Source organism: Coregonus lavaretus, assembly GCF_964263955.1.
Source record: "Coregonus lavaretus genome assembly, chromosome: 27".
Classification (NCBI taxonomy): domain Eukaryota; kingdom Metazoa; phylum Chordata; class Actinopteri; order Salmoniformes; family Salmonidae; genus Coregonus; species Coregonus lavaretus.
In genome coordinates this window covers 13,345,543-13,402,141 of record NC_140014.1, presented here as the reverse complement: position 1 = coordinate 13,402,141, position 56,599 = coordinate 13,345,543, and the positions used below count along the sequence as shown (strand labels likewise).

Sequence of the window (56,599 nt, the reverse complement as noted above, 5' to 3'; positions counted from 1 at the left end):
GGCTTTCTCAAGAAGTTTCACTTCCTCAAAGGTACACGCACAAAGACCCATGCAGGCACACACACACACACACACACACAAAAGTCATCACATCCTCAAAGGTATTCTCTCTTCCGTCCTCCAGGGGCGATTCTGTGTGTGATATGTGCTGACCGCAGCTCTCTGAGACAGACGGTGGTGAGGCTGGAGCTCGAGGACGAGTGGAGGTTCCGGCTGAGTGACGAGTTCCAGACGGCCAACGCTAAAGAGGACCGCCCCCTCTTCTTCCTCACAGGGAAACACATATGAACTCCCGTACCCCTCACCGTGAACCCTGCAGTGGGGTCAAAATAGAAAGCCCAAAACGATCTGTACTCTTCTGGTGGATCAAGCCAATAACCATGGAGACAGTAACTGGTAGTGAATACAGCTGTGAGTCTGGGACTGGTATGGCTCTGTTCACTGTAGTATTACTGTAGTATTACTTTAGTATTACTTTAGTATCAACTACAATTTACTACAATACTCCTATTAACCCTCCACTTCTCTGTTGTGATGTGTTAAAAAGCAATTATTCCGCAGTGTATGCCACCGTTCATATTGTAGTTTATGAGATTTTTGACGGGTGTATTTTGTACAAACATTATTTTTGTAGACGTTTGTTTTGCCTGGGCTTTTGTGATGAAATGCATATATTTTGACAGCTTTCGTCATGTAAAAAGTACTTATCTATGTAACGTTTTCCTTATTGTCTACATAACAATGTTGGTTACGAAAGCGTTACGTGGGGACTCTTATGTGTATGCAGTTTGAATTTCTGACGCTCAGTGTTTGTAGCCTTCTGATGATCACTATGTTGAGAACCTTGAATCCATGGTGTCATGTTCTATAGACATGTTCTATTGACACAATGTCCTATGTACTGGATGTTTTACAATGTGTAAATGTACATATTTAGAAAACGGTCTCAATCTCTGTTGTCTTCTGTTGGTTATACACCAGTCCAGGTTTGGGTACATTCTGAATGATGTATTTGTTTTACTATGATCTACTTCTTGGGGGTAGTTACACAGTTCAAAGGGGCTTTAAACAAGGGCTCTCCAACTCATGCCCTGGGGAGCCACTGGGAGTGCACACTTTTGTTCTAGCCCAGCACTAACACACCTGTTTCAAATAATCAACTAATCGCAGGCTTCAGTGTGGACCAGGATTAGTTAGTTCTGGGTGGTGTCGAGGTGACTGGTACGGGCCGCCTCCCTGACGGACCTACTAGATTCACTCACGCCTGTGGATCTTCTCTTGGCCTCACAGGATGGGTCAACTCCCACCGCGCATTGTAGGCCTGGATTATTATGAGCCTCTTTCCCAGTGAGGGGGCCTCCCTGTCTTCCTACCCTGAGCTGAGTTAGCAGTGGAGCCCTGAGTTCCACTTTATCAACCGGGTCACCCATCTTGGTCTATCCCTGCTTGCCACAAAGGTTAGCTCACTCCTTCCTACTGATTACACTTCACAGGTAGCTTGTGACACGGTATACTATGCATCAACGGGGGCTATTTTTGCGTACAACACCAACGAGCGATCCAATATTTATTTATAGTCCGCTCTGTGCTATTTTATTACATGGTCCGGCTCTTACTGTGTGATTACTCGCCGTTAACGCAGGATACGTTCCACCACGGGGTTAAACTATTTATTATAAACACAGAATAATCTCAGACACTTCTGCTAGCGGCTGGTCCTCCCTATCTAATTGACCGGACAGTACCCCCACTGGTGAGTCACCCTAGCTAAGTCCCGGGTAAAGGGTTTCAGCTAAAATGAATTATTAAAAATTAACTCTTAACTGCACTTCGTCTGGGTAGAGGACAAACTGTAGACACCCAGTGCGCCTTTAGTGTGCTTTTTACACAGTTCCCCCCAAGCCTCCCTTTAGTTTCCTGGTCTGGCCGCGGGCCACCTAAGGTGAACCCTCTGAGCCTGTAGTTTTTATAATGCTACTCTAATTCTTGACTATTTTTTCAACCAATAAATTAACTAGTTAATGAAAACCAGTAATACTTATCTTTTGGCTCCACAGCTTCACAATTGATGGATTTTATCGATGTTTTAAATAGCAATTAGAATGCAGTAGCTTCTAACAATAACAATGATATTCTGTTCTTACCTTGCACCAAAGTTTTCTAATACATCAATCAGCTTCTGTCTTCCCCAGAATCTCCCTTTCCCTATCTTCTACAATGGTTTTCATACACTTTTGCCCATGCCTCCTTTGACTACAGCCACACAACACATCTAAGCAAAGTTACATAACACATTGACTCCTTTACACATGATATCTACACAGCGTTAGGTAACACATTGTTTCCTTCATATGTGACGACAATGTGTGGTGTCATCTGCTTCATGGCCCACTCCACCAGCTCCATCCCAGGGCTCGAGTTTGACGGGAGTGTCACCATATAAGATGAACCTTCGCCCTCCAGCAGAGGAACGTCTGCATACAGTCTACCTTCCCCTGTCACTTCCTCCCTGCCCTTGACTGAGTTTTGCTGCTCTCTAGCTGCTTGTGGTTGAGGCCTCTTCATGTTCATCTTCAGCTTCTTCTTGATCTTTCTTGTTTCAGTGTTACCAGAGTTCTGTTGGGGACTGGAGGAGTCATCAGGTCATACTGACTAGGCTCATTCACGAGAGCAGGGAGCAAAAGCCTACACAACCCTGCTCGAAACGTTGACTCACTGCACTTCACAAATCTCTCACTGCAACTCTAGTTTTTCACCACTAGGGGATGGTGTCTCCCTCTTTATTCCCTTTCTTTACATTCTGTCTACTGCACACAAGAGACTGAACCCTATCTATGGCAAGCAGAGGGCCACACACACTATATGATTACACTGACTGTCAGTGGAAGCTATTGCCACTGGGCTCAAGTTGTGGACAGTACATTATGTGATCAGTAAATCTAGTCCAATTGAAATACTGACACCTAACAGTGTTTACAGCTAAGAGTTTCCTCTTAGTGAATCTTGAGTCATACTGTAGTTATACAGAAATATACTGCAGTATATAGTGTTCCCTAGTCCAAAAATCCTGTAGGATTAGTGATTTTTCCAAATAGAATCCTATAGGATTCTCATCTATAGGATTCTATTGGAAAAATCACTAATCCTACAGGACTTTGTCTCACCTCTACCAGAATCCTATTGGACTACTTTTTTCCTATTGGAAATCAAAAGTAATCCTATTGGATCCTATAGGATTCTCACAACCCTTTTGGATTTTGTGTCACGTCTATCAGAATCCTATCAGAATCCTATTGGAGCCCAGAGGGTTTTGATAAGTCTTGTAGGGTTTTGTCACCCTATTATAACTTGTTTTCTTAATTGAAGCTATTAAATTATAGTTTGTTGACATTTGTTCCAGTACAATACAACAACATTCATTACAACATTTTCGTTGATCGTAAACAACAGTTACATATTCCTTTCGGTTTTATTCACCACAATATGGGAGTGATTCAAGGCTTCAAGTTCATTTGCAGTATGACCACCAGTACAGTACACATTTTTCAACAAAACACTCACTTGAGTTATTTGATTTGATTCCTAGTCATGCAATGTCTTGTCTTTGAATAAGACATGACAATAACACAATATTTTTTATTACTTTTTTTTTTTGGGGGGGGGGGGGGTTCCCTTAGAATGCACAGCATCTTTACATTGCTTATATGCAAATAAAAAGTAGAAGGAAAATACATTTTAGGTACAGTAAAACAAAGATATGAGCATTTCTTTCATTTCATATATAATAGTCAGCTATGCATACAAAAAAGAGAATGTTCCCTTTACCCTCTACGTTGGGATAAGGAGAGAAAAATAAAAAAAATAAAGATAATGAGACCCCCCGACTGCTTCCCTCCCAGGGTTGTACCAACCCTCTCCCTCCCTACCTGCTTCCCAGGGTTGTACCCCCTCCCCTGCTTCCCCCCCAGAGCTGTCCCCCCACCCTCCTTCCATCCCTAGAAGGTGCTCCCTCCCGATCTACACTATCTACCTCCTGGATGTAACTACCAGTGCCCATTTAGTGACCTCTTGGCACACCTGATCCAGGTATTGTAAAAAAAAATATTTAATTAAAAAAGTATGATGACCTACACTACCGGTCAAAAGTTTGGACACACCTACTCATTCAAGGGTTTTTCTTTATTTTTACTATTTTCTACATTGTAGAATAATAGTGAAGACATCAAAACTATGAAATAACACATATGGAATCATGTAGTAACCAAAAACGTGTTAAACAAATCAAAATATATTTTATATTTGAGATTCTTCAAATAGCCACCCTTTGCTTTGATGACAGCTTTGCACACTCTTGGCATTATCTCAACCAGCTTCAATTAACAGGTGTGCCTTCTTAAAAGTTAATTTGTGGAATTTATTTCCTTCTTAATGCGTTTGAGCCAATCAGTTGTGTTGTGACAAGGTAGGAGGGGTATACAGAAGATAGCCCTATTTGGTAAAAGACCAAGTCCATATTATGGCAAGAAAAAGCTCAAATAAGCAAAGAGAAATGACAGTCCATCATTACTTTAAGACATGAAGGTCAGTCAATATAGAACATTTAAAGGACTTTCAAAGTTTCTTCAAGTGCAGTCGCAAAAACCATTATGCGCTATGATGAAACTGGCTCTCATGAGGACCGCCACAGGAATAGAAGACCCAGAGTTACCTCTGCTGCAGAGGATAAGTTCATTAGAGTTACCAGCCTCAGAAATTGCAGCCCAAATGAATGCTTCACAGAGTTCAAGTAACAGACATATCTCAACATCAACTCTTCAGAGGAGACTGTGTGAATCAGTCCTTCATGGTCGAATTACTGCAAAGAAACCACTACTAAAGGACACCAATAATAAGAAGAGACTTGCTTGGGCCAAGAAACATGAACAATGGACATTAGACCGGTGGAAATGTGTCCTTTGGTCTGGATTCCAAATTGGAGATTTTTGGTTCCAACCGCCTTGTCTTTGTGAGACGCGGTGTGGGTAAACGGATAAGTAAATCCAGGAGGAGGATGTGTTATGGTGTGGGGGTGCTTTTCTTGTGACACTGTCTGTGATTTATTTAGCACACTTAACCAGCATAATTACCACAGCATTCTGCAGCGATACGCCATTCCATCTGGTTTGGGCTTAGTGGGACTAACATTTGTTTTTCAACAGGACAATGACCCAACACACCTCCAGGCTGTGTAAGGGCTAATTTACCAAGAAGGAGAGTGATGGAGTGCTGCATCAGATGACCTGGCCTCCACAATCCCCCGACCTCAACCAAATTGAGATGGTTTGGGATGAGTCGGACGGCAGAGTGAAAGAAAAGCAGCCAACAAGTGCTCAGCATATGTTGGAACTCCTTCAAGACAGTTAGAAAAGCATTCCAGGTGAAGCTGGTTGAGAGAATATCAAGAGTGTGCAAAGCTGTCATCAAGGCAAAGGGTGGCTATTTGAAGAATCTCAAATATAAAATATATTTTGATTTGTTTAACACGTTTTTGGTTACTACATGATTCCATATGTGTTATTTCATAGTTTTGATGTCTTCACTATTATTCTACAATGTAGAAAATAGTAAAAATAAAGAGTAGGTGTTCTAAAACTTTTGACCGGTAGTGTCTGTCACATTAAGATTACATCAAATTCTTTATCTAGCTCTATGATGTTTGGCTGTAATGCCACATGGCACACCTTTTTGACGCAAATGTAAACAACCTTGCGGACAATCTCAGCAGGTTTCACAGCTATTGTTGTTGCAGTTGCCACAACAACCTTAATGCACCATATCCAAATGTTTACTCACATTGTGCCCCTTGGACCTTGGGTGGATGGGGCTGCACGAGATAGCTACTGGGTAGAGGGGACATTGCTGTCGGTTCCCCACTATAGGGTCACCATCTCAAGTGACAAGGGTGGCAGTTCAATATCGGTTGCTGTGTCCACTCTCCACCTTCATAGGTAATTGTCTAAAAGGTTTGGCAGGTGGATGCTCAATATGTTAAGCGGCCAAGTTAACTATAGTGTATAGCCATTAAAAATTCCCATTAAAAAAATTAATAGAAATCCTATAGGAGAAAAAATCTTTTGAAATCCTATAAGATCCTATAGGATTCCAATACAAGGATCCAGTTAGAATCCAATTAGAATCCTATAGAAAAACCGTATCAGATTTTGGAACCAGTCTTATTTTGGAACCAGACTTGTATATTTTATATACAAAAATCTAATAGAAAATCCTATCAGTGTGCTGAAGTCTGGTGTAGTGGTCTAAGCTCCTGACTCAAGGCCACCTTGGTGATGGGGTTTCAAGCCCTGGCTTGGCCAATGGTCTGTCTCACTATATGTATTTACATCTGTCCTGTCATAAAAAACTCAGATCTCCTTAAAAAATATATTCTACCCTAGTCAAAAAATTGATCTGATAGGATTTTCTTTTGGATTCTATTAAGATTTTTTTATTGGAATCCTATAGGATCTTTTGACTAGGGTTTATCTGTGAGAGCGGTGGTAATTGGTGGTGTCTATTGGTAGAACTCCTGCCAACACACCTAAGGCCCAGGTTCATAATCTTGTGTTTTATTGACAGAGGAGTTTTGTGTTAACAATAATGCTAGGATTCCTGCTATGGTAAAAGCCAGGAGTCAGTGCCTGGGCTAAATCAACTAAATTGGGGCTTGTGTTCGACACTCAGTCTCCTGACTGAAAATCATCCAGCCATGTACCCCAATGCCTAGTTTCAGCACTCTAAGAAAGAATCGAGCTGCACACTGTTTCTCAGATGTATAGGATTCACTAAAGTGGTCCTCTGTAGCTCAGCTGGTAGAGCACGGCGCTTGTAACGCCAAGGTAGTGGGTTCGATCCCCGGGACCACCCATACACAAAAAATGTATGCACGCATGACTGTAAGTCGCTTTGGATAAAAGCGTCTGCTAAATGGCATATTATTATTATTATAAAGTCACAGCCAATCTGGTCATATCAGGATGTAGGATGGGACATAAACCTAACAAATTCAATTACTAATTTCTCTGAACAGGGGAAGAAACCCCACCAAATTCACAGAGAATACATTACATATGATGAAGAAACAATACTCTGAGCCGCAGCTCAGGGGTCCAACCCAGGGGTGCAAAGGGACAGACAGGGACATCTATAGCCATTCAACTGAGCTGTGTACCCTGGGTTGTAAAAGCATGTTGAGCTGACCTACTCGTCTTGCAGCCCTTGGGCTAGGGGGGATAGACGAGGGGGTGGAGGGGGGGCTAGAGCAGAGGTCAGAACTTAGTGGACAACGGCTCTCTGTCCCAAATGGCTGTGATGATGTCACTGAGGGAGCTGAGAGTCGGGTAGCAAACCAGTTCCAGGAGTTACTGCCCATATAGATGTTTTACTTAGGGTGTGTGTGTGTGCATGTGTGCATGCCTGCATACATGCATACATGTGTGTGTTTGTTTGTGTTTGTACCAACAAAGTATGCATGCAGTTAGTGTGTATGCAATTAATGCATGTGTTTGTGTATTCTATGTCTATGTGTGTGTATGCTCGTGTGCACATGTATACAAGTAAAGTGTGTGTGCGTGCATGTGTGTGTGCGCACATGTGTGTGTGTTTGTGTGTGTTGGCCTGGGTGTCAGCAGCACCTTCTAAAGGAGCTGGGATGGGATCTGGTCGGTCCTCTCAGGTTTCGTCTTGGAACATGGTTCTCAGAACACGCTCGGTAAAATTAAACATCTCCAGAAACACTATATAGACAGTCTGACCAGTGAGGACACACAGTACAACAGTCTTACAGAGAATCGCTAGGATCACTACTTGGTTTTAACGTCTGAACACACGTCGGACTACCGGGTTTCTAACACCTGAACACACACGTCCGTCGGATCACCAAGTGTCTAACACACACACACACGTCAGTTGGATCACCAGGTTTCTAACACAGACACACAAGTTGAGGATTGTACGCCTGAGTGGGTATTGAGCCCTGCCATGGAACCATGACCCCAGAGGAACATCTGGAAGAATTCTGCAACGACGCCAGTCCCAACTGGTTCTGGGTAGGGTGGCCTGTCTGTCTGCCTGTCCGAGAGAAAGGGAGATAGAGATGAAAGAGAAAGAGGGCGAGATGAAAGAGAGAGAGAGAAGAAAGAGAGAGAAAGATACTGAAATGTAGGGTGGTATAAGTTTGTTCCTTTACTGTTGGTGGCTAGTTATCCATCTTAATAAGCTAAATGTCATGTTCACGCATGGATGGAACAGTGCTGGTTAGTTCTGCTGCTATTGAGGAAGAGAGTGATGGATATTCCTAGCACGCAATGACTACATCAAGCGTGTAACTCTACAAACTCGTTGGATGCATTTGCAGCTTGTTTTGGTTCTGTTTTGGTTCTGTTTTAGAAATTGAATGGTGAATGATGACAACATTAATTTTCCATTGAGGGAGAGAGGGATAGAGGAGGAGAAAGTGAGTGAGAGAGTGGGGGAGGGGGGAGAGGGAGAGAGAGGAATGAGGGAGGGGATTCCTTTGTCAGAGGAAGGCTCTAAAAAGTGTCAAAGACTCCAGCCACAGACTGTTTTCTCTGCTACGGTAAAGCAAGCAGTGATGATGCACCAAGTCTGGAACCAACAGGACCGACCCTGAACAGCTTCTACCCCCAAGCCATAAGACTGCTAAAGAGTTAGTCTGGGTAGCTACAGTATTTAGTTAATCTGCATTGACCCTTTTTGCACTAACCTTTTTGACTCATCGCACACGCTGCTGCTACTGTTTACTATCTGTCACTTTATTCGTAGTTATATGTACAGTACCAGTCAAAGGTTTGGACAAACCTACTCATTCAAGGGTTTTTCTTTATTTTATTCTACATTGTAGAATAATAGTGAAGACATCAAAACTATGAAATAACACATATGGAATCATGTAGTAACCAAAAAAGTGTTAAACAAATCAAAATGTATTTAATATTTGAGATTCTTCAAATAGCCACCCATTGCCTTGATGACAGCTTTGCACACCCTTGGGATTCTCTCCACCAGTTTCACCTGGAATGCTTTTCCAACAGTCTTGAAGGAGTTCCCACATATGCTGAGCACTTGTTGGCTGCTTTTCCTTCACTCTGCCGTCTGACTCATCCCAAACCATCTCAATTGGGTAGAGGTCGGGGGATTGTGGAGGCCAGGTCATCTGATGCAGCACTCCATCACTCTCCATCTTGGTAAAATAGCCCTTACACAGCCTGGAGGTGTGTTGGGTCATTGTCCTGTTAAAAAATAAATGATAGTCCCATTAAGCCCAAACCAGACAGTGTCACCAGAAAAGCACCCCCACACCATAACACCTCCTCCTCCATGCTTTACGGTGGGAACTACACATGCAGAGATCATCCGTTCAACCACACCGTGTCTCACAAAGACACGGCGGTTGGAAGCAAAAATCGCACATTTGGACTCCAGACCAAAGGACACATTTCCACCGGTCTAATGTCCATTGCTCGTGTTTCTTGGCCCAAGCAGGTCTCTTCTTATTATTGGTGTCCTTTAGGAGTGGTTTCTTTGCAGGAATTCGACCATGAAGGCCTGATTCACACAGTCCCCTATGAACAGTTGATGTTGAGATGTGTCTGTGACTTGAACTCTGTGAAGCATTCATTTGGGCTGCAATTTCTGAGGCTGGTAACTCTAATGAATTTATCCTCTGCAGTAGAGGTAACTCTGGGTCTTCCATTCTTGTGGCGGTCCTCATGAGAGCCAGTTTCATCATAGCGCTTGATGGTTTTTGCGACTGCACTTGAAGAAACTTTCAAAGTTCTTGAAATGTTCCAAATTGACTGACCTTCATGCCTTAAAGTAACGATGGACTGTCGTTTCTCTTTGCTTATTTGAGCTGTTCTTCACATAATATGGACTTGGTATTTTACCAAATAGGGCTATCTTCTGTATATCCCCCCTACCTTGTCGCAACACAACTGATTGGCTCAAACGCATTAAGAAGGAAAGAAATTCCACAAATTAACTTTTAAGAAGGCACACCTGTTAATTGAAATGCCTTCCAGATGACTACCTCATGAAGCTGGTTGAGAGAATGCCAAGAGTGTGCAAAGCTGTCATCAAGGCAAAGGGTGGCTATTTGAAGAATCTCAAATATAAAATATATTTAGATTTGTTTAACACTTTTTTGGTTACTACATGATTCCATATGTGTTATTTCATAGTTTTGATGTATTCACTATTATTCTACAATGTAAAAAATAGTAAAAAATAAAGAAAAACCCTTGAATTAGTAGGTGTGTCCAAACCTTTGTCTGGTAATGTACATATCTACCTCAATTACCTCGTACCCCTGCACATCGACTTGCGGCTGGTACCCCGTGTATATAGCCAAGTTATCTTTACTCATTGTGTATATTATTACTTGTATTATTACGTGTTTTGCTTTTCTATTATTTCACTATTTTCTTTCTTTATGCATTGTTGGGAAGGGCCCGTAAGTAAGCATTTCACTGTTAGTCCACACCTGTTGTTTACGAAGCATGTGACAAATACAATTTGATTTGATTTAGGGGGGCTGTGGGAACGTCTCAGATTGCACTGTGCACTCAAAAGGCTTCCTTGGACAGATTGCCCCTCCCCTCACACACACACACACACGCACACACACACCCACACACGCTGGTGGGCATTAACACATTATACTCTTCAGAAACTCTCTGTAAGGCATAATAACATGGTCATGTGTACTGTACAGCTGTTGCAATCACAATCTTGAGTTTAATCTGAAAGGTTGTACAGAGGTAGGATCATAATTTGAGGCAGTTTGCTACAGCAGGAAAATTATTCTGCAGCAACAGGAAATGTGAATTATTATATGGATTATAATTCATGGAAATTTTTTGTAGGGGTTGATACATTTTTCGTTAGGGTAAATCAAGTCTGACATTTTAAAGTGAAAATTACAAACTTTAGAAGCCTTTTTAAACCTTGAATACACTACAAGTTTGCATTTCCTGCTGTGCAGGGAAATTCTCAGCAGAGACAGTTAAATGATGCGTTCCATTAGCTGTGATGAACACATTGTTTATGGCGTGGAGTTGTTCTTCTCTGACATTAGAGGCAATAGAGCTGGATTTTTTTAAACTAATGGTTTCATAATTATTAAAGGTTTTTAATGAATTAAATCAATCAGGAAAGGAGCAGCAGTATAATGGTTATGGATAGTCATTGTGGTAGTATCCAGGCTCTGTCGAGGCCGGACGCGACCGGGAGACCCATGGGGCGGCGCACATTTGGCCCAGGGTCGTCCAGGGTAGGGTAGGGTAGGGTAGGGTAGGGTAGGGGAGGGGAGGGAATGGCCGGCAGGGATGGAGCTCAGTTGGTAGAGCATGGCGTTTGCAACGACAGGGTTGTGGGTTCGATTCCCAAAATAAAAAAATAATGTATGCACTCACTAACTGTAAGTCGCTCTGGATAAGAGCGTCTGCTAAATGACTAAAATGTAAAATGTAAAAATGTAGTACAGTAATGGTGGCTGTAGCTCAGTTGGTTGAGCATGGTGCTTGCAATGCCAGGGTTGTGGGTTCGTTTCCCACGGGGGGGCAGTATGAAAATGTATGCACTCACTTAACTGTAAGTCGCTCTTGATAAGAGCATCTGCTAAATGACTCAAATGTGGCTGCAGATCACATCTAGCTTCCTTTTGCATTTCCCTAAAAGGTCAACATGATAATGACATGTAATGGCTTTGTCCCTCAGTGATTCTACCCTAATGCATATTAAATAATATGTATTCTTATATTGTACTGGTGGTACTGAAAGTGTGACTGAATGGAATTAACCTGGGTCGTCTGTGCGCCACAAGACTGTGGTAGCTGCTGAGCTAAAGTCTAGGCATTAGCTAGGGGGGCTAAAGCCCGTCTGAGACCTGATTCACACAATTTATATTATTATATTTTCACATTGTCCTTTCTCATATGGTTCCAGCAACTGTGGTGGATGCGTAACCAGGCCAGCCCAGTTCAGATTGGCTCAGTTTGGCCCTATCAGGCTTCTGAGTCCTCAGGTTTCAGGCAAGGTGACTCATGACGTGAGCTTGGTTCACCCAACCACCTCTGTTACAAAGGCACCTGTTCTTTCTATGTGGGTTTAAATCACCCTATATGGCTGCAGGGTAGATGGTCAGGGCCTGGGTATTATTTAAGGTCATTGCCCAAAGAGCACATCCTGTTATGTCATGTTAACAACAGGGAAACCCACTATCGACCCCCCTGTAATACCCTACAGCCAGGCAAAGAAATCAGTACCCTGTGGATCTATATGGACTATATATGAAAGTCACTGAACAACGGCTTTATCAGCCCCAGCCTGTGTTATCTGTCTCAGGACACTGCCTGTTCTTTCAGAAGAACACACACATCACAGCTGACACTGTATTTAGTGGGACAGATAACGAACAGGTCTAGGAGATAGGGACTCATGTAGGTAAAGGCTACTTTATGAGAAAGTCTCTTAAAGGTGAATCCCCCCAATGGCATTATATAACAGGATTAGTGGGATGTGTTTGTGTGTGTGTGTGTGTTTCGGAGTGCGTGCGTACGTGTGTCAGTCACATTGTGAGAGTGGGATATTTATTGACTACCCCCAGGATCAGAACAGCCTGTGCTGGCCCTTTCAGCAACACAATGGCAGTATAGTAGTAAACAATGGTATTTCCCACCACTCAGGAATGTCTCATGGCCCTTCAATACCCCACGCAGGGGCAGGTTCAGAGTTCACTCATTATGCACGCCTCTGATTGGCCCACAAAACCCATCCCAGGCGAGTCCCCCGTCTCCGTGACGACGGTGTGAATGCATTCTTGACCCCAAGTTCCTGGAAGAGATTAGGCTGCAATGCTCTCTCTCTCTCTCTTCCCCCCTCTCTCTTCGCTCTCTCACATGGCGGCTGACTGAGGAAGGAAATGAACAGCTTCAGGTGAGGAAAGTTTAAACACACACTGTGTTTCAACATCAACAGTCAAATGTTTAGGTTGATTTGTAAATAGCTCTTAACACAATTGTATAAGCGATATTTGAACACACTGTTATGTGAAGTACAGCTCTTTGTTGTGTGGAAAGGCTGTTTGAACTCTCAAAAGCTCTTTCTAGTGTTCAATTAGTTGGATCAATTAGTTGGATCAATTAGTTGGATCAATTAGTTGAATGATATAAGCACAACTAAGAGTTTCTCAGTCAGAGCTGCTCTCCCTAGTTGACCCTAACCCCTGACACCTAGCTATCCTACATCTCCCTCAGGAGTCATATATGCATTCTGGGGAGGCCCGGGGACATTAGATTCTCCTCCCTCTTGGCTATCACACACTGACCGACCATTTTAATAGTTCCTAGAAACACTGCACATGTGTATTATGTTCCAACTCGTGTCCCACGGGGCTCTTTTGTTGCCAGATAAATTAAATAAATAAAGGCTGTTGCGTAATCAGGAGTCAGGGGCTGCATGCACACACACACACACACACACAGACATTGACACACACAGCCCGCCGCTGTGTTATCCGTTTAATTGGGCCCCAATTCCTAGAGAAACAACATTCCTCCGGCGGCCACTGCTACTACTTCTGTAAGTGTTTCCCTTAAGGTTTTTTTTTACCTTAAGGAATAATTTTCCCTTACCTAAGGGAATTGTTTAAGGGTGTTGCATAGAGCCCCTCAAACATTTCCTTAGGTAAGGGCATAATTTAAGGATTTTACAGTAGTTTGAAGGAATATATGGCAGATAGTATCTCTGGTTACTTTGGAGACAACCTGATTCACTGAATTTCTTACCCCCTTTTTCGATCTTGTCTCATCGCTGCAATTCCCCAATGGGCTCGGGAGGCAAAGGTCGAGTCATGCATCCTCCGAAACATGACCCGCCAAACCGCACTTCTTAACACCCGCCCACTTAACCCAGAAGCCAGCTGCACCAATGTGTCAGAGGAAACACTGTTCAACTGACGACTGAAGTCAGCCTGCAGGCGCCCGGCCCGCCACAAGTAGTCGCTAGAGCGCGATAAGCTAATTAAAGCCCCCCCAGCCAAACCCTCCACTAACCCGGACGACGCTGGGCCAATTGTGCGCTGCCCTATGGGACTCCCAGTCACGGCCGGTTGTGACACAGCCTGGGATCGAACCCGGGTCTATAGTGACGCCTCAAGCACCGCTGCGCCACTCAGGAGGCCCCCACTGACTGAATTTCTAATCAAAGAGATCACATTTATTTTGGGAGATCGAAAAATAGAACATCTACATTCAAGACAGGAGAAACAAATTGATTCAGAAGATAATAAAACACGTTTCTTTTAGTTACTTTTTTTGTTTTTATTACTTTCTAGCATGTCAAGAGAACTTACAGAGTAGGTAGCTAGCTATACAAGCTCTCACAGTCTCACATCAGAATTAGACTTTCATCCATGTTTCTCAGACGTCAAATTTCAAAGTGTTTAAGGTTAAGTTTAGGCATTAACACCGAATGGTTAAGGTAAGGGTAAAAGTTTGGGATAGGCTTAAAACTAAAATATCAAAAACAACTTTTTATCACTGAATTTGAACATGCAACCTTTGGAATCAGAAGCAGACGCTTACATCCATTCCCCATCCTCATCTACCTCCCTAGCAAAACCCGAAACCTATTTGAAGGTAACAGCGCTCACTGTTGCCCCTAGTGGCCGGTTTCCATGTCATCTCCCGACATCCTCAGACATGGATGGACGTTGAATACTGACTTGTATCACTGGTGACCTGCCTGAGCTAGCTAGCCAGCAGCTTTCTAGACATTGTTTAGCTAAGTAGCTAGCTAGCTGGTGGATGTTTTTCTTTTGAAACCAGGGCAGAGGAAAGTAACAACGATATTATAACCGCGATCGATAATAGACAGTACTGTGCAGCCGTTTTCATTGACCTGGCCAAGGCTTTCGACTCTGTCAACCACCGCATTCTTATTGGCAGACTAAATAGCCTTGGTTTCTCAAATGACTGCCTCGCCTGGTTCACCAACTACTTCTCAGATAGAGTTCAATGTGTCAAATCGGAGGGCCTGTTGTCTGGACCTATGGCAGTCTCTATGGGGGTGCCACAGGGTTCAATTCTTGGGCCGACTCTTTTCTCTGTGTATATCAATGATGTCGCTCTTGCTGCTGGTGACTCTCAGATCCACCTCTACGCAGACGACACCATTTTGTATACATCTGGCCCTTCATTGGACACTGTGTTAACAAACCTCCAAACGAGCTTCAATGCCATACAACACTCCTTCAGTAGCCTCCAACTGCTCTTAAACACTAGTAAAACTAAATGCATGCTCTTCAACCGAACGCTGCTTGTACCCGCCCACCCGACTAGAATCACTACTCTCGACGGGTCTGACCTAGAGTATGTGGACAACTACAAATATCTAGGTGTCTGGTTAGACTGTAAACTCTCGTTCCAGACTCACATTAAGAATCTCCAATCCAAAGTTAAATCTAGAATCGGTTTCCTATTTCGCAACAAAGCCTCCTTCACTCATGCTGCCAAACATGCCCTCGTAAAACTGACTATCCTACCGATCCTTGACTTCGGCGATGTCATTTACAAAATAGCCTCCAACACTCTACTCAGCAAATTGGATGTAGTCTATCACAGTGCCATCCGTTTTGTCTCCAAAGCCCCATATAATACCCACCACTGTGACCTGTACGCTCTTGTTGGCTGGTCCTCACTACATATTCGTCGCCAAACCCACTGGCTCCAGGCCATCTATAAATCACTGCTAGGCAAATCCCCACCTTATCTTAGCTCATTGGTCACCATAGCAACACCCACCCGTAGTCTGCGCTCCAGCAGGTATATCTCACTGGTCATCCCCAAAGCCAACACCTCCTTTGGCCGCAATTCCTTCCAGTTCTCTGCTGCCAATGACTGGAACAAATTGCAAAAATCTCTGAAGCTGGAGACACTTATCTCCCTCACTAACTTTAAGCATCAGTTGTCAGAGCACCTTACCGATCACTGCACCTGTACACAGCCCATCTGAAATTAGCCCGCCCAACTACCTCATCCCTATATTGTTATTTATTTTGCTCATTTGTACCCCAGTATCTCTATTTGCACATCATCTCTTGCACATCTATCATTCCAGTGTTAATACAAATTGTAATTATTTTGCACTATAGCCTATTTATTGCCTTACCTCCATAACTTGCTACATTTGCACACACTGTATATATATGTATTTCTGTTGTATTTTTGACTTTGTTTTGTTTTACCCCATATGTAACTCTGTGTTGTTGTTTTTATCGCACTGCTTTGCTTTATCTTGGCCAGGTCGCAGTTGTAAATGAGAACTTGTTCTCAACTGGTTTACCTGGTTAAATAAAGGTGAAATAAAAAAAAATAAAAAAACATTCACCTCCACAAATGCTGTTTACATTGATATCCATACTAAATGAAGCACTTAAGGGACCTCATGGGCACCCTTAACTTTTTCACTTAATTTAAGGGGGAAATTCACCTTAAAATGTTTTGTGCAACTGACTTAAAGTTAAGGAAACTTCAAGGGAAAATATAAGGGGGAAATTAACTTAAGATGCTTTATGTAACCGGGCCCAGAGCCTTATTTCCCCTCCGGCAGCCCAGCCCTCACGATGCGCCCAGGGTTACTCAGTGTTGCGGTGGCGGGAAGACGTGCTGTCATGTCATGTCATAATGAGTGGAATTCTGGCGTGTTCTTGGAATTCTGAGCAACAACAAAGCAGCTTGCTGAGTTTGGACAGGACAAGGACTTGATACTCCTAGTGCATAAATCAATCTGTGTGTGAAATCAATGTGGGACATGCCAAGAGTATGCCAAAACAGTTGCATACCAATGCTAATGTTTTTAGAAAGATACATTACTTCAGTTTTGTTGTTGGCTGGATTTGTATACTGAGAGAGAAAATGATTGCTATGGGGACAAAAAGGTGCTGTCAATCAAATGCAACCTTTCGCAATTCTAATATACAATTTTTCCAAAGCAGTCCTATGTACAATATGCATACTCACTCACTCCCTCTCATGTGTTTGTGTGTGTTTGTGTGTGTGTGTGTGTGTGTGTGTGTATGTGCGTGCATTTGTGTGTGCGTGTGTATACGTGTGAGTGCCAGAGCATGTCTCTGTGCCTGTACTTGCAACCTTTGTCACCAGAGATTCCCTGAGGACTCACACAAGTTATGGTTGTATCTACTAAATCACATTGCTCATTCAAACAAGCTTCAGGGTTCTTCCACCCTCATATTCTGTTTAGTCAGCTATTACTCTGGTGAGTAGAGCCTATACGCACCTGCAACAAACCAGGCACTGCCCAGATTACAGGCACTTGTGCTCTTTCAGTGTGTCAGTTTATGAATAGAAGAAAAGGAAAGAGGTACGGTCACTGGCTTGAAATACTGTGATTACAGTTACTGAAAATATGCCACTTGGCCTGCCCTACCCAGACCTAGTTCGTAATGTAAACACTTTATTGATATGTATTGCATTTCTGGGAATTCTCAACTATAGGCCTGTTGGATTCTATAGAAAATAGTTTATAGCGTAGTTGGTGACAGGTCAATGGATGCATTGCCAGGAATCAGGGTTTGGGAAGTAAATGATTACAAAAAAACTGTAACTGTAATCGGTTACGTTACTAGCAGAAATATTGTAATCAGATAACAGATACTTTGGAAAACTAGAGGTTTACTTCTTGGATTACTTTGAAATTCAGAAAGGATGTTTGCAAAAAATACATTATGACACCTTTCTGTTTTCTCAATGACATTCAATTCAGCATTGAAAATAGGCGCAGGTTTAAGTTTGTTCCACCTGAGCAAGTCGGACCACAAGTCAGAGACCACTATGATGACACACCAACTATGTTTGATGGGGAAAGTAATTCAAAAGTAGCGGAAAGTAATCAGATTACGTTACTGAGTTTGGCTGATCCAAAAATGATGTTATTGATTTAAATTTTGGACAGGTAACTAGTAACTGTAACGGATTACATTTAGAAAGTAACCTACCCAACCCTGTCAGGCATGCAGCCATATATACAGGCTGGCTTCTGTAGCAGGTTATATAATTTCATTGCTGACAAGACATAGTATGTTAGGCAAAGAAGCTCTGCTATTGGATGAAGGAGTCACCTCACCAACAGCCGTCTTCTCCATAACCCTGGTGATATTTACACTTCTATTAATATCTTAGTACATCTGTGGAGGACATTACAAAATTACTTTTAGTCTGCCAACTGGACTACACCCCCCCCCCCCCCCCCCCCCCCACCTCGCTTTTAACATTCTGAAAATATGTGAATTCACCTCTTCAACTGAATAAATTATAACCTACATGGGTTAGCCTACTGTTTTGAGCTTTTTTTTAAAAAACACTGATCAGTACACGTGCTACTTTGTAACTAGCTAGTGGACCAGTACTGTTATGTGTGGGCTGGTGGGGTCTATCATTGGTTCCCATTGAGGGTTTTACGCCGTGCGACGTCACCAGCCGAGTAAAGGGAGTTTTCTTTTCTCTCCAGTGACAGGAGGAGTATCTCCACAGCGCTTTAGCACACCAGCACGCGGAAGATCAAATGAGGGAAAGGTTCCGTTCGCTATTACAATGTAATAGTTGAATTGGAATAAGATACTCAGCTTTACCGATACAGCAGAAGATATTTGAATGGCTAAAATACTCTGAAGCGACAATTCCTCGTCAATAATGTACGTATGAATATGATTGTGAATCCTAGGCTACTTATCCAAATGATATTCTTCACATTTATGTGTACGTTAATTTCTTATCGACGGATAGTTGCACCCAGATAATCTCTGCATGTATTGTTATTAGCCGTGTTTCCTTTTTATATGAAGCAATTGCCAGGCATTATGGCAAGGACAGCTTCATATAACCTACGGACTACAGTTATGTTCATAATTGCGTTGATGGAACGGAGATTGAAATAGGCTATGAAATGGGCTATGGTCATAAACAACGGCTCATTTTCACAACGTCGTTATTTACGCATTCTAAACTGGTCGGAATGTGAAAGAGTCTGTGTCCGCGGTGTTTTATATAAACAGTGTTTGTGTTAGGTCATGCTTGTCTTCTGCTACAGTAGCTGTATTATGCATCAGCATAGCTCGCAATTAACCTAGAATATATTAAACATATTTTGTAAACATATTTTAAATACATGCAGTTGATGAGGACCTGTGTTGGACAAATGTGGCCACCTGAATGTGTTCTTATTACCCAGGTCATGGTCATTTATTCGGAAACCTTGACTGCCTACCAGACAGCTTAGGGTGGGAAGTCACATGACTTCTACTCAGTGGTGTAAAGTACTTAAAAGGAAAAATAATTTTGCGTCATCATGACGATGTGGCAAGTGACAGTTTAATTCTTTAAAGTCCAATATCTAGAAAACTTGACTGCAAATATTTTGGGACTGTATCAACAGTGGACTAATGGAAAAAATGGTTTTCCTTTACAAAAAAATAGGCCTACTTTAAAGTACTAACGTTACTTACGTAGTTTTTGGGGGGTATCTGTACTTTACTATTCATATTTTTGACTGCTTTTTATTTTGCTTCACTACATTCCTAAAGAAAATACTCTACTTTTTACTCCGTACATTTTACCTGACACCCAAAAGTACTCATTACATTTTGAATGCTTAGCAGGACAGGAAAATCGTCCAAAACACGCACTTATCAAGAGAGCATCCCTGGCCATCCCTACTGCCTCAGATCTGGCGGACTCACTAAACACAAATGTTTGTAAATTATGTCTGAGTGTTGGAGTGTTCCCCTGGCTATCTGTCAATTAAAAAAACAAGAACATTGTCTGGTTTGCTTAACATAAGGAATTTGAAATGATTTATACTTTTACTTTTGATACTTAAGTATATTTTAGCAATTACATTTACTTTTGATACATAAGTATATTTAAAACCAAATACTTTTAGACTTTTACTCAAGTAGTATTTTTATTGGGTGACTTTCACTTTTACTTTAGTCATTTTCCCACCACTGTATATAAAAAAGATCCTCTGCCAATGGGAATGTTGTTGATCTGTGGTGTGTGTGTGTGTGTGTTTGTGTCTGTACTGTGTGTGTCCGTCCTGTGTTTGTGCGTGCACGCTTCTGTGCGTGTGTGCTGTCTGTAAGGTGAGATAAGATGATAAACTAGGTACAGTTAATGGAGTTAATTGACTAATCCTACAGGAGCTGTGTTTATATTGAAGGTTACCTTTCTCGCTGATTTGGCTGTCAGTGATGGGCACCTCTAATCTGAGTGTCCCTAGGTTATACTAGTATGAAATGTGTTACATTGTGGAGTAGGACTAAGTTACCCCTGATCTAGGGTCAGGTTTGTGGTCCCACCCTCATGATTTGCGGAAGGTATGAGCTGATCCTATGTGCCTGTACTTGTACCCACTACCCAGAGCTGACATTGTATTGTGAGTGTAGTTTATTTTACTGTGGGATATACCCTGGGTCTATACTGTATGTCTTTTGATTGGTTGGAAACCAGGAAGCAGGTTCATGTCCTTGAGGGGGAAGTGGAGGAAACTCTTCAGCTGAATTAGTTCCCCTGTTAACACATGGCCTGTGTTTGTATTAGTGGGGATGGCGGAACGTGTGGGGGGTGCGGTGGGGAGGTTGGGTAATTATGTAATTGTCCTGAAATGCCACTGATACTGGGTCTGGGGCGGCAGGTGGCCTAGCGGTTAGAGTTTTGGGCCAGAGAGTTGGGCCAGTAACCGAAAGGTTGTTGGTTTGAATACCCGAGCCAACAAGGTGAAAAATGTGTTGATGTGCCCTTGAGTAAGGCATTTAACCCTAATTTGCTCCAGGGGTGCCATACTACTATGGCTGACCCTGTAAAAAAACACATTTCACTGCACCTATCTGGTATATGTGACAATAAAATAATCATTTTGGGGGGAGTCTTGTCAGTTGTCACACTGAGGGAGAGAGACTTTATGCTTCCATTGTTTGAGTACTGTTTAAGTATCTTAGTCAAGGATTTACTGTATGATCGAGTGCAAAGATTAGACCTGTTAGTTTCAGAAGCTAATACAAAAACCTACGAAAAAAACATATTTTCAGAAAATGGCAACAATGTGAAAAACAGGATTCATAGATTCAAACATCTATACTTTACCTCAAGATATCAGTTATCCAACTTCTATTTATCTTTGCCATGTATGTTCTGTTCCTCCTTGAACATAGAGTATCAGGTGCCCAGGCATAGAGAAAACACTTAGTAGGTCTGTCTCTCTGTTGTTGATGATGTTTGTACATTCTATTAGATAGATAGCCCTCTCTGTGAGCCTGGTAATTGATGTGTGTTAAGAAATAATTATCATTGGTCAGGAGAACTGACAAGATATTAACCCATCTGTCCCGAAGGTACGTGTGTGTGTGTGCTTGCATGCTAGACTTGAATCAGCAGAAACTGAGTCAGGGATATCAAGAGGAGAGTTTACAGCCAACAAAGCAAGCCTTCCTCTCCCTCTTTCACTGTTTAGTGAGAAGAGATGTCTTTCTCCCTCATGCACTGTTAGGGTCAAATTATATCTTGAGACCTGCTCACTTAAAGATGTAGTTTTGAAAGTGGTGCTCACGAGCCAAAGATGGTCCCCATTTTTTGTGTACTATGTCATCAAATTGTGTACTACGTAATCCATTTCGTATGATATGTTACATCCTGCAAAACATTATAATGGTTTTTTTGTGTAATTTGTATGATATGTTACGAATGCAATTCATACTATATGTTATACATTTATTGTGCTTAAGATCCTGGAGTGCATCTTTAACTCTGACTTTCACATAAATCATGCACACATGTCAATGGGAGATTTGCACAAAAATAATTGTAGGTGTGTGGTTAAGACTTCTACAGGATAGGACTTAGTGAACATGTTGTCTCTGTCTTTTGCACTGTTAGTGAATAGTATTTTGTCTATCTTACATGAAAAATTAGGTCTGAATCCTAATTTCGTTCACATTGGGCCTCCAGTGAAATGGTTTAATCTCCCTCCCCAGGGTCCTGTTGTTAGTTAGAGGGCATTAGTGTTGCTGCCCGCCTGTGACTGAGAGACTGGCATGCCGATTAATCCCCTTTCAGATGCCAGTGTAGCAGAGGGCACTGGGCACCAAGTGCATGTGTGTGTTTGTGCGTGTCTGTGCATGTGTGCATCAGTGTCTGTGTGTGTGTGATGTGCAGAGAGTAAGCACGTGTTTCAATGAGAACGTCAGCGTGTTTATTTGGAGGGTAGGAGATAGGATCTCAACCACCTTCAGCCTTTCAGCCATATAGCCTAGGTTTAGTCAGAGTTGTCTGCTGAATATAGCTTTCGATTGCAAGCACAGTCTTATGCAATTCAAGCTCTATTCTATTCTTTCTTCTGCACAGGGCAGTGGGGCTCGGCAGAGGGCTTTTGAGGCACGGTTGGTTGCTTTTCAGCATTATGTTACAAATGTATCAGTAAAAAGCCTTATAATGACCTGATGTGAGGGGAATGAGGCTGATGATGAGGATGGTGTGTCAGAGTGGAATGTGAATCACAGATAGAGAGTCAGGGAATCATAACCCAGCTGATCCATCCATATTTCCCAAGGCATTAACATCACTCTGGTATATCATGATATTACTCGACAGGATCATCAAGAATCAGCATCTGACTGTCCTGCTAGCATTTGGGAAATGAAAGATTTGATGTATTTCTCTCTTTCTCTCTCCCCCTCCGCCCTCTCCCCCTCCCTCAGTCTCAGACCATGAACTACGTGGGCCAGTTGGCAGGCCAGGTGTTTGTGCAGGTGAAGGAGCTGTACCGGGGCCTGAACCCGGCCACTCTTTCAGGCTGCATCGATGTCATTGTGGTACGCCAGCCCGACGGCACCCTGCAGTGCTCGCCCTTCCACGTCCGCTTCGGCAAGATGGGCGTGCTGCGCTCCCGTGAGAAAGTGGTAAGAGGACAAGGGAGTTGGGGGAGGGGCGGGGAAGGGGATCTGGGTAAAGGGGCACTGGGGCAGAGGACATAGGTAATAGAGAGTGATGGGTGTTAACAGTACTGGCAAGAGGAGGGAGGGAGGGAGGGAGGGAGGGAGGGAGGGAGGGAGGGAGGGAGGGAGGGAGGGAGGGAGGGAGGGAGGGAGGGAGGGAGGGAGGGAGGGAGGGGGGTCATCCTGGCTCAGTTTGATATGGAAATTACCAGAAAGAGAATAGGGGAATGAAGGGAAAGAGATAAATCATTCATCTTTTTGCCTGTAAGCCTGTAGCTATCCTTGACCCAAGCTGACACAGAGAGAATGGACAATGAGAGTTGCTGAGAGACATATAGAAAATAGAACAATAGAACAAATTGAAAAGAGAGAAGGAGAGTTGGATGGGAGAGATGGTTGGAGAGACAGAGATGAAGGCCGGAAAACAGAGAAAGGATGGAGATGGAGATGGGGAAGTACGAATACAGAGAGAAATGGAATGTAGAGCAGAGGAAAGAAAGTGATTGAGGGTAGAGTGGAGGAAAGAGAGAGAGAACGATGGAGGGTAGACCGGAGGAAAGAGAGAGAGATGGGATAGAGACCTATAGTGATGGTTGGTGTCCTCTGTGTATCAGGTGGACATAGAGATCAATGGAGAGCCTGTGAGTCTACACATGAAGCTGGGGGAGAACGGAGAGGCCTTCTTTGTCAAGGAGACAGAGAATACACTGGTACGTACCGTGTAACGCACACACACACACAGAACCATGGCTCGAAACAGCAACCATATTGTTCACAGGACAACATGTGCTGAATGTCACTCAACACAAAACCTAAAGAGAGAGAGAGTGAAAGAGAGAGAGAGAGTGAAAGAGAGAGAGAGAGAGAGAGAGAGAGAGAGAGAGAGAGAGAGAGAGAGAGAGCGAGAGAGAGAGAGTAGAAGAAGTAGCCTAGCGAACGGATGTAACAGATGTGATCGTACTTCTTAACTGTCTTGCGTTGTATTTTTAAAGAAAGGACTGTCCAGCCAGTGGTCCCAGTTGATTGGTGTTTATTCTGACAATATAATAATAGACACAAGGAAGAACAATAGATGTACAGGACAACAGTATGTTGATGGCTGTAGATTAGCGATTAGTCATTTGCATGTCAATATCAGACTGCGTATTTTGTAATCAAACATGTTAACAATGATAAAAAAGAGTACAGAATACAATAAATGTAAGTACCTGACGATAGACACAAGGAAGCACATTTGATGTGCAGGACAACAGTATGTTGATGGCTGTAGATTCATGATTCATTTGTTAGAATGGAAATAACTGTGAATTAGCAGGGAGCTAAAGCGAGCATTACAATTAGAGCATGCTAGCTAACTCGCTCTTACAGCAAAAACATACAAAAGCACATCCCAGGAAGTCCCCAATATCTAACAGGTACCGTACACATATATACAGTGCATTCTGAAAGAATTCAGACCCATTGAATTTTTCCACATTTGTTACGTTACAGCCTTATTCTAAAATTGATTAAATAGTTTTTTCCCCTCACCAATCTACACACAATACCCCATAATGAAAAAGCAAAAACAGGTTTTCAAAAATGTTTGAAAATGTATTAAAAATAAGAAACTGAAATATCACATTTACATAAGTATTCAGGCCCTTTACTCAGTACTTTTTTGAAGCACCTTTGGCAGCGATTACAGCCTTGAGTCTTCTTGGGTATGATGCTACAAGCTTGGCACACCTGTATTTGGGGAGTTTCTCCCATTCTTCTCTGCAGATCCTCTCAAGCTCTGTCAGGTTGGATGGGGAGCGTCGCTGCCCAGCTATTTTCAGGTCTCTCCAGAGATGTTTGATCAGGTTCAAGTCTGGGCTCTGGCTGGGCCACTCAAGGACATTCAGAGACTTGTCCCGAAGCCACTCCTGTGTTGTCTTGGCTGTGTGCTTAGGGTTGTTGTCCTGTTGGAAGGTGAACCTTCGCCCCAGTCTGAGGTCCTGAGCGCTCTGGAGCAGATTTTCATCAAGGATCTCTCTGTACTTTGCTCCGTTCATCTTTCCCTCGATCCTGACTAGTCTCCCAGTCCCTGCCGCTGAAAAACATCCCCACAGCATGATGCTGCCACCACCATGCTTCATCGTAGGGATGGTTCCAGGTTTCCTCCAGACGTGATGCTTGGCATTCAGGCTAAAGAGTTCAATCTTGGTTTCATCAGACCAGATAATCTTATTTCTCATGGTCTGAGAGTGCTTTAGGTGCCTTTTGGCAAACTTCCGTCTGGCCACTCTACCATAAAGGCCTGATTGGTGGAGTGCTGCAGAGATGGTTGTCCTTCTGGAAGGTTCTCCCATCTCCACAGAGGAACTCTGGAGCTCTGACAGAGTGACCATCCGGTTCTTCCCCGATTGCTCAGTTTGTCCGGCCGGCCAGCTCTAGGAAGAGTCTTGGTGGTTCTTCCTCCATTTTTTATTAAACCTTTATTTAACTAGGCAAGTCAGTTAAGAACAAATTCTTATTTACAATGACGACCTACCCCGGCCAAACCCGGACGACACTGGGCCAATTGTGCACCGCCCTATGGGACTCCCAATCACGGCCGGATTGTGATTAATCCTGGAATCGAACCAGGGTCTATAGTGACATCTCTAGCACTGAGATGCAGTGCCTTAGACCGCTGCGCCACTCGGGAGCCCCAGTTAAGAATGATGGACGCCACTGTGTTCTTGGGGACTTTCAATACTGCAGAAATGTTGGGTTACCCATCCCCAGATCTGTGCCTCGACACAATCCTGTCTCGGAGCTCTACGGACAATTCCTTCGACCTCATGGCTTGGTTTTTGCTCTGACATGCACTGTCAACTTTGGGACCTTATATAGACAGCTGTTTAGACAGGTGGGTGCCTTTCCAAATCATGTCCAATCAATTGAATTTACCACAGGTGGATTCCAATCAAGTTGTAGAACATTTACAAGGATGATCAATGGAAACAGGATGCATCCGTGCTCAATTTCAAGTGTCATAGCAAAGGGTCTGAATACTTTGTTTAAATTGTTTAATTTAAAAAAAATGGAAAATAGCTTTTACTGTAGCAAAATATTAATAATAACCTTAAAGAATCACAATCAATGATTAAATCACTCATTGAAATAAAATACAAATAAAACAAAAAATACAAATACATGTATAAGAATCAAATTTGACCAAAAACATAAAAGTATGTGGTGATTTGGAAAAACCTAAACATATTTGGTCCTGTAAGGAATCTATCCCAACCCATCCCAAGCTCCCCATTTCAACTTCAACTGGTTCATCCCACAGTCCAGTCTTATTTTGTTCTTCACACTAGGGGAGAGGAAAAGGCAGAATGGTCGCTGTTTGCTCTACAGTTCTCCAGGTCTAGTCCACTGCCTTCCTCTCATACACAGACATGCCGCATGTGGAAATTCACCACATACTCAGCGTTGGTCCTCTGTACTGAGATGGCGAACGGCTCAAAGGGGTGGAATGTGAACGCCACCAGCCGCCGGACGGCATGGTTAATGGGCCGGCCCAGCAGGCCTGCCTGGATCTTGAACTTCAGCAAACCAGAGTCCCGAGCATAAAATCGGATGGGGTGGTCTCCACATGTTTTGGGCCGCTCCATCACAGATACCCACTTGTCGTCGTAGCTGAAGAGGGAAAGATCCAGGTAGGGGCTGCTGCTGTAGGACTGAGCACTGATGGGCAGCTGTCCCAGCAGCCTCCTCACCGCCTCAGTGTGACCGCCGTACTTTGCATTCACTATGGTGTCTTTGAACCTTCTCTGGACCTGCCGTGCAAAGTTGTTGCTGGAGGCTGAGCAGGGGAACTGAACAGCTTCGCTGTGGAGCGTAGCGTTCCGGAACAGGTCACAGAAGTTCTCAAACAGCTCCAGAAGTTTGTCAGAAGTGTTCTCAAAGACCACCAACACCTCTGTTGACACCATGTTGTACACTACAAAGAATGAGGGCTGGGAGGGTTCAGTGACTCGCAGGGTGACCACGTCCTCGCTGGTGTATTTAATGAAGAGGTGGTGCTCATCCAGCAGCTGCATCTTCCACATCCTCAGCTGTCTCAGCTGGTCAAAGAACTGGAAGAAGCGTCGCTTGGCGGTGGCGCTGCCGTCCTGCTCAGTCCGTCTCCACAGGTAGACTAGTAGTCTGTGCTTCAGGGAGTTGATGGTCTTCTCCTTGTAGAGGCGGGAGAAGCCTGGCTGGCCCTCAGCCTGGGCCTCAGTGTACACCGCAGACAGAGTCAGGAGGTCGTCCTCGTAGCAGAACCGACCGATGGTCCGCACGTCCAGAAACAACCCCTCTGATGTCACCTACAGGATGACATTAGAACTATAAAAACGTTCATTTAATTTCATAAAAACATTCAATCAGGATGGTCTGAATACTTATGTAAATAAGGTATTTCTGTTTTATAGATATTTTTTTTGTGCAAACATTTCTTTAAAAATCAGTTTTTTGTAAATACGTAAATAGAATGCACTATTTCAGAATGTGTCCTACTGCTTTCATGTCAATATCAAACTGGGAAGAATTGACGTTCGCAATCTCCTCCTATAGCCAATGACATAACACCTTATTGACATCTGACTTGAATCAACCAATAGAAATACATAAATATTGCAGTGGAAGCAAGTGGAAACATATCCAACCCTGTTACACTGACTTGGTGCATGTTCATTAATGTGATTTTGGAAACAAGCCATGAGGACACACGCTGTAACTGGATCCTAGACAGGATGGGAACAGAATGGACCCCATGCCACGCCAAGGCCACACACACACACAAACACACAGCCCAGCCAAGAACCATGAAGAATTTATGAAAAGGTCAGGGGTCATGCCAAAAAGGTTTCAGGCAGAAACTTTATCTCAGTGATGGGATCTCATACAGTATGAAGTGATGCACCAGCCATGCATATACACACACACATACACACACACACACACAAACACACACACACACACACTAAGCCATACATACTAAATATTGTGCTAGTGTGAACTTTGTGACACCGTCTTATGCAGATACAGATGACAGGAGGAGAGAAATCATATTTTAATAGATGACATTTACCAAGATCAGCAAATTGAAAGTCAACTCATAACCATTAGTAGGGGGAAATGCAAGACTGAATAGTTTTGTTTGAAGTAGAGTCTACAGATGTGTGTTTTTATAAATTAACTACCACACTCTTATTGTCACTCTTTTATTCATCTAGTATGTGGCTCTCTGAGTTCTCAGAATAGCTGCTACACCCAGTTATAACATCACGCAGGAGAGAAGAGGAGAGGGAAATGATGAAGGGATGGGGGGATGAAGGGATGTAGGGACGGAGGGATGATGCTTAGTCTTTTCTCCAGTAAGGGATTAAAACAGATTTGTCATAATCTGGGGTTTAGATTAATTGGGCTGTCGTAGCTGTCTGAGTCGGACTCCCGATCCATACCGTGCTCCCATTTCCCTCCACCCATCCTGTTACAACCTCTCCTCTCTACTTCTGTCTTTTCCTCCCTCCTCCCTCCTCCCTCCTCTCTCCTCTATCCTCCCTCCTCCCTCCTCTCTCCTCCCTACTCCCTCCTATCTCCTCCCTCCTCCCTCCTCACTCCTCTCTCCTCTCTCCTCCCTCCTATCTCCTCCCTCCTCCCTCCCTCCTCACCTCGCCACACTTTTCCCTGCTACAACCTTTCCTCTTTCCTTTCTTCTCCTCTCTTTTCTCTCCCCTCCTCACTTCTCCCTCCACTCGTCTCCTCTCTCCTCCCTCCTCTCCTCTCCTTCTCCCTGCCCTAGTCTACGCCCCCCTTTCATGCAGAAACATGTTCCTTCTATTTTCCTGACAGTGGCTGTTTATCTCTTCCACATCCAGTTGGTTCTTCAGTTTACAGTGTGTGTCTTGGTTGGACTGTAAAGATCTTGTTTCTCCTGGCCCTCTGGGAATAATCCCCCTCCTAAACATAGCTGTCCCTCCACTGCCCCGCTGAAGAAAACAACCCTATTTATGCACAGTCCACACACACACATGGCTCAGGAGTCTGTCCTCTCCCTGATTCCCCGTCTCTACCCTCTAAGTGGTAGGGGTGAGAACTGAGGTATCAATGTACCGCTCTATCTCTCTCTCCTACTCTCTCTCCCTCCCATGTTTTCAGATTAACTGAACGTTGCAGGATCAACGATAACAGTGTCAAAGAACCCATTTGCACTGGCAGTGGCGCCTAGCCAAGCTCTAAACTACCCCTCCAACCCCCCTCTCTCCAGGGCCGGATTACCAAATGGGCACGCAGGGCACGTGCCCCAGCACAACCCAAATTTACCCCAGATAGCATATGTTACCCGTTTCAGGAAGCTAGGCGTATGTCGCACGTCACTACTTCACAGGAGAGGCATTTGAACGTAAAACATTATTTTTTATCAAATTTTTTTGGGCAGAAATGCCTTCTGGAACATGTGAACTTTCATGTGCCTTAATAACAAACTTGTATCCCATTACGAGCCTAGTTGGTTTAGCCACGGAAAAAGACAGGAACCTTCCCGCTAGCCATGATTGGCTGAGATAATGGCTGGGCTGGACATGCCGAGAGATGAGTTTGGATTGGTCTGCCATATAGCATGCTTCTGTCTATAACATGAGCTGCTCAGTATGTATAGATAATCCTTGCTACCGCTGCTTTTATTTAAAGATATAATGTTAGCCATGGAGAACTGCAAAAGTGTTGCTACTGCTCTCAACAACATTGCTGCCCTGAATTTAGCAGGCAAAGATCAGTGTGAAAAAGTTGTGATGGACTACTTTCTGCACACGGTCAGTGTGAACCGGAGTGACTTGACACAACGCGGGCCAAACAAGCTGTACAAACAAAACTGAGTTAAAGGGGTTCCAGTCTGCCGTGAAGCGTTCATCCATGTAAAGTGCATTCGGAAAATATTCAGACCCCTTGACTTTTTCCACATTTTGTTGGATTAAATTGTTTTGTTTTTCTCATTCATCTACACAAAATACCCCATAATGACAAAGCAAAAACAGGTTTTTCTAATTTTTTGCTAATTTATACAAAATAAAAAACGGAAATATCACATTTACATAAGTATTCAGACCATTTACTCAGTACTTTGTTGAAGCACCTTTGGCAGCGATTACAGCCTTGAGTCTTCTTGGGTATGACGCTACAAGCTTGGTACACCTGTATTTGGGGAGTTTCTCCCATTCTTTTCTGCAGATCCTCTCAAGCTCTGTCAGGTTGGATGTGGAGCGTCGCTGCAGAGCTATTTTCAGGTCTCTCCAGAGATGTTTGATCAGGTTCAAGTCCAGGCTCTGGCTGGGCCACTCAAGGACATTCAGAGACATGTCCCGAAGCCACTCCTGTGTTGTCTTGGCTGTGTGCTTAGGGTTGTTGTCCTGTTGGAAGGTGAACCTTCGCCCCAGTCTGAGGTCCTGAGCGCTCTGGAGCAGGTTTTCATCAAGGATCTCTCTGTACTTTTCTCTGTTAATCTTGTGTGCGGCTGCTCGGCCATGGAAACCCTTTTCATGAAGCTCCCAAATAACAGTTATTGCGCTGACATTGCTTTCAGAGGCAGTTTGGAACTCAGTAGTAAGTGTTGCAACCGAGGACAGACGATTCAGCACTCGGCGGTCCCGTTCTGTGAGCTTGTGTGGCCTACCACTTCGTGGCTGAGCCGTTGTTGCTCCTAGACGTTTCCACTTCACAATAACAGCACTTACAGTTGACTGGGGCAGCTCTAGCAGGGCAGAAATTTGGCGAATTGACTTGTTGGAAAGGTGGCATCCTATGACGGTGCCACGTTGAAAGACACTGAGCTCTTCAGTAAGGCCATTCTACTGCCAATGTTTGTCTATGGAGATTGCATGGCTGTGTGCTCGATTTTATGCACCTGTCAGCAACAGGTGTGACTGAAATAGCCGAATCCACTAATTTGAAGGGGTGTCCACATACATTTGTATATATAGTGTATAAATATAAAGTTTATATATGGGTGCAGTTGGACACATAGTTAAATGCACTAAAGAGGAACAATGGGTACATATCAGTGGAGGCTGCTGAGGGGAGGATAGCTCATAATAATGTCTTGAACGAAGCATATGGGATGGCATCAAATACATGGAAACCATGTATTTAATGTATTTGATACCATTCCAGTGATACCGCTCCAGCCATTACCACGAGCCCGTCCTCCCCAATTAAGGTGCCACCAACCTCCTGTGATACATATTGAAGATGTGCATGCTCATCCCCAGAATCTTTTTACATGTCTATTTTCAAAGGATAAAGCTAAGAACCTTAACAACTTCATAGTTAAGAACACTGTAACAATATGGAAGAAAATGAAACGTATTCTACAAGAACCAATATCACTTCCTAAAAACACAACCTGGTGGAACAATCCTTGGATAGCTTTTCACAATTCACAGATAAATTGGTCAACATGGTAAACTAAAGCCATAGAAACTGTAAATTACTTGATAACAGGAAATACATTTATTTCCATAACAGATTTTAAAAGTAATTTTGGACTGACCAATGTAGATATTTTCAAATATATGCAACTTAAAAGTTATATATCACGAAATGTGCTTTTGGACATCAGAGCAACCTTAAGGGAATCTTATTTCAGCCAGAAAAGGATACTCATATGATAGGTAAGATATACCAAACCTTGCAGAGAGCCTATCCAACTGACAATCTCTTAGAACAAACTATAAACTATTGGATCCAAGACTTAAAAAGAACTGATGTTGGCACAATATGGAGGGAATGTTGGAGCATAACTAACGAAAATGTATGCTTAAACCATTATAAACTAATGTGTAGAATTTATTATACAAGAGACAAAATTCACAAACTCTACAGCACAACAGTAGAGTCATGTCTTCAGTGTAAAACTAACAATGACTCAATTTGTTTTCTGGGAATGCTATAAAGTCCAAAAGTTATGGGGGGAGCTAGAAAGTTGGCTGTCAGAAGTATTACAATGTAAACTTACTTTTACTCCGTCTGTCTGCATATTTCAAGACATGGCATGTGGGGGTGTAGTGAAATACCCAATGTGCTGGATGATTCTCTTCTCATCAATCTATACAAAAACGTGGAAATCAATCATGAATCCTCCATCATTAACACAATGAAAACATCTAATGATTTATTATTGAAATATTGAAATAGCATGGGAGACCGAGAAAAACAAGGATGGGGGTGTGAGCATGCAGGTCTGGGCAGATGAGATGTAGTCATTGTTTGTGTGTGTCTGTAACACAGGAGGTTGGTAGCACCTTTATTGGGGAGAACAGGCACGTGGTAATGGCTGGAGTTGAATCAGTGGAATGGTATCAAATATTCAATTAGCTCCATTCCAGCCATTATTATGAGCTGTCCTCCCCTCAGCAGCCTCCACTGGTCTGTAAGTTGTTGTTCATATGTGTTTGTATTTGGTGTGAACTTTTTTTATACAAAAATGTATAATAATAATACAATAAAAAATAAGTTCCTGTTTGGGTTGTATTATAGTTTAGATTAGGTGGATTTACTCAACTCAATCAAATCATCTTAAATAAATAGTTGGTAGAAAGTTGCTATATAAGCCAAGGAGTAATCACGATATAGACATTGGACAGGCTTGAGATGAAATACAGGTCTAGTTTAATTAGTGGTGTTTATTTCATGTATTTTATTAGTGGTGTTTATTTAATATCAGTTGAGGCAGGATTATATTCCAGTAGGATGAGTTGAGTGTGATGTAGGTTTCAGGGTCAGGATATTAAGTGAATGGATGTGACCTGAGTGCTAGCTGCTAATACGTCTGTGTCCAGACAGCCATGAATGTAGTCTGCTGTTAGCTTCTCTGTGGACATGTGCATTGGACCGCACGTGGCCTTGTGTGTGTGATAGTATGAATTTTGTGCAGTGTTAGTTTGGTAGTAATTGTAGTAGCCTTAGGGTCTTCAATTGTAAGTGAAAACACACATGCAAGCAGAGGAAATCTTCACCATCTGTATGTGTTCCTAAACCGAAACCCACAGATCCCTCTCAGGGCTAGACCTCCTAATGATACACAGTACTACAAGGTGCTGCAGCTGCAACCTAGTTTACTGCAGATCAGGACTATACAACTACAGGCCTAGAGGGCCTACTACTACTGCTTATCTGTACCTGATTGGCTAATTGTCTGATTCATGTCACTAATTGGCCAGAGGGCCAGTGGCGTGTATTCATGGATGCCAAGGGAATTCAGGCTTCCCCAGAAATTTAACCAATACAAAAAGAAAATAAACATGTAAAATCAGGTATTTTGCCTCTGTGTTTTATAATTGTCCTTCAATTCGCAAGTGGCTAAATGTATCTCACTGGAAAGCTTCAGACTGAGCGAAACAGCGCCCCTCTGTCTCAGTATGTGTAGCCCATCTATCTGATGCTGTCTGGTCAAAAATAGTATGACATTGTTGCCACCCATAGCATTGAATGCAAGGGAAGCCAGCGAGCATTTGGCCTCCCTTGATATTTTTTAAATAAAATAATAGCCAGTCAGCGTTGAGCTGAACTGTGAATGGTCCTGGCGCACCAAAAAAATGTGTCAAGGGAAGCCAGTTTGGATTTGGCTTCACACCAATCACATCATGTCAAAAGCAAAATGTCATTGACAGAAAACATTTGAATTGTTCCATCTCGTTGTATTAGCCCTCCGGTGGCTAGCTAGCTAAAATCTTCCCTTTCCTAAATAAACCATGGACGGAGATGGGGATTTGGACTTGATTATAACAGCGATTCTGATCCAACCATAAAATCATACAATGTGCCCCTGGCCTGAGAGGATGGAAATTCAATATGTGGCTCATCGTTGCCCATGAAAGTAAGTTAGGCTAGTTATCAAGCCTTTTAGTCAGGTAGCCTAGTCTAGGATAACAAAAACTAAAAGCGTGTAGGCTACTGACAGAGTCATAGACCGTTTTGGCAACATGAAAGAGAGGAGGATGGTATTGGCATTCCTCTACAAGTAGGGTGAGTCAACATGTTTTTTCTACTTGCGCACACACACACGAACACACACACACACACACACACACACACACACACACACACACACACACAGAAATCAGTACCATGGACAGCCAAATGATATATAGCTTACATTGATTGAACTAAATTGCTTTTGGTATCTTTAAGTTGTCCCTGTATTAGACTAAGCATAAGTGATTTGATGATGTTGAAATGTTGAAGTTGAAATGGTGCTGGAATGACATTAGCGGAGGCAGCCCTTGATTTGTGTGACCTGTGATAACTCTCCGTGGTTCCAAATCAATAGTTTGTTTTTACATGAACTTGCTTGACCGAAAACATGAACTTGCTTGACCATGCTGTAGGTCATGTTTGTTACATGCAATATGCTTTGTGGACTTCACCAGAGAGATGTTGCTGTCTGGGTTTGTGCTGAAAAAAATGTGTGGTTCAATTTATTCTGCCGACTGTGACTGTCTTGTTGTCTCAGCCTTATCACGGTTGCGTATGAACTAACGGGTTATAGACCCCTTTCTGTGTTTGCAAACATTGCCGCACGAGGGCGGTGAGCACAAGTTGGTGGCAGAACACGGGGAGTAAAATCGCTCTTTGGCTAGCGTTTGCTGCAGCCTATGTCAATGAGCGTTAGCATTCTAGCTAACAACTGCTGCATCCTAAATTGTTATTTTGCAAAGATCACAACCAAATATAATCTTAGCGACTGTTCCAGCAAGAATCAAAACATCATCGTAAGTGTATGAGAACCCAAAAAAGTTATTTTGCTCAGAAGTAATAAAAACATAAAGGCTATGTTGAATGGGCGCAGATGGCGATGGCTTTCTTACTGCAGCCAAGAGTCGCGAGCAGTATGTCATGTACTGGAAAGGGGTCTATAGAGCAACAAACAACTAAATTATCATAACACATAGGTTGAAATATGGATTTTACCCATGCACCGCTACTGCAGAGAGCCTACTCACCTGGTGTTCCCTGAAGATTAGAAGGAGGGAGTGAAAAGCTGAATGTTATTCTTAATATCAAATATCAAAATTAATTTAATTATAATTTCTCCTAATTGTCATTTCCATGGCTAATTGTTACTTAACAATCCATTTATGTTTCATCATGACCTCACTTCCTGTTTCCTGTCCCCAACAGGAAGTGGTTCCATCGTACCTGGCGACATCGCCTATCGTGTCCCAGGGGGCGGAGCTAATGGAAGCTCAGTTAGGGAGGGGTGTGTCTCGCCTCTCTGACCCCGCCTCCCTCCAGGTCCAGACCCTGGGCTCCCAGCAGACCACAGGAGGAGGAGGAGGGGAAGGAGGGATGATGATGAAGAAGAGGAGGAAAAGGAGGAGGAAGGCACGGGAAAGCGGAGGAGGGAGGCGGGAGGAGAGTGGGGAGTACTCAGAGGATGAGGACATGTTTACCATCGACATGAGCACTGATGAGGAGAGAGAGCACGACAACAACAGTAGCAGGTGATTACAGCAAATACAGTATTTAAATTATTTGCCACATGCGCCGAATACAACAGGTGTAGACCTTACAGTGAAATGCTTACTTACAAGCCCTTAACCAACATTGCAGTTTTTAAGAAAAAAGTGTGTTAAGTAAAAAATAGATAAGTAAAAAATAAAAAACAGCAAATAATTAAAGAGCAGCAGTAAAATAAAATAACAGTAGGGAGGCTATATACAGGGGGTACAGGTACAGAGTCAATGTGCGGGGGCACCGGTTAGTCGAGGTAATTGAGGTAATATGTACATGTGGGTAGAGTTAAAGTGACTATGCATAAATAATAAACAGAGTAGCAGCAGCGTAAAAGAGGGGGCTGGGGTGGGGTGGGGTGGGGGGGGGGTCATTGCAAATAGTCCGGGTAGCCATGATTAGCTGTTCAGGAGTCTTATGGCTTGGGGGTAGAAGCTGTTAAGAAGCCTTTTGGACCTAGACTTGGCGCTCCGGTATCGCTTGCCGTGCGGTAGCAGAGAGAACAGTCTATGACTAGGGTGGCTGGAGTCTTTGACAATTTTTAGGGCGTTCCTCAGACACCGCCTGGTATAGATGTCCTGGAAGGCAGGAAGCTTGGCCCCAGTGATGTACTGGGCCGTACACACAACCCTCTGTAGTGCCTTGCAGTCGGAGGTCGAGCAATTGCCATACCAGGTGGTGATGCAACCAGTCAGGATGCTCTTGATGGTGCAGCTGTATAACTTTTTGAGGATCTGAGGACCCATGCCCATGTCTCTTGAGGGGGAATAGGCTTTGTCGTGCCCTCTTCACGACTGTCTTGGTGTATTTGGACCATGATAGTTTGTTGGTGATGTGGACACCAAGGAACTTGAAGCTCTCAACCTGTTCCACTACAGCCCCGTCGATGAGAATGGGGACGTGCTCAGTCCTCTTTTTTTTCCCTGTAGTCCACAATCATCTCCTTTGTCTTGATCACGTTGAGGGAGTTGTTATCCTGGCACCACACGGCCAGGTCTCTGACCTCCTCCCTACAGGCTGTCTCATCGTTGTCGGTGATCAGGCCTACCACTGTTGTGTCGTCGGCAAATTTAATGATGGTGTTGGAGTCGTGCATGGCCATGCAGTCATGGGTGAACAGGGAGTACAGGAGGGGACTGAGCACGCACCCCTGAGGGGCCCCCGTGTTGAGGATCAGTGTGGCAGATGTGTTGTTACCTACTCTTACCACCTGAGGGCGGCCCGTCAGGAAGTCCAGGATCCAGTTGCAGAGGGAGGTGTTTAGTCCCAGGGTCCTTAGCTTAGTGATGAGCTTTGAGGGCACTATGGTGTTGAACGCTGAGCTGTATTCAATGAATAGCATTCTCACGTAGGTGTTCCTCTTGTCCAGGTGTGAAAGAGCAGTGTGGAGCACAGTAGAGATTGCATCATCTGTGGATCTGTTGGGGCGGTATGCAAATTGGAGTGGGTCTTGGGTTTCTGGGATAATGGTGTTTATGTGAGCCATGACCAGCCTTTCAAGCACTTCATGGCTACAGACGTGAGTGCTACGGGTCGGTAGTCATTTAGGCAGGTTATCTTAGTGTTCTTGGGCACAGGGACTATGGTGGTCTGCTTGAAACATGTTGGTATTACAGACTCAGTCAGGGACATGTTGAAAATGTCAGTGAAGACACTTGCCAGTTGGTCAGCGCATGCTCGGAGTATACATCCTGGTAATCCGTCTGGCCCTGCAGCCTTGTGAATGTTGACCTGCTTAAGTCTTACTCACATCGGCTACGGAGAGCGTGATCACATAGTCATCCGGAACAGCTGATGCTCTCATGCATGCTTCAGTGTTGCTTGCCTCGAAGCGAGCATAGAAGTGATTTAGCTCGTCTGGTAGGCTTGTGTCACTGGACAGGTCGTGGCTGTGCTTCCCTTTGTAGTCTGTAATAGTTTTCAAGCCCTGCCACATCCAATGAGCGTCAGAGCCGGTGTAGTATGATTCAATCTTAGTCCTGTATTGACTCTTTGCCTGTTTGATGTTTAGTCGGAAGGCATAGCAGGATTTCTTATAAGCGTCCGGGTTAGAGTCCCGCTCCTTGAAAGCGGCAGCTCTACCCTTTAGCTCAGTGCGGATGTTGCCTGTAATCCATGGCTTCTGGTTGGGGTAGGTACGTACGGTCACTGTGGGGACGACGTCATCGATGCACTTATTGATGAAGCCAGTGACTGATGTGGTGTACTCCTCAAAGCTATTGGAAGAATCCCGGAACATATTCCAGTCTGTGCTAGCAAAACAGTCCTGTAGCTTAGCATCTTCGTCATCTGACCACTTCCTTATTAACCGAGTCACTGGTGCTTCCTGCTTTAGTTTTTGCTTATAAGCAGGAATCAGGAGGATAGAGTTATGGTCAGATTTGCCAAATGGAGGGCGAGGGAGAGCTTTGTATGCATCTCTGTGTGTGGAGTAAAGGTGGTCTAGAGTTTTTTTTCCTCTGGTTGCACATTTAACATGCTGGTAGAAATTAGGTAGAATGGATTTAAGTTTCCCTGCATTAAAGTTCCCAGCCACTAGGATGAGCGTTTTCCTGTTTACTTATGGCCTTATACAGCTCATTGAGTGCAATCTTAGTGCCAGCATCGGTTTGTGGTGGTAAATAGACAGCTACGAAAACTATAGATGAAAACTCTCTTGGTAAATAGTGTGGTCTACAGCTTATCATGAGATACTCTACCTCAGGCGAGCAAAACCTCGAGACTTCCTTAGTATTAGATTTTATGCACCAGCTGTTGTTTACAAATATACACAGACCGCCATCCCTTGTCTTACCGGAGTCAGCCATTCTATCCTGCCGATGTAGCATATATCCCGCCAGCTGTATGTTATCTATGTCGTCGTTCAGCCACGACTCGGTGAAACATAAGATATTACAGTTTTTAATGTCCCGTTGGTAGGATAACCTTGATCTTAGGTCGTCCAATTTGTTTTCAAATGATTGAACATTGGCTAATAGGATTGATGGAAGAGGCAGTTTACTCACTCGCCGTCGGATCCTTACAAGGCACCCCGACCTACGTCCACGATATCTCCGTCTCTTTCTCATGCGAATGACGGGGATATGGGCCTTGTCGGGTGTCTGTAGAATATCCTTCACGTCCGACTCGTTGAAGAAAAAATCTTTGTCTAATACGAGGTGAGTAATCGCTGCCCTGATATCCAGAAGCTCTTTTTGGTCATAAGAGACGGTGGCAGAAACATTATGTACAGAATAAATTACAAATAACGTGAAAAAACAAACATAATAGTACAATTGGTTAGAGGGCTGTAAAACGGCAGCCATCTTCTCCGGCTGTGCGTGTTTGTGTGTGTGTGTGTGTGGGACTTCCTGTGAAGTTCTGAGAATGCTCATTGGAAAACAGACAGGGTCACGTTTGGGCTGTTTGGATCGGTCTGCCAGTATTGTAGGGGGAGGGTTGTTTATGCGACCCACAGCTGTCTGTCAGCAGCTACTGACTGCAGTAAAGTGGTTGTGTGGGGAGGAGAGAGAAGATTACACTGTCTTGTTGAGGTAAGCTCAGTTTGGTCTTTCTGGGATCCTGCATGTATGTGTTTGGTGGAGGAAATGACCCCTCTGAGATGTGGTTGATAGGAACGTGCACATGTGTGTGTGTTTGCGTGCATGTGCGTGAGAGAGAGAGAGAAACTCTGGTTAAGAGCCAGAATAGCTTTGCTCCACTGCAGAGGTAAAAAAGCCTGATCAGCATCACAAAGGTTTCTACGAAACACATGAACCACTGCCAGCTCCTCTCTGTGTGGGACCCAGCAGGGAGGGGCAGACTCTGTTCTCAGGCGTTCCATGCAGGTCTGAGACAAACAAACACACATACACACACATACAAACACACACACACACACAAAATCACTTCACAACAAAATCACTTCACAAACAGCCCCTGTCCCTGAGTAGTAAACCAACAGTGTGTATAGTAGTCAGTCACTCAGTCTGTTAGTCTGTCCCTGTGCTGGTTGGGTGCTGGCTGAGACTGAGACTAGATAAACAAGCCTGAAGTGGCCAGTGTCTGTCTTTTGTGAACCCAATTCTCTGTGTTCTGTGTTCTGTGTGTTTGTGTGTGTGTGTGTGTGTGTGTGTTCAGGCTCTGTGAATGCCAGCTCTGTGTCCCACGTGTTGGAGACGCTCCAGTGCCTCGTTCTTTTCCCACAATGCACTCTGTCTCTGTGGAGTAATGACCGTGGTGAACGGGGCCTCTCTCAGTCAAACCCCCCTAATTCTCTCTCATTCATCTGATGTGTGTGTGTGTTTTTGGTTTTACTATCCTTGTGGGGATCAGAAATCAATTCAGACAGTTGGGACATTTCGCTGGTCCACACAAGGAAAAAGGCTATTTTCAGCTTAGGGGTTAGGTTTAGGGTTAGGGTTACAATTAGGGTTAGAATTAGGTTTAGGGGTTAGGCTTAGGTTTAGGGTTAGGATTAAGGGTTTTAGCGAAAATATGATTTTGTATGGGAATCAATTGTTTGGTCCCCACAAGGATAGTAAAACAAACGTGTGTGTTAATTGGTTTTGGTTTATTGGTTTATTGGGATCCCCATTAGCTCTGGCCAAAGCAGCAGCTATTCTTCCTGGGGTCCAAAAAAAAACATAAAACACGACAAGTAACAAAGCACTGGTACACTGATAGACAAGAACAGTCACACAAATGTAAAATGCAATGATATGCAAGCAATACAACAAAAAAATAATGTGTGTGTAGATTGTGTGTGTTAGAGTGTGTTTTTTTAAGGTAATTTTACTTTGCTTGAGTAATTGGAGTTCTAAGGGAATTCCGTGCGATCATGGCTCTGTATAATACTGTGTGTTTCCTGTGAATTCGTTTTGGACTTGGGGACTGTGAAGAGACCCCTGGTGGCATGTCTAGTGGGGTATGTATGGGTGTCTGAGATGTATGTTATTTGATTATGCAGACAACCTGGAATTTTCATCACAGTAATATTTCTCATAAAAACTAGAAGAGAAGCAGATAATCTCTCGGCAACCCTCAACAAGGAAAGACTGGCATGCATGTTGTTGATTTTAGTTATGTATGTAGTTAAAGGCATGCTGCTCTGTTTTGAGCCAGCTGCAGTTTTGCTAGATCTTTCTTTGCTGCACTTCACCATATTACCAGACAGTAATCAAGACGGGACAAGACCCTGAACAACTAGTACAGTTGATTTTTGTGTCAAAAACATATTTTTATAACAGACATACCCTTCCCCATCTTCACAGTAACTTGGTCAATATGACTTGACCATGATAACTGATCATCCAATGTTATACCTAGGAGTTTAACTTCCACAACTTGCTCAATGGTCACACACCTTATGCACAACTCCAGTTGAGGTTTAGGTCTTTGAGACTATTTTGAACCAAATACTTTCCTACCATTTCTTTTAACCAATCATCAGTCATCTGAGTCAGTGCAGTACAAGTTGAGTGCCCTTCTCTATATGCATGCTGAAAGTCAGCCGTTAACGTGTTCTCTGAAAAAGAGCATTGTATTTGGCCAAACACAATTCTCTCCATCAGTTTACTAAGAACAGGCAGCAAACTGATTGGGCGGCTGTTAGAGCCAGCGAGGGGTGCATTACTATTTTTAGGCAGTGGAATTACTTTAGCTTCCTTGCACGCCTGTGGACACACACACTCCTTTAGGCTTTGGTTAAAGATATAGCAAAGGGGGTGGCAATATAGTCTGCTACCATTCTCAATAGTTTCCCATCAAGGTTGTCAATACCAGGTGGCTCGTCATTATTGATGGATAACAATTGTTTTTCCACCTCTCCCACACTAACTTGACCAAATTCAAAACAGTAATCCTTCTCTTTCATTATTAGATATTTTATACAAAATAATGATGGTTCACTGTTCAATGTTGTCATTTCACTTCAGAGTTTTTCCACTTTACTAGTGAAATAGTCATTGAAATGATTGGTAATATTGAAAGGTTTTGTTATAAATGACTCATCAACTTCAATGAACGAGATGAATTAGGTTTTCTGCTCATGATATCATTTAAGGTACTCCAAAGTATTTTTACATTGTGTTTTTTGTCATTTATGTTGGTTTGGTAATATACAGTGCTTTCGGAAAGTTTTCAGAACCCTTCCTTTTTTCCACATTTTGTTCACGTTACAGCCTTATTCTAAAATGGATTACATATATATATATTTTTTGCAATTTACACACAATACCCCATAATGACAAAGTCAAAACAGGTTTTTAGAAATGTTTGCATTTTTATTAAATATAAAAAACACAAATATCTTATTTACATAAGTATTCAGACCCTTTGCTATGAGACTCGAAATTGAGCTCAGGTGCGTCCTGTTTCGACTGATGGTCCTTGAGATGTTTCTACAACTTGTTTGGAGTCCAACTGTGGTAGATTCAATATATAAGGTCCCACAGTTGACAGTGCATGTCAGAGCAAAAACCAAGCCGTGAGGTCGAAGGAATTGTTCGTAGAGCTCTGAGACAGGATTGTGTCGAGGCACAATATAGCTGTGCAGCGACGCTCCCCATCCAACCTGACAGAGCTTGAGAGGATCTGCAGAGAATAATGGGAGAAACTCCCCAAATACAGGTGTGCCAAGCTTGTAGTGTCATACCCAAGAAGACTCGAGACTGTAATCACTGCCAAAGGTGCTTCAACAAAGTACTGAGTAAAGGGTCTGAATACTTATGTAAATGTGGTGATTCCGTTTAAAAAAAAATACATTTTCAAACATTTCTTAAAAACCTGTTTTTGCTTTGTCATTGTGGGGTATTGTGTGTAGATTGGTGAGGGAGAAAAAGCAATTTAATCAATATTAGAATAGGGCTGTAATGTAATAAAATGTGGAAAATGTGAAGGGGTCTGAATACTTTCCAAATGCACTGTAATTTCTTCTTCTTTTTGTTAAGTTTAGTCACAACATTTCTCAATTTACAGTATACAATCAGCTGAGCAGCCTGACTTGTTTGCCAACTCTTTTGCATCATTTACAATACAATTTTTCAATTCATCATCAATCCAGGGGGCTCCAGCAGTTCTCACAGTTAGTTTCTTAACAAGTGTGTGCTTGTCAACAATTGGCATTAATAATTGTACAAATAACGGGAACTGGATTCACTTCCTCATACACATCAGACCAACATACATCTTTTACATCTTCAGCAAAAGAGGCCTGAGAAAATGTTTTGTATGATATCTCTGTGTGTGTGTCTGTGCGCCTGTGTGTGTGCATGTGTGTTGTTGTTAACGTCTCTCTCTCTCTCTCTCTCTCTCTCTCTCTCTCTCTCTCTCTCTCTCTCTCTCTCTCTCTCTCTCTCTCGCTCTCTCGCTCTCTCTCTGTTTCTCTCTCGCTCTCTCTCTCTCTCTCTCTCTGTGTCTCTCTCTGTCTCACTCTCTCTCTCTCTCTCTCTCTGTCTCTCTGTCTCTGTCTCTCTCTTGTCTCAGGGTCTCTTCTCGGGAGCTCAATGGAGAGCAGGGACCTAAGGCCAGTGTGTTGAGCAGCACCTACACCCAGAACACAACATACACACACGCCGACGCAGACTGGGCACGCTCGCAGAGGTACATAAATATGACCCAACACACACACACAGACACACACACACACACCAGACATGACTAGAATAGAATAATATACAGTTTGGTTCGACTCATCTTGTCGTATGCCTTTGTAGATAAAAATAACTGCGTATGGCTGACAGTTGTTCTCTCTTTATGTCTGTGTCTCCCTCCCCCTGCTTTCTCTCTCCCTCCAGTGCTATATTAGAGCAGACACATACTCTGTCTATCCCTCCTAGTGGTGGTCTGTCCATCTCCTGTCCACAGCAGACTTCTGTCTTTCCTTCTCCTATCAGGTAAGTCATGTCACCATCCAATCTCACTCATCAGTATAGATTCATTAAGCCTTAAAAGTTATCCTTCGTTTCATTTCGGACCAACTACATATTGTCTACAATTATGGGACAGAAACCAGCAGAGATTTACCACTGGGCACAGTTCAACGTTTAGTTTTGATTTACATTTGTTTGAGTTGTTAACTAATGTGAAATCAACCAAAAATATAACCCTGTCATTGGATTTAGGTTAAAAGCTAGGTGACAAAAATATGAAATTCTCTTACGTTGATGACTTTTTGCAAATCCAATCAGTTTTCCACGTTAATTCAACATCATCACATTTGGTTGAAATGATGTGGAAACAATATTGATTCAACCAAGTTTTTTCCCAGTGTGTTTGTACTGTATTGTTTATGTCCATGAGTCAGGGTAGTGCTGGCTCAACCAATCACATCTCTCTGTGTGTCTGTTACTCAGCAGCCCCGGTGGCTCCCGCCCCTCCACTCCAAAGAGTGACTCGGAGCTGACCAATCAGAGCAAAGACAACCCTGAGATTCTGTGGGCCTGGGGGGAGCTGCCACAAGCTGCCAAGGTACAGAGGGCGGGAGGGAGGGAGATTCAGAGAGACAGAACAGGAATGAAGGGACACAAAGAGGGAGGGACAGTATGTCTAGCTGTAGTCCACACAGTGATCCAGGAATCAGGACTGATGTTGGCAGAGGAACTTTAATCACTTTAATCATCTTCCATGAGGGCAGCTGAGGACATGCTAATACCCTAGCGCTCACGCTAACCACACATCCTCTATCTCTCCTCTCTCTGCCTGTCTCTTCTTCTCTCCTCTCGACACCCAAACTCCTGCGTCCTTGATCTAGCATGCTTTCTTTCTTTCTTTTTCCTTTCTCTCTCCTCTCTCTTTCCCTCTCTCTACCTCTAGCCCTCCTACCTCCCTCCATCCCAGATGCAAGATTCTGGGATGAAGTCCCCTGTCTCCATCCCTGTGTGTGAGAGCACACACTTCAGGACCATCCCCGGAGACTGTGGCCCCCCTGGCCAGACCCAGAGCCACCCAGACAATGGCCCCCCATCCCTCACCCCTTACATGCCCCAGCCTGGGAACAACACGGCTGGGCCCGGGGCTGGGGGGGACATGGAGGTAGTAGGGGCAGCCTGTAGAGAGGTGGAGGGGCTGATGGCCTCTAGGTTGCTGTCAGAACTGGATGAGGGGGGCCAGATGGGCAGCCCAGTCAGACGTACAGACTCCCCATCCAAGAGGAAAGGTACGCAACTCACAAGTCTTTTGGAACCATTACCTGCAAGCAGAATACAGACGGAGTACAAACGAATATACAAGTCAGTTTAGATTGCAGAATTTGAATTTAAACTGTCACTAAACATGCATTCACATCTGTAGATATGAATGCCTCCATCATTAGCTACATGTCAAGTTAATGAATGAAAATGCCATGTCAATCATTGTATCCATGGTAACTTGTGACGCTGTACCTGCAGACAAGAGGAGCCACCACCTGGGCTCTGATGGAATCTACCTGGATGACATCACTGAGTTGGAGCCAGAGGTGGCTGCTCTGTACTTCCCTAAAAGGTAACACAGCCCTCTAACACACACACACACCTGTAACACACACGCACTTACAAACAAACACAAACACACCTATTCTGTGCTACACACACACTCATCCTCCACTCCTGACCCTATGACCCTGTTCCTTAGTGACGGTTCAGTGAGAGGGGGCTCGGAGACAGGGGTGCGGAGCGCCAACCAATCCCCTCAGTCGGTGGGCAGCAGTGGGATGGACAGCGGTGTGGACAGCTACTCTGACCAGCTGGGAGACATGCCCAACATCGCCATTTCCCTGTGTGGAGGTCTCACTGACAACAGAGAGATCACAAACGGTACTGGCCATTAAACACATGGGCTGCATCTCAATACTGTGGGGTTGACTTCCTGGTATAACTGGATAGGTGCAAATTGTAGCTCCATCTACTTGCTGCCATATTGTTTTCACCTATCCAGCCCTCTCAGATCCACTAATTGGTGTGAGATCTATAGAACAGTTATATTAACCCTCTCCTGTCTGTGTGTCCTATAGAACACCTCCTTTAACCCTCTCCTGTCTGTGTCTCCTACAGAACAGTTCCAGGAGAGAGCCATCTCTTACCAGCAGTTCACTGAAAACCCCTCCATCATCGACGATCCCAACCTGGTGGTCAAGATAGGAACCAAGTACGTAAAATACCGTCCTCCTCCATATATCATTGAATGTGACCTATCCACTAGCCAAAATCCAGATGCTGATCACATCCCTGATAGGAAAAGTATGTTTGTACTGTATACCCTTTGTGCACTGTAAAAATACAGTACTACTGATAAGAAATTAACTGCAGACACTAAAGATACAACAGTGATCTTATGCTTGTGTCTTTTCTCCTCCAGGTACTACAACTGGACCACCGCAGCCCCTCTCATGCTGGCTATGCAGGTGTATCAGAAGCCCCTGCCAATGGTAAGACCTCCATAACATTAGCAATATGCTATTAGCATAGCATCTAGCCTACTCGGCTTGGTGATGAGATTGTGTGCTAATGTCAAATAGTGTACTACATTTGGCTACCTGAGTGGTTTTACCTGAGAGGTTTAAAACACTAATCATATTGCAATGTAAAGTGAGAAGTCCAATTGTAACCCATCTAGCTAAATCTGGTTCTGCGTCTGGCTTTGCGTGTTTTGTTTTTGTCTGAATTCTTATGTCCTCTGTGTCGTTTGGACTTCCTGTACACTGAAATGCGTACTCCTAAACCACGTCTCCTCCTAACACTTGAGTCTTTCTTCCCTCCTTGTTGGTCCCTTTTTTAATTTGTTCTCCCTCCATCTCACCTCCCATTTGGCCCTGTCTTGTGTGTCTTCAGCACTCCTGCCTGAGTTATGTGTACTCTGCCTTTGGCCTCTTCTCCTACTGTTTACCCAGTCTGTTCGGCTCCAGCCCCGTGGGTCCCTTTGGTTTCAGCTGTCTGTCTGTCTGTCTGTCTGTCTGTCTGTCTGTCTGTCTGTCTGTCTGTCTGTCTGTCTGTCTGTCTGTCTGTCTGTCTGTCTGTCTGTTGGTATAGCATGTCTGTCTGTCTGTTGGGTATAGCATGTCTGTCTGTCTGTCTCTCTTAGTGTGTTATTCCTCTACTTCTCTCTCTTCTTTCTCTCCCAGTCTCTGTGTCTACCTCCCTTAGTTGCTACCTCTCTTCCTTAGATCACCATCATCCAGTCATACGACACACTTTCTTCAAGTTTTTGCTTTTGGGTTTTTGTATCTCTGTGTTTTTGCGTTTGAGTGGTTTTGTTGAGTTGGGGCTTTGGTCAGGAACTGTGTGCATTTGCTTCAGGCCACGGTGGAGAACATCATGAAGGAGAAGATGCCCAAGAAAGGAGGCCGCTGGTGGTTCTCATGGCGTAGCAGGAACAGCAACTCCAAATCGGTACACACACACACACCTCTGTAACACACACACCTCCTTAACATACACACCTATATAACACACACACCTGTGTAACACACACACACCTTTTTTTAGTTTATTTTATTTTTTATTTTACCTTTATTTAACTAGGCAAGTCAGTTAAGAACAAATTCTTATTTACAATGACGGCCTACACCGGCCAAACACGGACGACTGTATGGGACTCCCAATCACGGCCGGTTGTGATACAGCCTGGAATCGAACCAGGGGGTCTGTAGTGACGCTTTAAGCACTGAGATGCAGTGCCTTAGACCGCTGCGCCACTCACACACACCTCTATAACACACACACCTCTATAACACACACACCTCTATAACACACACCTTTATAACACACACCTCTATAACACACACACCTCTATAACACACACATACCTCCTGAACACACTTCCATAACATAACCATTTGGGAACCTTTGCAGAAGTTACAATGCTGGAGACCACCTGCCTATTTGACTAATGGAATGGGGTATTATATGCGTTAGTGTTTCCTGGTTGTTGTATGAGTGTGTGACTGGTTGTCTGTCCCCAGGACTCAGTGTCTGAGACAGGAGTTGGAGACGGGGGAGAGACCTCTCTCAGCATGGCTTCAGTCATTGGGTAATGACACTTCTCTAACACTAGAACAGTTTACAATGTATGTGCAATATGAATTAACTATGTTGAATACACATTTATATACCTTTGTTTACATATCCTCTTATAAATTACACAGAAAGGGGTGGTTTAATGGACACATATTAAGCCTAATCCTGGACTAAAAAGCATTTTCAATGGAGATTTCTTAATTAAGTTTACTTTTTAGTCCAGGACTAAATATAGTCTATAAACCGCCCGAAGAGGTTTATAGACTATATATATATATATATATAATTTTTTTGTTTGTTTGTTGTATTTTACCTTCTTCTTCTCCCCAATTTCAATCTTGTCTCATCGCTGCAACTCCCCAACGAGCTCGGGAGGCGAAGGTCGAGTCATGCATCCTCCAAAACATGACCCGCCAAACCGCGCTTCTTAACACCCGCCGCCTTAACCCGGAAGCCAGCCGCACCTACGTGTCGGAGGAAACACTGTTCAACTGACGACCAAGGTCAGCCTGCAGGCGCCCGGCTCGCCACAAGGAGTCGCTAGAGCGTGATGAGCCAAGTAAAGCACCCCCGGCCAAACCCTCCCCTAACCCGGACGACACTGGGCCAATTGTGCGCTGCCCTATGGGACTCAAGATCACGGCCAGTTGTGATACAGTCCGGGATCGAACCCGGGTCTGTAGTGACGCCTCTGCAATGCAGTGCCTTAGACCGCTGCGCCACTCGGGAGGCCCCCTATAGACTATATTTTATTAATAAATTGTTATATAGTCAGATATGTATTTATAGCTGAACTGATGTTGTAACTGTTGTTGCAACACAGAATGAAGGAGGAGTCTTCCTCCAGCGATGAGGAACACAGATCCAATCAGGGCTCAGAATCCTGCCAGGCCGAGCCTCTTCTCACACCTGGTAGTGTCTTCTACAGGAAGACCCTCAGACTGAACCCAGAGCAGCTGGTGAGACTCAACACTGTTCCCCTAACCTCTGTTAAGCTAACTTCTGATCTCAGAACTGCTGGTGAGAAACACAATACTTCTCACCTCTTTTGATGCAGCGACGTTGAACTGTGTATTCTCAGGCCAGTCTTCAGTTGAACCAATCAGTAGCAGGGTTAGAGTTAGTAGAGGCTGTATGGGTAATGTAGTCTTTCTGCCCTCAGGCAAGTCTGCAGTTAAACCACTCAGTAACAAGGTTATGCTGCATTCAATAAAATTTGGAACTCTGAAAAAAATTAGCTCCGACTTAAAAAAATCTATTTGAACGGTCATCAAAGTTGGTATTACAAGTAGGAAACTCTGGCATCATCCTAGAGCTCCGACTTCTCCGACCTAAAGATCCAACAAAAAACATGGCGGCCTTCATTGTTTACATAAAAATATGTATTCTCACCTTAAGCATTTCCTATCTTCTTTAAACAGTTTAGCAAGAAGCATTTAGCATCTCTGCAGGTGTTTTTGATTCCTTCAGGCGTCCATGTTTTTGTTGACAGCTTGAGCGCACTGAAGTGGGAGGTCGAAGACTTCCTAGTCAGGATCGCCGAGTTTGCCGACTTGTCTTGAACGCACCATTAGTTAGTAGAGGCTGTTTGGGTAATGTAGTCTTTCTGTCCTCAGGCCAGTCTTCAGTTGAAGGAGGGTCCTAATGAGGTGGTGTTCAGTGTGACCACTCAGTACCAGGGCACCTGTCGCTGCCAGGGCACCATCTACCTCTGGAGCTGGGACGACAAGATCGTAATCTCAGACATCGATGGCACCATCACCAGGTAAGTGTGTGTGTGTGTACGTGTGTGCGTGCATGAGTTTGTATTGCCAGTTGTATGTGATCATGTTATATCTGTTAATGGTGTGTGTGTGTGTGTGTGTGTGTGTGTGTGTGTGTGTGTGTGTGTGTGTGTGTGTGTGTGTGTGTGTGTGTGTGTGTGTGTCCTCTCTTGCAGATCTGACACCTTGGGCCACATCCTGCCAACGCTGGGTAAAGACTGGACCCACCAGGGTATTGCCCGCCTCTACCACCGAGTCAGCCAGTGAGTCTCCCACACACAGTTGAAGTCGGAAGTTTACATACACGTTAGCCAAATACATTTATACTCAGTTTTTCACAATTCCTGACATTTAATCCTAGTAAAAATTCCCTGTCTTAGGTCAGTTAGGATCACCACTTTATTTTAAGAATGTGAAATGTCAGAATAATAGTAGAGAGAATGATTTATTTCAGCTTTTATTTATTTCATCACATTCCCAGTGGGTCAGAAGTTTACATACACTCAATTAGTATTTGGTAGCATTGCCTTTAAATTGTTTAACTTGTGTCAAACGTGTCGGGTAGCCTTCCACAAGCTTCCCACAATAAGTTGGGTGAATTTTGGCCCATTCCTCCTGACAGAGCTGGTATAACTGAGTCAGGTTTCTAGGCCTCCTTGCTTGCACACGCTTTTTCAGTTCTGCCCACACATTTTCTATAGGATTGAGGTCAGGGCTTTGTGATGGCCACTCCAATACCTTGACTTTGTTGTCCTTAAGCCATTTTGCCACAACTCTGGAAGTATGCTTGGGGTCATTGTCCATTTGGAAGACCCATTTGCGACCAAGCTTTAACTTCCTGACTGATGTCTTGAGATGTTGCTTCAATATATCCACATACATTTCCTTCCTCATGATGCCATCTATTTTGTGAAGTGCACCAGTCCCTCCTACAGCAAAGCACCCCCACAGCATGATGCTGCCACCCCCGTGCTTCACGGTTGGGATGGTGTTCTTCGGCTTGCAAGTGACCCCCTTTTTCCTCCAAACATAACGATGGTCATTATGGCCAAACAGTTCTATTTTTGTTTCATCAGACCAGAGGACATTTCTCCAAAAAGTACGGTCTTTGTCCCCATGTGCAAACCGTAGTCTGGCTTTTTTATGGTGGTTTTGGAGCAGTGGCTTCTTCCTTGCTGAGCGTCCTTTCAGGTTATGTCTATATAGGACTATTTTTTCGGTGGATATAGATACTTTTGTACCTTACATGTTTCCTCCAGCATCTTCACAAGGTCCTTTGCTGTTGTTCTGGGATTGATTTGCACTTTCACACCAAAGTACGTTCATCTCTAGGAGACAGAACGCATCTCCTTCCTGAGCGGTATGACGACTCCGTGGTCCCATGGTGTTTATACTTGCGTACTATTGTTTGTACAGATGAACGTGGTACCTTCAGGCGTTTGAAAATTGCTCCCAAGATGAACCAGACTTGTGGAGGTCTACCATTTTTTTCTGAGGTCTTGGCTGATTTCTTTTGATTTTCCCATGATGTCAAGCAAAGAGGCACTGAGTTTGAAGGTAGGCCTTGAAATACATCCACAGGTACACCTCCAATTGACTCAAATGATGTAAATTAGCCTATCAGAAGCTTCTAAAGCCATGACATCATTTTCTGGAATTTTCCAAGCTGTTTAAAGGCACAGTCAACTTAGTGTATGTAAACTTCTGACCCACTGGAATTGTGATACAGTGAATTATAAGTGAAATAATCTGTCTGTAAACAATTGTTGGATAAATTACTTGTGTCATGCACAAAGTAGATGTCCTAACCGACTTGCGAAAACTATAGTTTGTTAACACGAAATTTGTGGAGTGGTTGAAAAACGAGTTTTAATGACTCCAACCTAAGTGTATGTAAACTTCCGACTTCAACTGTAACTATAGATGGGTGTTAGAGTAATGAAACAGGGGTCACATTCAGAATATGGCTCAATGTAAGATGAATGAATCATGTCAGCTTTATTCATGGTGTTTGGCTTAGCACGTTGCACCATCATGAAGGAAGCCATGTCCCTGACGCTCGTTAGTTGAACTCCTGTCCCCTCCCTCTCTAGTAGGAATTACTAAGAGAGTAGAAAAATGTCATCTCTCTCTCTCTCTCTCTCTCTCTCTCTCTCTCTCTCTCTCTCTCTCTCTCTCTCTCTCTCTCTCTCTCTCTCTCTCTCTCTCTCTCTCTCTCTCTCTCTCTCTCTCTCTCTCTCTCTCTCTCAGGAATGGTTATAAGTTTATGTACTGCTCTGCAAGGGCCATAGGTATGGCTGATATGACGAGGGGGTATCTTCACTGGGTCAATGAGAGAGGAACCATGCTGCCTATAGGACCTGTCCTACTCAGCCCCAGCAGCCTGTTCTCAGCCCTGCACAGGTGAGGAACACACACACACACACATCATCAAAATAAACACAGCAGAAGTGTCAAACACAATAGAGAACAATGTACAGTACATTTTAGCAGACGCTCTTATCCACAGCATACATTTTCATACTGGTCCCCCATGGGGATTAAACCCACAACCCTGACGTTGCAAGCACCATGCTAAACCAATTGAGCCCCACGGGACCACAATAGCTTATATAGTAGAGATATCCCTATATTGTATAATGATCATTCTGACCTTCCTGTCCTGTCGTCCTTCCTGTCCTGTCCTGTCCTGACCTGTCGTTCTGTCCTTCCTGTCCTGACCTGTCATCCTGTCCTGGCCTGTCGTCCTGGCATGTCTTGTCCTGTCATCCTGTCTTTCCTGCCCTATCATTCCTGTCCTGTCTTGTCTTGTCCTGTCATGTAGGGAGGTGATAGAGAAGAAGCCTGAGAGGTTTAAGATTGAGTGTCTGACCGACATCAAGCAGCTGTTCTACCCTAACACTGAGCCTTTCTACGCAGCCTTCGGCAACAGAGCCACGGTGAGAGCCCTGCTCCCTCCAACACTGTACACATTAACTTTGGCTACTTTTTAGATTCATTTGACTGGGACCATACACATTCTATACATTTTATATTTACATTTCGGTCATTTAGCAGACGTTCTTATCCAGAGCGACTTACAGCCAGTAATCAACTTTTTTACAAATGTGACAGATTCAGCCTAAAGGCTAATTTCAAACAGAATATTATGTTTGCTGCTGTTGTGGTTGTGTATGTGTTTTTGGATAGTATGTCAGTTGTTGTTACAGTTGTTGTTGTTGTTGTTTAGGATGTGTACTCCTATAAGGAGGTGGGCGTTCCCCTAAACAGGATCTTCACAGTCAACCCCAAGGGAGAGCTGATACAGGAACACGCTAAGACCAACATCTCATCGTAAGACCTCTCTGACTCTTACTTTATCTTTTTCCCTCATATGTCAATGTCTCTCTCTCCCTCAGTAGCTCTGTCTCTCTCTGTCTCTGTCTATGTTTATGAACAATGAAAGTAAATTAAGTGAAGTATATTTCTGTTCATGTCCCTTCCAGGTATGGTCGTCTGTGTGAGGTGGTGGACCATGTCTTCCCCCTGTTGATCAGAGGCCACGTCTCAGACTTCTCCTGCCCTGACACCTTCAGCCAGTTCACCTACTGGAGAGAACAGCTGCCCCAGATCCACAGCCCCGACCATCCCTTGGTCCACAGCCCCGACCAGCACCTGGTCCACACCCCCGACCAGCCCCTGGTCCACACCCCCGACCAGCCCCTGGTCCACACCCCCGACCAGCCCCTGGTCCACACCCCCGACCAGCACCTGGTCCACACCCCCGACCAGCACCTGGTCCACACCCCCGACCAGCCCCTGGTCCACACCGCCGACCAGCCCCTGGTCCACAGCCCCGACCAGCCCCTGGTCCACACCGCCGACCAGCCCCTGGTCCACAGCCCCGACCAGCCCCTGGTCCACACCCCCGACCAGCCCCTGGTCCACACCCCCGACCAGTCCCTGGTCCACACCCCCGACCAGCCCCTGGTCCACAGCCCCGACCAGCCCCTGGTCCACACCCCCGACCAGCCCCTGGTCCACACCCCTGACCATCCTCTGGGCATCAGCTGTGGAGACCCACTTCCACATCAGACCACCCCATAAGTGACCTGTGTGCAATCTGGGAAGGAAAGGGAGAGACACATTCATGATGATGACGGCATGCAAATGAAAGAAGCATGTCCCTGCTCTAATGTCACACACACAGAGCAATGTGGACCTTAACACACACATGGTTGCCATGTGCCCACTTATGCACTAGTGAAAGTGTACTCGCTACAACAACAGGCATGTTAGCACTGAGTGGTATTTCTATGTACTCACCTTTCCTATTTATGTTCTAGTCCTCAGTGTTTTTCTCTACAATACCTAGCCTACTGTTTATCAGGTGGAAAAGGTACTACGTTTATACACTTGCAGGTGCTGCAACTCCAACAACAAGCACTGATTCAGTCAAACTGGGGGAAATCACTGTGAAGAACAGCCTATCAATGACAGCTATTTCACCCAATTAACATTGCCTTATTGATTATTGCACTTTTAGTCTGCAATGTGGGTACAGTAAACCGCAATGCATGTTTGATTGACACTTTCAGATCTAACATTCACATAAAGTGCCAATATAATAAATGCTGAACAATTCAAGATTATGCTCAACTAGCAGTGAAAATATTATAGCACACGATGATAATTCAGTTCACCTGTTCCCCTACAAACATGTATCAATATAATGCGTTTTAAAGCATGTTTCTATTCTAGTAGTAGCATTCCATATGAGCTTTTTCTTCTTTATTATTATTATTGGATTATTTTTGTCATGTTCTGTGAATGGTAGATATGTTAGTGATCAATTGAACTAAAACAGGTAACTAACCGGTGTAGCTCTTCACTTCACTTTATTAACAAGGCACTAAGGAGGGCTGTCTCTCTCGTTGATGCCTCTCGCCCATAGTCATCAATAGTCCTTAAATGGTCATTTAGCCAAACACTTGAGAAAAGACTCATGTAAAACTGACATCACTCTGATAATAAGCAATACAAGAAAAAAGTCAGGTTGTCCGTTTTAGCAGTTGTCTTGTCTTAATTTCACATCTCATCACGGTTTCTACGGACCGTGACACATATAACATATCAGATTCTCACTGTGTGCAGTGTCATTGTTTTGGCTAACATTAACAGATAATATTGTGCAGACAATAGAAAACATATTATGTAATCTGCTTTGGTTGTCCATCATCTTAAACTCTGTGGGTAACTGCGAGATGAGAGTAATCTACAAATGTATGAACTATTTAATTAATTTCACATTTTTAAGCACGCAGCTTGTGAACACACTTGGATTTGGCCTTTGGTTTTTATTTCATTGTATATATTGTGTTTATGTGATTGAATCTGAATAGAGTTTTGATGTTCATTCTCACTTTTGTAAATAGTGCAATCTTTTTTAGTGATTGAATTCAGAAACATTGTCAGTAAGTGGCTGGCTGCTGGACTAAAGTAGTTTGAGCTTTAATGGCTAACAACATTTTGCACTGACAGACTATAGTGTCCACTGAAGCAAAACCATTGAGGAGTTATTCTACAGTAAAACAATCAATATTCTCCTGAATTCTAGAATCTACTACTTAGATACAAAGAGAACATAGATAAATAGATTACAGTGAAATTATGTTCCTTGTAATTTCAGCAATTAGAATGCACAACAACCTTGAAGATTCTAAACCTCCTCAAAGGGTTTAAAGCACAAAGCACTAACAACATAGCCTGTCTGTCCATCATATCTCTGTTGTGAACAGAGCAGGTGGCAGTATGTGTCTATGAGTGGCTACAATGGAATGTGTATCAATATATGAATATTGTGCAATTGCCAATGTTATCCTGTATGTAGTATGGATGGAAATTCAAGACGTCCTGTATTACCTGAATGAATACTAACACTGTGATACAGTATTTCTCTCTTTTCTATTGATCATATTGATGACCACTATAAACCTGATCACATCACTATGAAGGAGAGAAGGTTCCCACTGTCCCTATGTCATATACCATATTGATTACTTTCAATACCTTTACATTCACTTTGGTTGAGTTGAAACATCCATTACCTTGTTTCTGGAGTATTGTGACATAGCGACTAATGTGAGATGTTGGATTTACCACCAACCTAAGAGGTGTGTTGGTATTTGGAGGATGAAGGATGGATGGATGGTAGGATGAATGGATGGATGGATGGATGGTAGGATGAATGGATTAGTCAATGGAGGCATGTGATATCACTGTTGTGTTGTGTTTACTCCTCCTCTGTGTCATTGTGTTCTGTTGTCCCCTTACTTTACTCTCATAAGATTTGTTCCAAGTATGTTAAGGTACTACTGTATATTCTGGTTAAATTACTGTATTCTTTCTGTGAAAGATCCATATAAACAAAGAGCTTGTTGCCTTACAGTATGTCGTGGCTGTCTCTGCCCTCTTTAGTTTGTTTCTGAGATGTACAGAGTCAATTACTCTAGCACTGTGTCATGTTGTATAGGTTAACAATCCAGTCTGAAAATAACTGTGTATTGAAAATAAGTATTTCAATAAATGCAAAGATGATTGTTGATGGATGTGTATGTGTCTCAGTTCTCCTCCCTGTAGGTAACATGATATGAAACCAGAGGCAGAGAGAGCATGTGTAGTATTTCTTGAGTTTTAGAGGTTTTCCTGACCACATGACTGAAAAGTAACAGGACCATGACTCCACTCTACAGAGCAAAACTAACAACCATATTGCCCATGTATACAATGGTATTGCTCCATGGCTTTGTGAAGGCTGGGTACCTACTGCCATCTAGTGGAATATATACGTATAACACCTTTGATATAAAGCCCATGTACAGTAATCAGCTCACTGACAGATCTGTCTAATACTCACGGGGATCACATGTAAAATAATTTTTACAATAACAAAACTGATTATATTATTTAAACCAGTCTGAATTTTTGTCAGGTCTTCCTGACAGGAGGTGAATCAAGCATTTCGCTACACCCGCAATAACATCTGCTAAATATGGGACCAATAAAATTTGATTTTAATAAACATTTGATTTGTGATGGACCGGAGGGGCTCCAGAGAAAAGAACTGTACCACAACGGTTTTACTTCCACTTATTAGTTTCCTCATCTACAACATCTGTGTGTGAGAGACGGTAGGTAAACTATTATTTTCTTTAGTTTTGTTCAATAGTTGTTGGGAATCAGTAGGAGATTATTTCCAGACAATCATGTTTATCATAAAAAATCTAATACATAAAAACAAAAAATTATTGAAG

At 43.5% G+C, this 56,599-nt stretch overlaps 3 protein-coding genes across 4 annotated transcripts in view; 2 read left to right on the top strand and 1 right to left on the bottom strand.

Annotated features, from left to right (window-relative positions):
* The window catches only part of LOC311103155 (protein GREB1-like), a 49,323-nt gene extending 48,381 nt beyond the window's left edge, over positions 1–942 (top strand). The window contains exons 32-33 of the mRNA XM_084144705.1: positions 1–31; positions 125–942. The exon at positions 1–31 is cut by the window's left edge and continues 108 nt beyond it. Of these exons, the coding sequence (XP_084000831.1) occupies positions 1–31; positions 125–288 (195 nt within the window). The 3' untranslated portion in view covers positions 289–942. The remainder of the gene's footprint in view (positions 32–124) is intronic.
* Positions 943–18,580: 17,638 nt separating this feature from the next.
* On the top strand, positions 18,581–55,888 carry LOC311102882 (phosphatidate phosphatase LPIN1-like). Of its 2 annotated transcripts, none has more exons than XM_084144339.1 (21): positions 18,581–18,769; positions 22,829–23,029; positions 23,680–23,775; positions 35,240–35,562; positions 43,037–43,153; positions 43,348–43,446; positions 43,909–44,020; positions 44,366–44,708; positions 44,941–45,034; positions 45,164–45,345; positions 45,583–45,676; positions 45,887–45,956; positions 46,825–46,917; positions 47,490–47,557; positions 48,368–48,503; positions 49,161–49,309; positions 49,484–49,570; positions 51,558–51,710; positions 52,132–52,246; positions 52,537–52,640; positions 52,793–55,888. In XM_084144339.1, exons 2-21 carry the CDS (start codon positions 22,838–22,840, stop codon positions 53,391–53,393), a joined length of 3,228 nt encoding a protein of 1,075 aa, XP_084000465.1. In that variant the 5' UTR covers positions 18,581–18,769; positions 22,829–22,837; the 3' UTR covers positions 53,394–55,888. The 2 variants fall into 2 exon arrangements, with proteins under 2 accessions (XP_084000465.1, XP_084000464.1); XM_084144338.1 differs by having other exon boundaries at positions 43,906–44,020.
* LOC311102570 (DET1 homolog) lies at positions 26,224–27,752 on the bottom strand (the record flags this gene model as incomplete). The annotated part of the gene is made up of 2 exons (XM_084143950.1): positions 26,224–27,390; positions 27,744–27,752. 2 exons carry the CDS (start codon positions 27,750–27,752, stop codon positions 26,464–26,466), a joined length of 936 nt encoding a protein of 311 aa, XP_084000076.1. The 3' UTR covers positions 26,224–26,463.
* Positions 55,889–56,599: the final 711 nt, after the last annotated feature.

What these genes read in the sequence shown, in the direction of transcription:
- LOC311102882 (XM_084144338.1), top strand. Translation starts at nt 22,838, where the DNA reads ATGAACTACGTGGGCCAGTTGGCAGGCCAGGTGTTTGTGCAGGTGAAG. An exon ending in TGCGCTCCCGTGAGAAAGTG is followed by an intron (nt 23,030 to 23,679) that starts GTAAGAGGACAA and finishes TCTGTGTATCAG; the next exon opens with GTGGACATAGAGATCAATGG. An exon ending in CTCTACCACCGAGTCAGCCA is followed by an intron (nt 49,571 to 51,557) that starts GTGAGTCTCCCA and finishes TCTCTCTCTCAG; the next exon opens with GAATGGTTATAAGTTTATGT.